The sequence below is a fragment of the Hippopotamus amphibius genome, chromosome X (assembly GCF_030028045.1).
Source record: "Hippopotamus amphibius kiboko isolate mHipAmp2 chromosome X, mHipAmp2.hap2, whole genome shotgun sequence".
Taxonomy (NCBI): Eukaryota; Metazoa; Chordata; class Mammalia; order Artiodactyla; family Hippopotamidae; genus Hippopotamus; species Hippopotamus amphibius.
Window position 1 is genome coordinate 31,622,634 of NC_080203.1, and position 70,656 is coordinate 31,693,289.

At 41.3% G+C, this 70,656-nt stretch overlaps 4 protein-coding genes, 1 long non-coding RNA gene and 1 other non-coding gene across 14 annotated transcripts; 4 read left to right on the forward strand and 2 right to left on the reverse strand.

Moving 5' to 3' along the window:
- Window positions 1–2,836: 2,836 nt before the first annotated feature.
- Window positions 2,837–6,661, reverse strand: NDUFA1 (NADH:ubiquinone oxidoreductase subunit A1). The gene is made up of 3 exons (XM_057717910.1): window positions 6,461–6,661; window positions 5,302–5,391; window positions 2,837–2,994 (listed from the first exon to the last, which is right to left on the reverse strand). Exons 1-3 carry the CDS (start codon window positions 6,560–6,562, stop codon window positions 2,974–2,976), a joined length of 213 nt encoding a protein of 70 aa, XP_057573893.1. The 5' UTR covers window positions 6,563–6,661; the 3' UTR covers window positions 2,837–2,973.
- A 37-nt stretch (window positions 6,662–6,698) lies between these two features.
- Window positions 6,699–7,968, forward strand: RNF113A (ring finger protein 113A). The gene has a single exon (XM_057717909.1). The coding sequence runs from the start codon at window positions 6,875–6,877 to the stop codon at window positions 7,910–7,912; it is 1,038 nt and encodes a 345-aa protein (XP_057573892.1). The 5' UTR covers window positions 6,699–6,874; the 3' UTR covers window positions 7,913–7,968.
- A 37-nt stretch (window positions 7,969–8,005) lies between these two features.
- UPF3B (UPF3B regulator of nonsense mediated mRNA decay) lies at window positions 8,006–48,814 on the forward strand. 9 transcript variants are annotated; one of them, XM_057718782.1, is made up of 12 exons: window positions 32,524–32,743; window positions 33,622–33,728; window positions 33,900–34,006; window positions 38,288–38,386; window positions 40,322–40,432; window positions 41,468–41,511; window positions 41,979–42,161; window positions 42,567–42,605; window positions 44,455–44,615; window positions 44,958–45,252; window positions 47,818–47,923; window positions 48,688–48,814. In XM_057718782.1, the coding sequence occupies exons 1-12, from the start codon at window positions 32,588–32,590 to the stop codon at window positions 48,696–48,698; spliced, it is 1,419 nt and encodes a 472-aa protein (XP_057574765.1). In that variant the 5' UTR covers window positions 32,524–32,587; the 3' UTR covers window positions 48,699–48,814. The 9 variants fall into 9 exon arrangements, with proteins under 9 accessions (XP_057574768.1, XP_057574765.1, XP_057574770.1 ...); XM_057718787.1 differs by having other exon boundaries at window positions 44,958–45,175; XM_057718785.1 differs by lacking the exon at window positions 32,524–32,743 and adding an exon at window positions 8,006–8,061 and having other exon boundaries at window positions 47,818–48,814.
- Window positions 48,815–48,919: 105 nt separating this feature from the next.
- On the reverse strand, window positions 48,920–60,010 carry LOC130842521 (uncharacterized). The gene is made up of 3 exons (XR_009050460.1): window positions 59,339–60,010; window positions 58,411–58,451; window positions 48,920–49,077 (listed from the first exon to the last, which is right to left on the reverse strand). It is a non-coding gene; the product is annotated as an uncharacterized LOC130842521 (long non-coding RNA).
- Window positions 60,011–66,696: 6,686 nt separating this feature from the next.
- On the forward strand, window positions 66,697–70,254 carry RPL39 (ribosomal protein L39). The gene is made up of 3 exons (XM_057719179.1): window positions 66,697–66,843; window positions 68,450–68,553; window positions 69,959–70,254. The coding sequence occupies exons 1-3, from the start codon at window positions 66,841–66,843 to the stop codon at window positions 70,005–70,007; spliced, it is 156 nt and encodes a 51-aa protein (XP_057575162.1). The 5' UTR covers window positions 66,697–66,840; the 3' UTR covers window positions 70,008–70,254.
- Window positions 69,327–69,457, forward strand: LOC130842762 (small nucleolar RNA SNORA69). The gene has a single exon (XR_009050555.1). It is a non-coding gene; the product is annotated as a small nucleolar RNA SNORA69 (small nucleolar RNA).
- Window positions 70,255–70,656: the final 402 nt, after the last annotated feature.

Genomic DNA, 70,656 nt, shown 5'->3' on the forward strand with positions numbered 1-70,656 from the left:
CCTGCTGTTTTCAGGGTTTCTTGATCTCAGCAGTGTTGATGGACATTGTGGGCTCCCTAAAACTGTCCTGGGAGGGGATGCCCCTGTGCCGTAGGCTGTTGAGGAGCAGTGCCGGCCTCTACCCACTAGATGTCAGTAGCACCTCCCCCAACTCCCCACATGATGGTGAAACCGGCTCCAGATGTTCCCTGAGGGGCACACTCACCCTGGCTGAGAACCAGGGCCGTGCCCTGCAGAGCAGCCCGGCAGAATGTCCAACACCCATGGGAGACGGACCAGGCCCTCCGTGTTCTGGGCCCTGCCAGCCTTTTCCTCCTGCCTCGCATTCTTTGCTCTAGTTCTGCATGACTTGTGGCTTTTTCCCACACAGCCATGCTAGTTTGTGTCTCCACACTCACGCTGTTTTCTCACCTCAGTTGCTTATCTCATGAAAGCTCCCCAACCTTCAAGACTTGGCTTGGTGTGGGCATCACCTGGAACTTACCTGAAGTCCTTTCCCTTACCCCCATCAGAAGGCTGGGTCAGGCCCCAGCTGTGTGCTCCCACAGCACCTTCTGCAGGCCCCACCCCATCCTGTAACTGCCTTTCAGTCCTCTGAGCTCCAGAAGGGCGAGGCTGTCTTATTCAAATCTGGGGCACAGTGCCTGGCATGTGGCATTCACTCAGCAGTGTTTACTGAAATGAGCCACAAAGAACAGTTAAAAGTATACTAGGTTGGGAGTCAAGACACCAAGATTCTAGTCCCAGGTCTGCTACTAGCTAGCCAAGTGATTGTTTCCCTTCCCTAAAATCTTTGTTTCTTCATCTGAGGAATCAGAATTTGGTCTAGATGTCTAAGGGTCCGTATATGTTGGAATTACTGATTCTAGAATGTCGTCTTTTTTTTTTTCATAAATATTTCACTTAAAGTGTTTCCCAAAGGGCAGAGCCATCCTCTTCCAACCCCCTTCTGAATGTGTATGGCTTCCTCTAACCTTTTTCAAAGTCTTCCTACTGACTATTTCATTTGACCCTAGAAATAACGATGGCAGTCTGGTAGATATAATTTCAAACAAGAACCATTCTTCCAAACAGGTGACATAAAGGTATACTGTGTATCAAGTGTTACCATCACAGAAGACAGAACACATGTTTGTATTTCTATGTGCATAGACACCCTTCAGAGTAGTGTGACAGTGGGGCAGGTGCTGGGCAGGGGACTGGAGCAAGTCTTTTCACCGAATACCTTATATTGTGGATTTTTTGAGCTATGTGAATATGGTATCTATTTTAAAAATTAAACAATAAAACCATATGTATAAAATAAGCTACAAGGATGTATTGTATAGGACAGGGAATATAACCAATCTTTTATAATAACTATAAATGGAGTGTAACCTTTAAAAATTGTGAATCACTTTGCTGTATACCTGAAACTTACATAATACTGTACATCAGCTGTATTTCAATAGAAAAATAAAAAAGGTAATAAAACCAAATGAATGGCATCGTTTTCTGATCCTTTCAACTGGCCTTAAAAGAAGTTGACCAGTGGATCCGAGATCAATAGCCAGACCACGTCTGTAAGAGCTGCTGTAAGAAAACCCTTCTGGCTAACTGCACTTTCAGAAAATCAAGAGAAATGCAGGCTACAAAGCACCACTATAGTCTTCTAGCTTCAAAGTGTTTTAATCTGGTTCACTCCCTGGCAGTAGATTATAAAAATAAGGCTAAATTTCATAGCAAGTGCCACAAAAAAAGGAGTGAAGAATTCAGAGGCTAATGCTGAACCTGACCAACTGATTTCTACCTGTCACTTTGCCACCCCTTGCTATACAGCCCTGACATTCATCTAAGGATGAATCCTCTAGTAGATGAGCCCCTCCTAGAGGTACAGTAGACAGAGAACAGACCTAAAAATCAATAGATTTAGTGACAGATTTAGTAATGTTATCAGTAAGTCTCCTGTATTCCGTATTCCTATCTGTACTACCTGCCCTCTCTTCCTTTCCAGAGATAGTTCTCATAACAATCAGCAAAATGAGCCCTGCGTAGCACTTAATAAAGACTAGAGGTTGTATGAAATTTGTAATCATGACTACAGCTTTCCTTAAACAGCTTCATCATCACAGGGTGGCACCATATAGAGTATTCCTCTCAGTGTGACCACCACCTTCTTTCCTCTGTAAGCTCTGTCCTGTAAGATGAGGTCAACGGAAACTATTCAGTGCAGGTGTGTTTAAGGTTATCAGATCACATGTTCAACTAGATAAAAGGGATCACAAATAATTTTCTCACCCAGAGGTCCTGTGGTCACCTGGGGTGTTGATCTATACACATGGACTATCACCATCTTCACGGTAGTTATACCTCTTCAGGTTACCTGGTTACCTTTAGCACTGAACATGCAATTATTTCAAATGGTCAGTACACTCATTTTAATAAACATAATCATTGTTGTTGCTGCTCTACACAAGAATCTAAAATAAAAATCAACATTTAAGTGAATACTAAGTGCTGGATATAGAATGCATGAAAGTTGAAGGTGCCGTCTAGAATTTTAAGCACATAAGATTCACCCAGAAAAGGAACTAGAGAAAAAAAAAGTACTACTTTTTCTGTATTCTCCTAGCAATCTCTGAAGGAACAATGTTTTTCAGTATATTAGTATCTATTACAATAGGAGGAGCTACCATTTGTGACACATTAGGCGCCAGGCATAGTGATCAGTGCTTGGTGTACATTATGTCTGTAATTTTACAAGCCTCAGATGCCTTTAGTTTTTTTAAAGTGATAAAGCTACACTGGGTAGACTGTTTGATCTTGTGTAGTACTATTTTAAAAAGTAAAGAAAAACTCTGATTTTACTTTTCTGTTTTATTTTTATCACATACTACAAAACACACTGCACGCTACACAATGCACCGCATAACCTTCTAGCAGGGGCAGACGAGCAGAACTGAATTATTTTTCATCAATCAGGAAAATGCTTCCTTAATCAATGTTCTCCAAACCCTGAAAAACAGTTTAAAGAGGAAAATGTGAGAATTATGTTCCTGTCAAAGATGTACATGTACCATAACCTACAGTGATTCCTATAAGCTATAATGGTTCCTAATTTTCATTTTCTGACAGTAGCAAACATATCACTTTATATGAAAAGACAACCCCCCCCCAACTTGCAATCAAAACTATAAAGTCATGCACTATTTACCATCTGGATCCTTCTACAAAGCACCCTGAGAGTCAGAGAACAGTAAGGTAAAACCATTTTATAAAATAACAGCCAACATCAGAAAGATATTATTAGCCTCATTCTACTTATTTTACACATGAAAAAAATGGAGGCTCAGAGAGGTTAAAAGTCCCTTGCTTAAGTCAGTAAGGAAGTAGTAGAGCCAGAATTCAAGTTCTGGGACCCCCAACTCCAGAACTCTTGCTCTGTAAGCATGACACTATTCAGAAGACCACACTATCTTACTCAGTTCACAATCAAATACTTCAGAAACTAAAAAGTAAAAGAGTAATCAGTGATATTTCTTCCAGGTGTTAAAATAACACAATCCAGGTATTCTGTTTCTATTGCAGGAAGAATCACCTTGAGAGAAATTAAAATTGCATAGTTCTAGGAGCCACCTTGTAAAAATCCTAACTCATTTGGTCCGGTCAGGGGCCTACGAATTTGTATTTTATCTCGCGTGCCAGGTGATCCTAAGGGCATTCTCTTTTTTTGGCCTTTTTTTTTTTTTTGTCCGCACAGCTTGCGGGATCTTAGTTCCCTGACCAGGGATCAAACCGTGACCTATGTCCCCTGCAGTAGAAGCATGGAGTCCTAACCCCTGGACCGCCAGGGAATTCCTCCCCCCGCCCCCTTTTTTGGTTATTCTTGAACGATGCTTTGAGAAATACCACTCTAGATGAGTAGAAATCTATCATCATGTTCATCAGATTAGATTCTCAAACAGCACTATACTGAGGCAGGTCACCTAAGTTGAGTCCTTATAGTATTATTAATCACTCTGACCTTCTGTTTTCCAATCTATAAAATGGAATTAATAGTTATCTAGATTTGCTGTGAAGGGTGAATTAGCAAGGAGAAAGTATGAAATAGTAAAAAAAATTTAAAAGAATAATGAGGATGAACTACAATATATAAGAACATACTATTAGGTTGAACCATATGAAAATGCTACTGCATGGCCATCTTTGACCCACAAAAACAGTTTCATATGATTCAAGCAACTATAAAATTATAGTAATTCTTTAATGTACTAGTGCAGGAATTGGCAAACCAATGGAGTATAAAAGAGTACATTCGTGAAACAGGCCCACGTGTATATGGAAATTTAGTTTACTAGAGTGGTATTTCAAACAAAAAATGGACCGTTCCTTAAGTAGATAATTGTGACAACTGGCTGTTTCTTGGAAAAAACTAGTTAAATCCTTGCTTCACATTATACCCCAAAATGACCTGTAGACAGGTCAGAGCACTAAATGTAAAAAAGGAAAAAAGACTGTAATGGTATGTGGAGAAACTGTAGGAATCTATTTTTAGAATCTTGGGTACAACAGTCATTTGTAAACAAGGTATAAAACCCAAAATCCACAACAATAAAATATGATAAATTGAACATCAAGATTAAAAACTAGGGACGTCCCTGGTTGCACTGTGGTTAAGAATCCGCCTGCCAATGCAGGGGACATGGGTTCAATCCCTGGCCGGAGAAGATCCCACATGCCTCAGAGCAAATAAGCCCATGTGCCTGAACTACTGAATCTGCACTCTAGAGCCCAGGGGCCACAACTCCTGAAGCCCACGTGCCTAGAGCCCGGGCTCCACAACAAAGAGTAGCCCCCACTCCCCACAAAACTAGAGAAAGCCCGTGCACAGCAACAAAGACCCAAATGCAGCCAAAAATAATAATATAAATAAGTAAAGAAAAATGTTTAAAAAAAATTTTAAACTATCTGATGAAAGCCATCATAAAGTAAAAAAGACAGCAGACTGGGAAAAATATTTGCCACATATAAGAGACAAAAGATTAATATCTGTAATATATATAAGAACCCCTATAAATCAAAAAGTAAAAGACAAAAGAACAAGAAAGGATACAGGCAGACAATCCACAGAATAAGAAATGCAAATGATCATTAAATACGTAAAAGGCTTTTAGGGGATATGTGTATAAAAACAGATGATTGAACTTGGTGTACCCCCAAAAAAATAAAAATAAAAATAAATAAATAAAAATGAAAATAAAAATAACATAACCAGAACGCACCTCAACCCTGAGAGATGGGCTAGCATCAGAGCCATCTTACCTTTGACACGTGGTAACGATTAACTCCAGAGATGCGCTTATCTCTTTCCATCAAATTCCACTGATATGAATGATAGGCGACCCTCTTTTCCTACAATGAAAAGAAATTGTTATTGTAGTTTAAAAAGATGAGTAACCCAATAGAGGGATATCAGAACTTTAATACATGACATTCCAGAAAAATGGAATCATCACTGATATAAAAACCAAATTAACAATATAAGACCTGAATCCTAAATAAAATCGGACCACTAAACTTAGAATCAAGATGGTAACCATGAGTTCTTACACTTTCTATTTTAACCAGCATCATTTTTCTTTCCTCCTTTTTTTTTTTCTTTAGAAGTCATGACTACTTGCTCCCTTTGGGGACCCTAATGAGAAGAAACAACCGCGGTAGATCACAAGTGAAAAACAATCAGAAAACCAGAAAGCAAATACATTTATATTCCGTACTTTATTTTAGAGGTAAAGTGAAGAACTAGTTAGAGAGGAAAATCACAATCCTAATGTGAAAAACAGGAACATGACCTAAGTTCCTAAAGACTTGCGAGAGAAAGTGGGGAGATAAAAAAAATGTCAAGGTAAAAACCTAATTAAGGGGAATTCCCTGGCGGTTCTCCAGTGATTAGTACTGGGCGCTCTCAGGCCGGGGCCGGGGTCAATACCTGATCCGGGAACTGAGATCCCGCAAGCCTCGCAGCGCGGCCAAAAACAAAACAAAACAAAACTAACTAAGGCTAGGGAAAAAGTGAAAACCAAGAAGCTACCAAGATACGGATGCGAGAAATTAAAATAAAAATCCATCAAGAAACGAGGCTAAAGGTCGAAGGGAGTGGGGGTAAGACTAACTGACGCCTCCCTCCTCTGCCTAGCAGTGTGGACCTACCTCTTTTAATATCCTACTTTTCCAGCCCCCAGATCTCTACTCCACCCTCCTGGCCACGCTTCACCCAGCAACCAGCTGTTTCCTGCTAAAGTAGAATACGGTTCCCGTCAGGCTTCGTTCCGCAAGCCTCTGCTTTTAGGCAATAAGAAGGAAGGAGGAGAGCCGATCTCGGTATTCTCCCATCTCGGAGAGAGGCTCCGGATCCTAATGGGCTCCCAACCCCACCGCCCATTTCGTAAAGCCAGCCGCCGGGCAGGAGAAGCCGCCTTACCTTGCCCCCGTTAATGAACCTGTGGAGGCGTGCAGTGGCCATTCCCGGGATGAACAAGCACACGGCCATGGCGGCGACCCCGGGGAGAATCTCGAACCACATCGCGAGGCCGTTACCAAGGCCAAACACTTCCTTCCAGGCCCTCTAAAGGTGACCCGCCTTCGATCCCTTCCCGGTAAGCTCCACGGCAGCGCGCGAGCGGGGCGGGGTCACGTACGCCTCGGGAGGAAGCGACGGGGTGCGGCGGGGCTCAAGAGTGGCGCGCGCCCGCGCTCTCGCACACTCGTGCTCCCGCAGTCCTTTCCGCAGCTGATTTTGCACCGATTTGCGGCTGAGCGCACGACGTGCAGTGACGTAAAGCGGCTCCGTGCCACCCGGCAGGCCACAGCCGTTGCGGAGCTCGAGACTCTTAAAATGGCAGAACAAGTTTCTCCAGGAAAGACGACAGACCAGGTGTGCACCTTTCTTTTCAAAAAGCCTGGGCGAAAAGGGGCTGCAGGCCGCAGAAAGCGCCCGGTCTGCGACCAAGAGTCCGGAGACAGCAGCAGCAGCAGTGACGAAGGCAACACTGTGGTCCGCCCGGAAAAGAAGCGGGCGACCCACAATCCGATGATACAGAAGACCCGTGGCAGTGGTAAACCGAAGGCGGCTTACGGCGACCTGAGTAGCGAGGAGGAGGAGGAGGAGGCGAACAAGCCCGAGAGTCTCGGCGTGGTCTATAAATCCACTCGCTCGGCGAAACCCGTGGGGCCAGAGGATATGGGAGCGACTGCTGTCTACGAGCTAGACACTGAGAAGGAGCGTGACGCACAGGCCATCTTTGAGCGCAGCCAGAAGATCCAGGAGGAGCTGAGGGGCAAGGAAGATGACAAGATCTATCGGGGAATCAATAATTATCAGAAATACATGAAGCCCAAGGATACGTCTATGGGCAATGCTTCCTCCGGGATGGTGAGGAAGGGCCCCATCCGAGCTCCCGAGCATCTGCGTGCCACCGTGCGCTGGGATTACCAGCCCGACATTTGTAAGGACTACAAGGAGACTGGCTTTTGCGGCTTCGGAGACAGCTGCAAATTCCTCCATGACCGTTCAGATTACAAGCATGGGTGGCAGATCGAACGTGAGCTTGATGAGGGTCGCTATGGTGTCTATGAGGACGAAAACTATGAAGTGGGAAGCGATGAAGAGGAAATACCATTCAAGTGTTTCATCTGTCGCCAGACCTTCCAAAATCCAATTGTCACCAAGTGCAGGCATTATTTCTGCGAGAGCTGTGCCCTGCAGCATTTCCGCACCACCCCGCGCTGCTATATCTGTGACCAGCAAACCAATGGCGTCTTCAATCCAGCGAAAGAATTGATTGCTAAACTGGAGAAGCATCGAGCTGCAGAAGAGGGTGGTGCTTCCGATTTCCCAGAAGACCCTGATGAGGGTCCAATTCCCATTACTTAATTTTCCCATTATTCTCAAATCTCAAAATAAATGTTTTGTTGTTTTGGAAATCTTAATTCGTGTCCTTTTTTTTTATAGGGAAAGTGAATGAGAGGAAAAGGCGGGTGGTGAAGTAGGGTCCTGGATGGATGGCTTGTAAAAGCATCAAGGTAGGTATAATCTGGATTTTTACCTGGTATAAATGCTGCCTGTGTGTAACATACTTTTCAGAACCCATTAACATAAATTTGGGGGATGGGAGAAGTTCAAGAAAAGAGCTAGAATTTGCTTGAAGTAACCAAAGCTGTGATGAAAGCAAGAACTGAACCTAAAAAAAAAAAAACTGAAACTATTTGTTATACCACATTTCTGCATCACTTAATAACTTACAAAAGTACTTTCATGCGTTAGCTGTTTGGGGAGCCCACACTACTTCAAAATACACCCCAGCCAAGGTGTGTTGAGGGGAGCAATGGGAGTTGGGGGACTGGTAGCTAGCCCCACAGCCTGTGTGTATGGGAAATGCTCCTTGCTCTCCTTGAAGCACCTATAGGTTAACCCCCCTTCCATGGATGATTGAAATGGTCTATGCCCTGTTGTCCAGTATGATAGCCACTGGCTTCATGTGGCTGTTGAGCGCTTGAAATGTGGCTGGTAGCCACCATATTGGACATGCAGTTCTAGACTGAACTTGTGAACCTGCAGAGGGCAGAAATCTAACATTTTATAATCCGTTATCTGAAACTGTTCTCACAGACCCTGTAATAGAGCTGATCATGCCCTATTAAAGTTAATGTATGTACCTGTCTTCCCAACTAGTTTGTGAACTCCTCGGTGACCAGGTCAGTGCTTGGCATATAATAAGCACTTAATAAATAAACCCAGAGAGGTTTGAAAAAGGAGATTGGGGCCAAAGCCTTGAACCCCAGCCGAGGAGCTTTGACTATATTCTGTGGGTAATGAGATAGAGGTTTGGGGAGGGGAACACAATCAGACATTTTTTTTCTCTAGCATTACTATGGTTGCAGGCTATCAGATAGATGGCAGGGAGATGGAAGGAAGGGAGGCCAGTTAGGGCAAGTGACTAGTAAATTTTTATTGATCTGACTAGAATTTGGGCTGATCCCAGGAAACATGTAAGAATAAATTGTGGGTTAGAGTTTTTATACTCATATTCATTAACCCATTTAAAGATATTCTTTGAGCAGCTACTCTGTCTGGCACTGTGCCTGGTGTATGGGATATTAGCAAACAAGATAGACATAGCCCCTTACCTCCTGGAGCTGGACATCAAACAGTGCAGGTGTGATGAGTACAAAAATAAAAGTGCACTGGGTTGATCTCTCGGGATTAAGCCAATCCCAGCTTTTGGGAGAGTTCAGAATCAAACTTACTTGGTATAATGTGATAACACTCTTTAACAGAATGTATCAAGTATAATGGAGATACATGAGAAGCCTAGTGGGAAAAGGGCTAAAGGAAGCATCACACAGAAAACAGCGTTTAAGAGATGAGAAAAAAAAAAACCCAGTAGAGCAGGAAAGAGGATGTTGTAGAGGCAGATGGAGAAAGAGAAGGTTACACTGAGGTGGAAGGCAAAGGAAGACAGTGTTCTAAAAAGTGTCATGGAAAGAAACAGGACAATGAGTAGCAAAAATCAGTGGTGTACTCAAGGTATTTTTCAAGGTTACAAAGTTTATGATTAAATTTTTTTTTAATTTTTAAATTATTCATTTGGTTGTGCCAGGTCTTAGTTTCGGCACGCCAACTCCTTACTTGTGGCATGTGAACTCTTAGTTGCAGCATGCATGTGGAATCTAGTTCCCTGACCAGGGATTGAACCCAGGCCCTCTGCATTAGGCGCATAGAGTCTTATCCACTGCGCCATCAGGGAAGTCCCTATGATTAAATTTTTTAAAGAAATATTTTTATCACCTTTAATTAAATGGTGCAACTTCATTTCATAGGTGAAAACTAGTTATTCTTACAAATATTAAAAAAAGTTAAATTTGGGGGGAGTTCCCTGGTGGTCTAGTGTTTAGGGCTTCGGGATTCCACTGCCGTGGCCCAGGTTCAATCCCTAGTTGGGGAACTGAGATCCTAGAAGCCTTGCAGTGCAGCCAAAGAAACAAACAAAAAAAACATGAGGGGAAAAAAGAAAGCATGCCAGCAGAGATGAGTTGCAGCTGGACTCTTAAGGCGCTAACCTACTCTGAGCGCTCAGAGGAGGCCCCCTTAGGAGATGACCCTCAAATTGAGACCTGAAAGGAGGGTGATAGGAAGAGTATCCCAGTCAGAGGGTTAGTATATACCAAGGACCTAAAGTGAGAGACTGGCTTCAGCTAAGAATTCCAAGCAGTCCAGGATGCTGGAGGAAAAAGACACAGTGGCCAGGTAGTCAGGGCCAAAGAACAGCAACCTTGCAAGTCATGTTAAGGACTCTGGACTTTATCAGAAGGGCAAAGGGATGCCATCAAAGGGTTTTAAGAAAGAAAGGGAGATGACTAGATTTGAATTTGAAAAAGATAATTTTGCAGTGTGGGAAATGGATCGTAGAAACCAGACACAAGACAGATCAGTTAGGAGGCTGGTACACTAGTCCAGGTGATATGATGGCAGACTGGACTAGACTGGAGGATGTAGACATTCATTTAATAAATAATTTTTGAGCACCCACTATATGCCAGGCATTGATTTAAGCCCTGGAGATACAGCCGGAGCAAAAGCACTCAAGTCCCTGCACTCTAGAACTTACATGAGAGAGAGTAACAGAATTATACATGCATAATATATAATAGATTGGGCTAAGTGCTATGAAGAACAATGAAGCAAGGTAAGGGGATGAGAGTATGGGGGGCATGTTATTTTATATAGGGTGGTCAGGGAGGGCCTCTTCTGATAAGGTGACATTTGAGCGGAGACCTAAATGAAGCAGATATCTGGGAGAAGAGCATACCAGACAGAGAACACCAAGTGCAAAGGCCCTGAGGCAGGAAGGTGCCTGGATATGTGTAACAATGAAGAAGAAATGTAATTATCTGTTTTGGGAGCCTATACAGAGTGGACTGAAGGAAGAGGAAAGAACTGTAAGATTAGATAATAGAAGTAATAGGGGCAGGGGCAGACTGTACAGCCTTATGAGCCATTGTTAAGAACTTGAGTTTTTATTCTCAGTGACATGGAGGGTCACTGGGAGGTTTTGAGCAGAGGACTAACATGATATGACATTGGCTTTAAAAAGGATCCTTCTGGAACTTATGAGGGATAATGGGAATGTTTTATATCTTAACTGGGGTGTTTGTTACACAGGTGTCTACATTTGTCCAAAGAAATAATCATAATATGTGATTATATCTCATTAAGAAATACCTTCAAGTCAAAGGAGAAAAAAAAGAAACTGGTTGCCATACAGAAAATAAACCAGAGCAGGAAGGTCAAGGGATGAAGCAGAGAGATCAGTTAGAAGGCTACTGCTGTTGTCCAGGTGAGAGATGGCAAGTGCCTCAAACCAGGTAGTGGTGAGAAGGGGTCAGATTCTGGATGTAGTTTGAAGGTAAAACTGACAAGTTGTCTTAGCAGGTTAAATATGAGGTGTAAGATACAGAGTCAAGGTGACTCCAAGATTTTTGACCTAAGCAACCGGGTGGAAAGTGATACCACTTAGTGAGATGGAGAGAGACACATACAGAAAAGTGCATAAAACACAACTTTGCAGTGGAACAAGTAGTTATATAGGAACCCCTTGCATAACCACCACCTAGATCAAGAAATAGAAAACTGACAACGCTCAAGGAGCCCATCATGTATCCAGATTGTCCAGATCACACACACAGGTAACCACTATGCTGATTTTTATGGTAATCATTCCCTTGCTTTTTTTTCATTGATCTTCTTCTTTAGCTATTTCTCTCTTCTTCCCTCTCACCGAACTAAGAATAATGTATACTTAATGTCTTTCGTTTCTCATCTCCCGTGTACTCTTTTTTTGTAACAGCTTTATTGAGATAGAGCTCACATATCATATAATTCACCATTTTAAAGCATGCACTTGAGTGGCTTTTAGTATATTCACAAGGTTGTGCAACCATCACCACTAATTTCAGAACATTTTCAATATTTCAAAAAGAAAAGCATACACTACACCTGAAACTGACACAACATTGTAAATCAACTATACTCCAATAAAAATTTTTAAAAATTCAACAATATGACTTAGCATTTCTACTCCTAGGTATCTCCCCAAGACTAATGAAGATGCACATCCACAAAAAAATGTGTGTACATGAATGTATCATTATTCATAATAGCCAAAATGTGCAAACAACCCAAAGTCCGTCAACTGAATAGATAAGCAAAATGTAGTGTTGAAGGAATCGGTAGAGGTAGGCAGGACACCGAGGCTTGCAATACAGGAAGCAATGTTTATTGTACCGGTACAGGCCCAGTGGACTCACATCCAAAGACTGAGCCCCGAGACAAAGAAAAGTTTCCCCTTTTATAAACCAGTTCCCGTGCTTTTTTGGGAGCCTATAGCTATGTTTATCTAGGCAGGGGCAAGGTACAGAGGCCAGAGTGCAGAAGTTAGGTTTTCCCTTATCTCCTTGACTCAGATGTCTGGGCTGTTTATGGCAGGATCTCTGTAAAAGAGGCCATAAGTTACTTATTCCCTGAGGCTTGCATTCTCTTCTGTTTGCCTCTTCCTTCCCTGCTTTTGTTATTAATCTGCCTCAATGTGGTAACTGTTGAACTTTTTTTAAAGCATTTTTTTAACCGAAGTGAAATTCACATAACAAGAAATTAACCAGTTTAAAGGGAACAGTTTGGTGGCATTCACAATGTTGTGAAACTGCTACCTCTATAAAATTCCAAAACATTTTCATCACCCTAGAAGAAAACCTCATACCTATTAAGCAAACGCTCTCCATTCTCTCCTCCCAGCATCTCCTGGCAACCACCAATCTGCATTCCGTTTCTATGGCTTTAGCTATTCTAGATACTTCATATAAGTAGAATCATACAATATGTAGTCTTTTGTGTCTGGCCTTCACTTAATGTTCTTAAGTTTCGTTCACCTTGTAGTATGTATCAGTACTTCCTTTTTGAGGCTGAATAATGTTCCATTGTATGTATATACCACAATTTACTATCCATTCATGTGCTGATGGACATTTTTGTATTTTCCACCTTTTGGCAGTTGTGAATAGTGCTGCTTTGAAGATGGGTGTACATATCTTTCAGTACCTATTTTTCGATTCTTTTGAGTATTCACCTAGGTGTAGAATTGCTGGGTTATATGGTAATGCTATCTTTAACTTTTTGAAGAATTGACAGGTTGTTTTCCACAGCAGTTGTGCCATTTTATATTCCTACCAACAATGTAAGAGGGCTCCAATTTCTGCACATCACCAGCACTTATTTCCCATTTTAAAAAATTTATTTATTTATTTATTTATTTATTTATTTATTTGGCTGCACAGGGTCTTTGTTGGGGCACATGGGATCTTCGTTGTGGCACGCAGGATCTTTAGTTGCAGCATGCAGGATCTTTTAGTTGCAGCATGCAGGCTCTTAGTTGCGGCATGCGGGATCTAGTTCCCTGACCAGGGATCAAACCCCAGCCCCCTGCATTGGGAGCGTGGAGTCTTCACTGTTGGACCACCAGAGAAGTCCCTCCCTTTTTTAAAAAAATTAATTGATTGATTTTTTATTAATTGGCTGCATTGGGTCTTCATTGCTGCACACGGGCTTTCTCTAGTTGCGGCGAGCAGGGGCTAGTCTTCATTGTGGTGCACAGGCTCCTCATTGTGGTGGCTTCTCTTGTTGCAGAGCTCTGGTTCTAGGCACATGAGCTTCAGTAGTTGCGGCACATGGGCTCAATAGTTGTGGCTCACGGGCTCTAGAGTGCAGGCTCAATAGTTGTGGTGCATGGGTTTAGTTGCTCTGCAGCATGTGGAATCTTCCCAGAGCAGGGATCGAACCCATGTCCCCTGCATTGGCAGGTGGATTCTTAACCACTGCGCCAGCTAGGAAGTCCCCCTCCCTTTTTAATAGCAATCCGAGTAGGTGTGAAGTGATATCTCCTCATGGCTTGGATCTGTACTTCCCTAATGACTAATGACGTTGACCATCTTTGCATGTGCTTGTTAGCCATTTTTATGTCATCTTTGGAGAAATGTCTATTCAAGTCCTTCATCCATTTTTTTTAATTGGGTTTTTTGGCTTTGGATTGTTCAGTTGTAAGAGTTCTTTATATATGCTGGATACCAGGCCCATTTCGGATATATAATTTGCAAATATTTTCTCCTAATCTGTGGATTGTCTTTTTATTTTCTTATTGGTATTCTTTGAAGCACAAAACGTTTTAATTTTGATGAAGTACAATGTAGCCATTTTTCTTTTGTTATTCATGCTTTTGGCATAACCCTGATACAGTGATAAATCTGAAGTCACAAAGATTTACCCCTATGTTTCCAAGAGTTTTATAGTTTTAGCTCTTACATTTAGGTTTTTGGTCCAGTTTGAGTTAATTTTTGTGTATGGCATGAGATAAGAGTTTGATTTCATTCTTTGGCCTGTAGCTATCTAATGACCTAGCACCATTTGTCAAAAAGACCATTGAATGTTCTTAGCACTCTTTTTTAAAAAAAATTATTTATTTATTTTTGGCTGCATTGGGTCTTAGTTGTAGCACGCGGACTCTTTATTGCAGCGTGCAGGCTTCTCTCTAGTTGTGGTCCATGGACTCTGTAGTTGCACTCCAGCTTGGCTCAGTTGCCCCAGGGCATGTGGGATCTTAGTTCCCCAACCAGGAATCAAACCCGCATCCCCTGCATTGGAAGGCAGATTCTTAACCAGTGGACTACCAGGGAAGTCCCTCTTGGCACTCTTGTAAAACATTCAGTTAACTATAGGCACATGGGCTTGTTTCTGGACTCTCAATTCTATTCCATTTATCTGTATGTCTGTTCTTATGCCAGTACCACAAGGTCTTGATTACTGTTGTTTTGTAGGAAGTTTTGAAACCAGGAAGTGTGAGCCCTTATATTGATTTGGATATTCTGGATCTCCTGCAATTCCTTATGAATGTTTGAGTCAGCTTGTCAATTTCTACAAATAAATCAGCTGGAATTTTGATAGAGATTGCATTGAATCTGTAGATCAACTTAGGGAGCATTGCCATCTAAATAATATTAATTAATATTGGAAATTCCCTAGCAGTCCGGTGGTTAGGACTCCACACTTTCACTGCTGAGGACCTGGATTCAATCCCTGGTCAGGGAGTTAAGATCCTGCAAGCTGCTTGGTGGTGCAGCCAAAATAAAGTAAGTAATATTAATTAATATTAATCTTCTAATCAGTGAACACAGGATGTTTTTCCATTCATTTAAATTTTTGAGTTCTTTTATAATTTTTCATGGTATTCATTTATAATGCTTTTTATTTTAAAAGATCAGTGGTAATGTCCCCTCTTTTCATTTCTTTTCTTTTTTTTTTTTTCTTTTTTGACCCCACTGCGAGGCTTGTGGCATAGATCCCCAACCAGGGGATGAACCCAGGCCCAGTAGTGAAACCACTGGACAGCCAGGGAATTCCCTATTCATTTCTTCTTAATTTTTTTAAATATTGGTTTGGTGTTTAATATTTATTTAGTTAGTTGCGCCTGGTCTTAGTTGGGGCAGGTGGGCTCCTTAGCTGTGGCTCACTGGCTCCTTAGTTGTGGCATTCGAACTCTTAGTTGCGGCATGCATATGGGATCTAGTTCCCTGACCAGGGATCAAAACCAGGCCCGCTACGTTGGGAGTGCGGAGTCGTAACCACTGCACCACCAGGGAAGTCCTCCCCATTCATTTCTGATTCTAGTAATTTGAATCCTCTCTCTTTTGTTATTTATTTATTTATTTAGTCAATCTAGCTAAAAGTTTACCAATTTTATTGATCTTTTCTAAGACCCAGCTTTGGTTTCATTGATTTTTCTGTATTGTTTTTCTATTCTCTCTTTCATTATTTCCCCTCTTACCTTTATTATTCCCTTCCTTCTGCTTGCTTTAGGTTTAGTTGGAAAAGACACTTTTCCAGTGTTTTAAAGTAGAAATTTAGGTGATTAATTTGAAACTTTTCTTTTTTTGATGTACATATTTACAGCTATAAATTTCCCACTAAGCACTGTTTTTGCTGCATCTCATAAGTTTTGGTATGTTGTGTCTTCATTTCATTCATCTCCAAGTATTTTCTAATCTTCCATTTGACTTTTTTGATTCATTGATTGTTTTTGAGTGTGTTGTTTAATTTCCATATATTTATAAATTTTCCAGTTTTTTTCTTCTGCTATTGATTTCTAATTTCATCCCACTGTGACTAGAGAACATACTTTGTATTCTTGCTATCCTTTTAAATTTATTGAGGTTTGTTTTATGGCCTGTCATTTGGTCCATTGTACACTTGAGAAGAATGTACATTCTCTTGTTGGGTGGAATGTTCTAAGAGTGGAATGTGTCTTAGATCTAGTTGGTTTATAGTATTGTTAAGTTTTTCTATTCCCTTGTTGATCTTCTGCTTACTTACTCTATCCATTATTGAAGATGGGGTATTGAAGTCTCAAAAATTATTGAATTGTCCATCTCTCCCTACATTCCTGTCAGTTTTTCCTTCATGTATATTGGTGCGCCTTTACTAAGTGCATATATGTTTATAATTGTTACATCTTCTTGATGGATTGACCCCTTTATTATTATAGAATGTCCCTCTTTATCTCTAGCAACATTTTTTTTGTTTTAAAATCTATTATGTCTGACATTAGTATAGCTATTTCAGCTCTCTTGTGGTTGCTGTTTACATGATATATCTTTTTCTACCCTTTCACTTTCAATCTGTTTATATCTTTGAATCTAAAGTGTGTCTCCTGGGAATTCCCTGGCAGTCCAGTGGTTAGGACTTCTTGCTTCCATTGCAAGGGGCACAGGTTCAATTCCTAGTCGGGAACTAAGATGGCGCAGGCCCCCCCCTCGCCCCCCCAAAAAAGTGTGTCTCCTGTAGACATTAATAGTTGGATCTCATTTTTTTACCCAGTCTGACAAACTGTCTTTTGGGTTGTTTTATCCATTCACATTTAATGTTACTGTTGAGAGAGTTGAATGTATGTTTGTATTTTACTTTTTTTTATTTATGTTCCTCGATTCCAACTTTACTGCTTTCTTTTGCATTAAGTGAATATTTTTCTAATGTAGGATTTTAACTTCTTCAGTGATTTTTTTCACATTTTTGGAATTATTTCCCTAATGGCAGCTCTAGGGCTTACCATTCATGTCTTAATGCATCAGAATCAGCTTCAGATTTATACTAATTTAATTCCAGTGAGATATAAAACATTCCTATATACTTCTATTCCCTTTTGCCCCTTTTCGTGATATTATTGTTACACATATTACATCTATAAATGTTACAAAGTAATAATACATTATTATATTACTTTATGTAATTTTATGACTTATAGGAGCTAAGAAAAGAAAGGAGAACAATTATATATTTATACCTTCTGTTATATTAACCTTCTTTTTATCATTTCTGATTCTCTTTATTTGTTCTGGTAGATCTGAGTTACTATCTGGAGTCATTTCCTTAGCCCAATACATCTTTGTTCCACTCACCTCCTTTGTGCTTTTATTGGAAAATATATTACATTTCTATATGTTATAGGCCCAACAATACACTATAGACATATCATTTTACATAGTTAATATATAAATTGGTTAAGAGAAGAAAGGAGAAGAAATATGCATTTATAGTGTCTTTAATAACTATACAACTACTGTTGGTTTTTAACCTCAGGAGTTCCCTGGGTGAAATCTGAAATTGGCCCCCTTACACAGAGGGTAAGGAGATACCAATGAAAGAGGCAGACCACTCCAGATTTGTAGGTGGCAGTTTTAATAAGCAAGGGAACTTACATAGGAGGCTTGTCTTCAGTGGCTGCAAGCTAAGTAAATCTCTGCATCCACTCACCAGAATCTTAAAAGTTTATATAGAGGCCTTAACAGGGTTCAGTCACATATTCAGTCCAGGTGGTCTCAACAAACACGTTACTCTGTCACAGCTACATCCTTGAAATGGCGCCTAGTGTGGGAATGGTAGGTAGAATGTATATTCCACTGACTTGGGCAGTGCGGGGATAAGGAGCCTCCAATTGCCTGGGTCCAGCTTTCAGGTCAACCAGCAATCACATCTTCTTGATGACCTCCTCCAACAATTACCCTTACCTTTGTTCTTTGTTATGGATTTGAACTAATATCCGGGGTCACTTGATATCATCCTGAAAAACTTCCTTACTATTTCTTGTAAAGTAGGTCTACTAGCAATGAAGTCTCTCAGTTTTTATTTACCTGGGAACATCTTTATTTCACCTTCATTTTTGAAAGATAGCTTTACTGAATACAGGATTCTTGACTGACTGTTTTTCTTTGAGCACTTTGAATATATTGTCCCACTTTCTTCTGGCCTCCATTGTTTCTGATAGCAAGTCAGCCTTTAATCCTATTGGGATTCCCTTGTAAATGATGAGTCATTTTTCTTTTGCTGCTTTCAAGATTTGCTCCTTGTCTTTCTTCTGCCAATTCAAATTTACTGTGGAACCTTTTATAGGCAGAACTGTCTCACTCCCAAAAGTCATATGCTGAAACCACCAGTACCTCAGAATGTGACTATATTGGGAGATAATGCCTTTAAAAAAGTGACTAAGGAGGAGGGATAAATTGAGAGATTGAGATTGACATATATACACTACTATATATAAAATAGATAACTAATAAGAACCTACTGTATAGCACAGGAAACTCTACTCAATACTCTGTAATGACCAGGACTTCCCTGGTGGTCCAGTGGTTAAGACTCCTCACTCCCAATGCAGAGGGGCTGGGTTCGATCCCTGGTCATGGAACTAGATCCCGCATACTGCAACTAAGAGCCACATGCTGCAATTAAAGATCCCATGTACTGGCACTATTTACAATAGCCAGGTCATGGAAGCAACCTAAATGTCCATCAACAGGTGAATGGATAAAGAAGATGTGGTACATATATACAATGGAATATCACTCAGCCATAAAAAGGAGTGAAATTCGGACATTTGTAGAGACATGGATGGACCTAGAGACTGTCATACAGAGTGAAGTGAGTCAGAAAGAGAAAAACAAATATCATATATTAACACATATATGTGGAATATAGAAAAATGGTACAAATCAACCAGTTTGCAAGGCAGAAAAAGAGACACAGATGTAGAGAACAAGCATATGGACATCAAGTGGGGAAGGTGTGGAGGGCAGGGGGGGATGGGGTGGGATGAATGGGAGATTGGGATTGCCATATATACATTACCAATAAGAAAAAAATATCAAATTGTACACTTTAAATATACATAGTTTATTGTATGTCAGTTGTATCTCAATAAAAGTTCTTAAAAAAAAAAGTAAAGATCCCACATGCTGCAACTAAAGACCCCACATGCCACAACTAAAAGATCCCATACATGGCAATGAAGATCCTGCATGCCACAACTAAGACCCGACGCAGCCAAAAATAAATTTTAATGAATAAAGTAAAATTTTTAAAAAATACTGACCTGTTAAAAAGATTAAAGATATACATAAATAATATTGATAAAAGATACAATTACAGATCTGATTTAAATTTAAAGCCATATAGAACACTTTGGAAACATGTTTTCATCTCCACAACACTCTGAAATCCCACTAAAATGATAATAGATAAACGATATGGACTCACAAGGGCATAAAACTTGCTTAGCTGAATGGAGGAATTATGAAACTAAGTACACGCATGGTGAAAACCAACAGGAAATAAGCCAATTTATGCTGCAGAAACCCAGAAGAGTTCAGGAACTGAAGGCATCAGTGTAAACAGTACTTCACATTACGTGCAACACTGTAATGTGCTAGGAAAAGATCTATGATTTCTATCAAACTCACAAGTACCACTAATATTGCTATGGTTTGTTATCTACATTCATAATTAAAGTGCTAAATTTCATTGAATGGTTAGTGAAAATAAAGATAGGATTTTTTTCCATCCAATTTCACAAATTCAACATATGCACAACCTATCACCCAGCAATTCCACTCTTTGGTATATACTCAACAGAAATCTTTGTGTGAAGAAACATGTACAAAAATGTACATAATAGCCCCAAACTGGAAACAACCCAAATAGTCAAAAACAGAATGACATCCAGTAGACAGGGGAATCCAAGAAAGGCAAAGTAAAGTCCCAAGAAAACATCTGCGTAGTAAGCCTAAAGATCACTCAGTCCTTACAGGAGTAGAAGGGTAAATGGCAGGAGGAAAAATGTCTCCAAATAGAAAACAAAAACTAGTAGATAGCCTGAATTCTTTGATCTTATGCAGTATGGCTTTGCATCTCTGGAGGGGTTTGGCAGAAAAATTAGTAATAGCTAATACAAGGAAACAAATCAGTCAAAATAATTAAATCATCAAAGTAGGAACTCCCCGGTGGTCCAGTGGTTGGGACTCTGCACTTTCAGTGCCGAGGGTGTGGGTTCGATCCCTGGTCGGGGAACTAGAATCCCGCAAGCTGCGGGGTGTGGCCAAAAAAAAAAAAAAAAAAACCAAAGTAATTAATAACTCCAGGAAAAGCAAAATGTCATATACAAAAGGAAGCATAATAACGGTATATTATAGGTCTCAGCTAGGAACAACATTTACATAGTCATAATGTTAACACTGAGTTAGGATTAAAGGAAAAAAATAAAACTAAATGGGATAAGGGAAAGTATAATATATGCAAGAACAAGATGTGGCATTGTGAATAAATCCTGTTAGAAGCACTACTGTTATTTGCTTGTGGTTTATCAGTCTGCCATGACTTGAGTGATTAATGACAGATACAATTTGTGAGCTGGAACTATTTGCTACAATAGACATATTTATCACATCAAGAAATTCTCCAAAACATGTTTTACAAGCTATTGCAACTAATACATAGGATGGGTAACACAGGATGGGTAAAGACAGGTTCTTTAGCAAAATATTATGATGAGTCCTTAAGTCCTTACACTAAATGTCAGGGAGGCACAATAGAGAGGAACCCCATGACTTATGATAAAGAGAAAAGCATAGTCAAATTTACTTTTACTTGGAAATTTGCCTTCAAAGTCATTAAGGTTTCTTATTTAGCTAACAGGGTCTTCTTAAATATTCTCCAGCTTTTTTTTATTAGTATGGAGGAAAGTAATCTATAACAAAGTACATAAATGAACAGAGTATCTTAGGTCCAGAAAACTGTTTTTTTTTCCTCTATCCAATATGCCACATCTACTTTTCTCTTTTAATTGAGAGTGGACAGAAGAGACAAAAATTGTACTCTACATTTCTCCTCTCAGACACTTTCTGACTCTACTTGTGTGCCCAAACGTGTGTTTGTGGATGGTAGTGGCTATAAGAGAACTCAACGCTCATCTTCAATAAAATTCAATAAATAATTCCTTCCTTTGCTTCTATGTGAAACTGAGTGTTGTAGGAGAAGAATTTGGGAAATTTAAGACTTAAGCAATCATGTTTTGAGTTGAATGTTTAGGAAAAGAAATCCAAATAACTTTTTAAAATTGTAGCAGAAACTAATCTAAAGTTATTTATCTTAACATTATCAAGACAAATCTTTTCTACCTTGAATACCCTGTTCTTAGCTGGTGACTCTAAGTGATACCATTTTTTTTAGGTAAGAAATGGATTTATTTAGAGAGATACACATTCCGTAGACAGAATGCAGTTTGTCTCAAAAGGCAAGAACAGCCCTGGGAAAAACACACTCCACAGATAGAGTGTGGGCCATTTTAGAAGTTGAGAGGCCAGTGATTTCTTTCCTTTTTTTTTTTTTTTTTTTTTTTGGGCTGCATTGGGTCTTTGTTGCTGCACTGGGGCTTTCTCTAATTGCAGCAAGCTGGGGCTACTCTGTTGTGGAGTGCGGGCTTCTCAGTGCAGTGGCTTCTCTTGTTGCAGAGCATGGGCTCTAGGTGCACAGGCTTCAATAGTTGTAGCACTCAGGCTCAGTAGTTGTGGCACATGGGCTTAGTTGCTCCATGGCATGTGGGATCTTCCTGGGCCAGGACTCGAACCTATGTCCCCTCCATTGGCAGGTGGATTCTTAACCACTGCGCCACCAGAGAAGTCCAGTGATTTCATTTTTAAACTCACTATTATTCGTTACTCATGTGATTATTTGAACAACAGTTTAAAGTATTTGAAACAACCAAAAGGCAAAGGATTTCCAACATCCATAAAGAGAAAACATGAACTACTGAAACCAAGCAGAACCCTGAGGGGCCTTACCTGGGACAGACCCCTCCATGTTTGCCGCATCTGTTTGCAGAAAAGCTTTAGCCTCCTAGACCTTCCCTAGGGTAAATTTAATCAGAGAAGTGAGAAAATGCTGAAACAAAGGAAAGTAGTAAAGCAAGACAAAATAATAATAGTTTAGCCGTGAAACAAAGTCAAAGACCTTTAGTTTCTTCTCATGGGCTATAGAAAATATCCTGAGCCACATCCTTGAGTTGTTTTGCAGATACTAAAACTCCCACCAGTTGGAAGAAGTTAACTGCATGCTGATCACCAGCACGGAGACCCCAGATTGGTTGGGACCAGCAGGTTGATGATTGAAATTCCCAAAACATCACTCTGTTACTTCACTATCAACAATCAGAGAGACATAAACAGATGGAGGGATATACCATGTTCCTGGATTGGAAGAATCAACATCGTGAAAATGACTGTACTACCCAAAGCAATTTACAGATTTAATGCAATCCCGATCAGATTACCAATGGCATTTTTCACAGAACTAGAGCAAGAAATCTTACGATTTGTATGGAAACGCAAAAGACCCCGAATAGCCAAAGCAATCTTGAGAAGGAAAAATGGAGTTGGTGGAATCAGGCTTCCTGACTTCAAACTATACTACAAGGCCATAGTGATCAAGACAGTATGGTACTGGCACAAAAATAGAAAGGAAGATCAATGGAACAGAATAGAGAACTCAGAAGTAAGCCCAAACACATATGGGCACCTTATCTTTGACAAAGGAGGCACGAGTATACAATGGAAAAAAGACAGCCTCTTCAATAAGTGGTGCTGGGAAAATTGGACAGCAACATGTAAAAGAATGAAATTAGAACACTTCCTAACACCATACACAAAAATAAACTCAAAATGGATTAAAGACCTACATGTAAGGCCAGACACTATCAAACTCCTAGAGGAAAACATAGGCAGAACACTCTTTGACATACATCAAAGCAACATCCTTTTTGACCCACCTCCTAGAATCATGGAAATAAAATCAAGAATAAACGAATGGGACCTCATGAAACTTAAAAGCTTTTGCACAGCAAAAGAAACCATAAACAAGACTAAAAGGCAACCCTCAGAATGGGAAAAAATAATTGCCTATGAAACAACGGACAAAGGATTAACCTCCAAAATATACAAGCAGCTCATGCAGCTTCATACCAAAAAAGCAAATAACCCAATCCACAAATGGGCAGAAGACCTAAATAGACATTTCTCCAAAGAAGACATACAGATGGCCAACAAACACATGAAAAGATGCTCAACATCACTCATCATCAGAGAAATGCAAGTCAAAGCCACAATGAGGTATCACCTCACACCAATCAGAATGGCCATCATCACAAAGTCTGGAAACAACAAATGTTGGAGAGGGTGTGGAGAAAAGGGAACTCTCCTGCACTGTTGGTGGGACTGTAAGTTGGTACAGCCACTATGGAAAACAATTTGGAGGTTCCTTAAAAAACTACAAATAGAACTACCATATGATCCAGTCATCCCACTCCTGGGCATATACCCAAAGAAAACCATAATCCCAAAAGAAACTTGTACCATCATGTTTATTGCAGCACTCTTTACAATAGCCAGGACATGGAAGCAACCTAAATGCCCATCAACAAATGAATGGATACAGAAGATGTGGCATATATATACAATGGAATATTACTCAGCTATAAAAAGGGATGAGATGGAGCTATATGTAATGAGGTGGATAGAACTACAATCTGTCATACAGAGTGAAGTAAGTCAGAAAGAGAAAGACAAATATTGTATGCTAACTCACATATACGGAATATAAAAATGGTACTGATGAACTCAGTGACAAGAACAGGGAAGCAGATACAGAGAATGGACTGGAGAACTCGAGGTATGGGAGGGGGCGGGGGGTGAAGGGGAAACTGAGAAGAAGCGGGAGAGTAGTACAGACATATATATACTACCACCTGTAAAATAGTCAGTGGGAAGTTGTTGTATAACAAAGGGAGTCCAACTCGAGGATGGAAGATGCCTTAGAGGACTGGGGCAGGGAGGGTGGGGGGGAATCGAGGGGGGGGCGTCAAGGAAGGGAGGGAATATGGGGATATGTGTAAAAAAAAACAATTGATTGAACCTGGTGTACCCCCAAAAAAAAAATAAAATAAAAAAAAAAAAAAAAAAAAAAAAAAAAAAAAAAAAAACAATCAGAGAATTGTGCATGAGCTGATCACACTCCCTCACACTGTCTTTAAAAATGCTTCTCTGAAAGTCATCAGGGAGTTGGGGTCTTTTAAGCATGAGCTGGCTATTCTCCTTGCTTTGACCCTATGTTGGGCACTTTATAATAAACACTGTACTTTCCTTCATCACAACCCAGTTTCAGTAGATTGGCTTGACTGCATAGGGTGAGTAGACCCAAGTTTGATTCAGTAACATTATGGATTCTTTTAACATTGGAAGTTTTTTTTTCTCTTTGGAACATTGCCCTACTTGATATTAGGAAAGCATTAATTCTGAACCATTTTCCCCTTAGCCTTAGAAGTTTCTACTTAGTAATTGTTTACCATACATAAATAAGAAACATTTCTGATCGTAACTTTTTTTTCTTATATATCCATCTTTCATGTCTTTTCCCCTTTGGGGTTTTTTATAGCTCCAAATCCCTCAAACCTGAATTTCTGTAAGTTCATTATTTCCCTTTCTAATAGTCTTCCTTTACTTCTTTTTTTAAATTTAATTAATTGATTAATTTATTGGCTGCATTATGTCTTTTTTTATAAATTTATTTATTTATTTATTTATTGGCTGCATTGGGTCTTCGTTGCTGCACACGGGCTTTTTCTAGTTGCTGCGAGTGGGGGCTACTCTTCATTGTGGTGCACAGGCTCCTCATTGTAGTGGCTTCTCTTGTTGTGGAGCACGGGCCCTAGGCACGTGGGCTTCAATAGTTGCAGCACATGGGCTCAGTAGTTGTGGCTCACGGGCTCTAGAGCACAGGCTCAATAGTTGTGGTGCTCAGGCTTAGTTGCTCTGTGGCATGTGGAATCTTCCCAGGTCAGGGTTCGAACCTGTGTCCCCTGCATTAGCAGGAGGATTCTTTACCACTGCACCACCTAGGAAGTCCTGCCTTAGGTCTTCATTGTGGTGTGTGGGCTTCTCATTGTGGTGGCTTCTCTTGTTATGGAGCATGGGCTCTAGGTGTGTGGGCTTCAGCAGTTGTGGTACGTGGGATCAGTAGTTGTGGGTCGAGGGCTCTAGAGCTCAGGCTCAATAGCTGTGGCGCACGGGCTTAGTTGCTCCATGGCATGTGGGATCTTCCTGGGCCAGGGATCGAACCCGTGTCCCCTGCATTGGCAGGTGGATTCTTAACCACTGCACCACCAGGGAAGTCCTTCCTTTACTTCTGTATCTATAGAATATGTTACTGTACTTGTTTAATATTTGACAAAATCTCTTCATATTTTTATAATATAAACATCATTTTATTAACATTACTGTTGCATCTGAGAATTTACTAGTATTTTTAAGATGACTAATTTTTTCTAGTTTTTTTTTTTTTTTTAACTAGCAGCCTTGGAGACAATTTGGGTTCATGAATCAGCTGTATTACTTACTAACCATGTAATTTTGAGTCAGCAACATGTCTTAATTTCACCCACTGCAAAATAGTGAAAGTAATAGCAGCCACCTCATAGGGCTGGTGTGAGGCCCAAATGAGTTATCGCACCTAACGTGCCCAGCACAGGGTAAAATTGAGCTTTTTTCACCATTGTTTCTGTTGTTGTGAGTCCATAAGTCTTTTGTCTAAATATAATCTCTCAGTACATACGATCTTTCTAAGTCCATATTAGAGAATATGATTAACTTCTAATTTTTGTTTGACTTTTATACCAGGTAAGTTTATTCCCCTGAGAAAATTATACATTTTCAGGATTTTAAACCTTATTTTATTTACTTACAAGTTTACATAAGTGTGGTATTCTCACTCAGAATCTGTCACCCCTCCAAGCCTCAACCACCAATTTTAAACTGAAAAAGAATGTTTTTAATTGAGAAATTCACCTTTGTTTCCCATGAAACTGGATTGTTTATGTCATATCTTCCATTACCTCCTGTTTTATGTCATCATCAGACATGGGGAATAGCTGGTTAACATATTTTGTTATAATCCCTGACCAATGGGAAGGTACTTTAAATAATTATACTATGTAATCGTCCTTTTTACATTGGTGTCCAAAGTTCTCAAACATATCTTTAACTTGGCTAATATATAAACTATTATCCTTTCCTTTACAGATAACTATAGAATCAGCAGGCATTTATGTGAATTTTTTTTGTACTTTATAAATTATCCAACTCCTTTTCTAATCGTCTGCTTGGGATTTGGGTAGTTTCAGAGCTGGTCTGGATCAAGAATTAATTAAAAACAACAGGGGAGGGAGGTCCAAGAGCGAGGGGATATATGTATACACAGAGCTGATTCACTTCACTGTACAGCAGAAACCAACACAACATTGTAAAGAAATTATACTCCAATAAAAAAATAAAGTTTGCCAGAATTGGGAAAAAAAAACAAAAACAACAACAACAAACACAACAGCATTTAAATGAAAGGCACTTTGATCTTGAAATTAGATGTCAGTGATATAGTGCCAATTATGCTGGGTGGAGCTGAACTTAGGGCAGTCCCATGTGATTCCCAGGAGGAATTTTACTTGTGAAGGGATTTAATACAAAAGGGGCAATACAACTTGTAAAAAGCATCCTGTTCAATGAAGGCCAGGGAAGAATTTTTGAAGTAAGGGTTATTCTCTGTGTATGTGTAGACATTTTCTTTCTGCTTTTCTATGGTGGGGTCCCAACCATGATATTGCCAACTTGGGAAGTGGGAAGAAAGATCTTGGAGCAAATCAAACACTGAGAATCAATGATGTAAGGAACTTTCAGGAGAGTTCTCTCTATCCGTCTCTGTCTCTGTCTCTCTTTTGCTCTCCTCCTTAACTGGTGAAAAGGAGCCATAACACCTCCACAGCTTGGTTTTATTTATTTATTTTTTCTTTTGCTTTGGGATAAATAATATATTAACCAAAAGGTTAAAAAGGCATACAGTGAAAAATAAACATGAAAAGATGCTCAACTGCATTAATCATCAGAGAAATGCAAAGTAAAACTACAATGAGCTACCACTACACACCCACCAGACAGTATCAAGTGTTGCGAAGGGTGTGAAGCAACTGGGACTCTCACACACTTGTTGGTAAGAGTAAATTGGTACAACCTCTTGGAAAGCTCTTTGGCAGTAAGTAATCAAGTGGAGCATATGCTTACTCTGTGATCCAGCAGTTCCACTCCTAGGTATGTATCCAATGTAAATGCATACATATGATCACCAAACAACACATACTAGAAGTTCAGAGCAGCACCCCAAATATTGGAATGGATAAATGAATTGTGGTAGATTCATTCAATGGAATATTACACAGCAATGAGAATGAACAATTCAAAGCTACATACAACATAAATGAGTCTCATAGTCATAAAAGTTGAGAGAGGGAGTTCCCTGGGGGCCTAGTGGTTAGGATTCTGGATTTTTCACTGCCGTGGCCCAGATTCAATCCCTGCTGGGAGAACTGAGATCCCACAAGCCACGTGGTGTGGCCTAAGTAAATAAATAAGTAAAAGGTGAGAGAAGGAAGCTCGACATAAAAGAGTACATACTGTGTGATTCAATTTCCATACAGTTTAAAACAAGCAAAACTAATCAATGGTGTTAGAAGTTAGGATGGTGGTATTCTTGGTGGGGGAAGTAATTGGGAAGGGACACAAAGAGAACATCTGGAATGCTGGCAATGTTCTGCTTCTTGATCTCAGTGCTAGTTACATGAGTGTATTCACTCCATGAGAATTCATCAAGCTATATCTTGATTATTTGTGCAGTTATCTGTACATGTGTTATACTTTAACATTTTAATTAAAAGGAAACTTTACAGTGTGTGGTAGGCAAAATAATGTCCCCTCAAATTGTCTGCACCCTAATCCCCAGAACCTGTAACTATGTTTAATTATATGGCAAAGGGAATTAAGGTTGCTAGTCAGCTGACTTTAACACAGGGAGAATATCCTGGATTACCCAGGTGGGCACAATGTAGTCACAGGGGGTCCTTAAAGTGGAAGGGGGAAGCAGAAGAGAGAATGAAAGAAACAGATGAAGCAGGTCAGAGAGAGATGCTATGTTATTGGCTTTGAAGATGGAGGGGAGGGCCAAGAGCTGAAGAATATGAGCAACCTCAAGAATGTGAAAAAGACAAGGAATTAGATTCTCCCCTAGAGTATCCAGGAAGGAACTCAGTCCTGCCATCACCTCACTTTTAGTCCAGTGAGACCCCTGTTGGACGTTTAACCTACAGAACTGTAAGATAATAAATGTGTGTTATTTTAACCCAACAAATCTGTGGTAATTTGTTTCAGCAGCAATAGGAAGCTAATAGAGGCGATGTGAGAAGAGATCAGGTGTTCAGCTTTGGACATGTTCAGAGAACCTGAATGTGTTAGACATCTAAGTGGAGATGTCAACGTAGGCAGTTGGAAATATGAGTCTGGAATTCAGAGGAGAGGTATGGGCTGGTGATACAAATTTTGGAGTTGTCAGCAAAGAGAGAAAAGCCAAAGGAACAGATGAGACTAACAAAGGAGTTAGCGTAGATAGAAAAGAGGTCTAAGGACTGAGCCCTGGAACATCTAGTTCTGACAACTGAAATACAGCAGTTGTTTAAAGCTAGCAAGCACTCCAAAACAGGCATACACCAAGATGTAAACACAAAGCTAAATAAGAGGTCAGAGGCAGATACTTAAGCTATGCTTGTAAGAGTAGGCAGGTGCTAGAGGCAAGAGTGAGTAACAGATCCCAAATACAGGGAAACAGTTTAGCAACAGGATTTAGGAACTCAAAGCATATGCTTGGCAACAGAGGTGAGAAAATTTAAGAATGGAGTCTGGGTAATATATTCTAGATGTCAGCAAAAATGGGTCCTTGGCCCTGAGCCAGCTTTCTGACTTGAGTTTCTGTTGCATCCTTAACTTGGTTCCTGGCCGATCTGGGTGTCTGTGTCTCTCTCTGACTTATCATTTGCCCTTCTTTCCTGTTTCGCCTCCTTTTTCCTTAATTGCACACAAAACAGATATAATATATTCAACTAATACTAAGACTTTTTTTTTCACATTTTAACACCTCTGAAATCAAGGTGCATCTTAAAATTGATGGTGTGTCGTAGTTCAGTTGACAGCATTTTTTTTCTTTCTTGGTATACAAAATAACCCAAGCCTGTATCTCAATAAAAAGAAACAAAAGAAAAATATTGCTCTAAATGATAGCGCATTTGTATTTCATCAAATGTAAGATACTGTTGAATCTACAACCATTCCACGATGAAATACAAATGCGCTATCATTTAGAGCAATATTTTTCTTTTTGTTGAGGTATAGGCTTAGGTTGGGAAATATCTCTGCAAGTTATGCCTCACCAGGGAAATTTCCCTTCTAATTTTCCTGGGATAGCTTTTGGAGCTTTTTCTATTTTTGGAGCTGCTGCTCTTGCTGGCAGCAGCCTCTTTGGGTGTGTTGTGGTCTGAGCGCGGGTTGAAAAAGAATTTCCAGACATAAGGCAGAATGTAAAGAAGATAGGATTTATTAAAGAGAAGGTCCTGAGAACAAGTGAGAGAACAAGTGATCTTGTCTGGACACAGAGAGAAGGGGCTCAGGGGCCGGGGGGCTGAGCTCTCTCTGAACGCTGACCCGATCAGGGACAGACACACGGACATAACTGAGACTTGCTCAAGCCCAGTGCCTGGAACAAGGCAAGCACCAAATGAACTAATGAATGAGTAGGAACTAAAGAGGCTGAAGAGCCAGTGGAATGAATGCTGGAGCTTGGACCACCCAGGCTAGGTATTGGGAGCAACAAACAACTAAAACAAAACCCAAAATATAACACGTTAAAATGAGTTTCAAAAATGTATCACCTCAGGAAAATAAATAAATAAATAAAAATAAAGAGAAGGGACGCTGCTAGAACAGCGGGCCGACTTCCTGGTAGCCAGAGAGAGTCAACGATGAGCATGGGTTGCTTGTTTGTTTTTATAGCCAGGGAACAAAGGGACTTGTTGTGAGTCATGTGCTGATTGGGTAGGGTCTGCATGTTTCCAAGGTGCGGAGTGCGAGAAGAATGAGATGGCTACCTTCCCTTATATGGGATGGGAAAGGAACAAAGCACGCTCCTTGGGAAGGCTCAGAGATGTTGCAATGCTTGCTGTGTGACAGAGTGATAAGGGTTCGGTAACTCTCTGTTCTGGTGATACTGGCCCTTTGAGTTTATCTTGTTCTTTGTCCTTGGAGCACACCACAAGGTCCATTGCTGAGTGGCTCCTCCTTGGAAGAGAACTTCCTCTTTTTCTTGGGGACACTCTTGTTTCCTGACCCTTTGGGGTCACTAACTGGTTCCTCTTTGGGGAAAGATTTCTTTCTCTTAGAAAGACTTCCACTGACAGCTGTCTCTTTAAGATCACTACTAGGGACTTCCTAGGTGGCACAGTGGTGAAGAATCCGCCTGCCAATGCAGGGCACATGGGTTCGAGCCCTGCTCTGGGAAGATTCCACAAGCCAGGGAGCAACTAAGCCCGTGCACCACAACTATTGAGCCTGTGCTCTAGAGCCCATGAGCCACAACTATTGAGCCCATGTGCTACAACTATTGAAGCCCACACGCCTAGGGCCCATGCTCCACAAGAGAAGCCACTACAATGAGGAGCCTGTGCACCACAATGAAGAGTAGCCCCCACTCGCAGCAACTAGAGAAAGCCTGTGTGCAGCAACGAAGACACAACACAGCCAATAAATAAATAAAATAAATAAATAAATTTATAAAATAAAAAAAAAGATCACTACTAACCAGCTCCTCCATGGAAAAAGATTTCTTTTTCTTGGGTTTGGAGAAGGAGACAGATGTGTCTTCCATCCCATTCTCCTGAGGAGCCTCCTGGGGCTTTTGCTGAGCAATATTTTTCAAACTTTGCATTTCCTTTGAGGGGCTGAATTTCATTGAAATATAATTTATGTAAAATAATATTTGCCAGTTTTAAGTGTACAACTCGATGAGTTTACACAAATGTGTGCAGTCATGTACCCACCACCGCAATCATGATAAAGAGCATTTTTCATTATTCCAAAACGTTTCCTGGAGCCCTTCTGCAGTCAATCCCTTCCCACCACTGTCTCCTGGCAATCATTGATCTGTTTTCTCTCACTACAGTTTTACCTTTTCTGGAATTTCCTATCAGTGTGATCATACAGCATGTACTCTCTTTGTGTCCTGATTCTTTCACTCAGCACAATCATTTTGAGATTCATTCATGTGGATGGATGTATCTCAGTTCATTTTTATCGCTGAGTAGTATTTCATTCTATGGATGTGCCACATTTTGTTTATGCAGTTGACAGACATTTGGCTTGCTTCCAGTTTGAGGCTATTATAAATAATGCATAATTGGCCTTTTTAAAAGCATTAAGAAGGGTAATCCCATCTAAAATAAGTTGGGTTTTATTTTATTTTCTCCTCCCTGCGGGACATCAGTACTATGATAGGTTCCTTTTGCTTTTAAAAAAAATTTGATAAAAACACATCTTGTACATTTTGGTCAAAATGCTCCTTTAAATGTCAGTGTTCTGTGCGTGTTTATTAAGTGCCTGTGAATCCTAATCAATACAAGGAAAAGAAATTCTAAAACTTTTGAAAGCACACTTTACAACCAATGATAGAAAATACAAGTCGTTCCTCTAGCGAGGTAAACTTTGGATAACATCGGGTTTATCTGTGAGGAAAACGAAGCCCGCAGAACGTATCTTTTGAACTGAAAAACACGAAACTTTCAAGATTAATGATTCTATTTATTTACAAATAAAACCCGGAGATACCTACGGCTACTCCATATCTCCCGGCCAGAAGCGGGTAACTGCTTTGTATGCCGGGATTTGTAGTCCGTGAAATACTTGTCCCAGCCAAGATGGCGGAGTTGCTAATGACGTGCCCCGAGGGAGTCTGGGCCGCATGGGGATTGGGCGGTGCGAGGATTCGGCCGGCGGGAAGCTAAGGCCAGGTGTTACAACCTTTCCACCGGAGGAAGCGGACGGCCTGAAGTCTCGCGAGATCCTGGCGGGGCCCAATGGAACGCTGGGCTCCGCCTATCACTAGGGGCGTTTGTTGTGGGCGGAGTTCTGCCCAAATTGGGCCGGGAGGCGTAGGTGCCCGGCGCAGCGTTTAGGCCGAGCTACCGCCGTGAGGAGCGAAACCGTGGCCATGAAGGAGGAGAAGGAGCATAGGCCTAAGGAGAAGCGAGTAACCCTCTTGACTCCCCCGGGGGCCACAGGCAGCGGCGGTGGGGCTTCGGGGGACAGCACCAAAGGGGAAGATAAACAGGATCGGAACAAGGAGAAGAAAGAGGCATTGAGCAAGGTGTCTGGCCGGCTGTTGGCCCAGGAGAGGGCGGGACGGTTCCGCCACCCGTGGAGGATGGTTGGGAATGGGGCTGCCCTCTCTCTCTCCCAGTCTCTTCCTCTGTTTCTTCACTTGAGTGAAAGTCGCATCACCCTGTCTCATCCACTCGCCCGAAATAGGGAGAGCCCCTCCCGGCCGAGCCCCGGGATGGGAGTGAGGGAGGGCGGGGGGATTCCCAGACAAGAAGTGTTTAGATCAGAGCTGTGAGATGATAATGGGAGGGGCAGCGATAGTGAAGAGAATGAGGAATTGGGGGAATTATTAAATAGTGAAGGGGCCATCAAGGATGGGAGTAGATTGTGATAGGAATATTAATAGAGGCTAGTTGAGGGAATAGGTGAGTGGGGGGTATTAATGATCTGAGGGCCAGATCGGGTGCATCCTATTTGGGGAGCAATGAGGGAATTTGGGGTATGCCTTAGAATTTTGAATTCTTTATGCTGATTGAGGATTTTAGGATGTATTGGATGTGGTAGGGAAATATTAATAAATCGAGAATTCATGGCACCCACAAAAGACCAGGGTTAGTTTACTAATTTCTTACCACTACTTAAAATGGGTGATAGAAAATGAGGCGAAAACCTAGTAAACTGTGGGGCTTCCGGTTAACAGAACCTGAGATTTTCCTTTCTCCAGGCACTTCTCGTTTCTGAGAGTTTTTTTTTTTAACTACGTTACTATTATGTTTGACTAATCATTCTGAGCGTTCTGAACATTCTCTTGGGTTTTTAGAAGTGATCTCATCTTTTAAAGGCCAACTTTCTTCAGGGACAGTGATTCAGGTATGACAGAAAATTGATTTGTACTAATTTTATTTTCCTTATTCATTTCTTAAGGTGGTAATTCGGAGATTACCGCCCACTTTGACCAAGGAGCAGCTTCAGGAACATCTTCAGCCTATGCCTGAGCATGATTATTTTGAGTTTTTTTCTAATGATACTAGGTAAAATAAATAAATAAAAGAGGGAGGGGGTAAATGAAAAAGGTTTCTTCCATTCTTTTTTATCCTAATGTTTTCTATTTGATTTTTGAGCCTGTCTTTTTAATGTATGCATACTTGTAATTCAGCCAGACACCTGCAAGCACATTTATATAATTGCTTTCCTCCCTGCAGTCTGTATCCTCATATGTATGCCAGAGCATACATCAACTTTAAAAACCAGGAGGACATTATTTTGTTCAGGGATCGTTTTGATGGTTATGTATTCCTTGACAATAAAGGTGAGTCCTTTTAACTGAAGGGGAATTTCTTTGTCATTTGTATGCTTAAGACAATGTGTGTATCACAGTGTTTTCTTGATGCCTTCATGGCGTTTCTGAAATCCTGGGTGATAAGATGAGCAACATTTAAAGAGTGTTACACATTTGATAAGCTTATGACAGCCTTATAAACAGATAATATGACTTTTTACAGTCCTCAGGAATTTGTATTAACCTATTATTTCTGTAGTTTGATCAACTGAATGAAACTGCCACTATTTTCTGCTCCTGTGACAGTTCTTTTGCCCTGTATGATGATCTGTTTTGAGTATTTACTAGTTTCAGCAGTGATACTGATAAATGACTCTTTAAACTTGTATGACAAATTTTAAATATTTACTTTTCATCTTGCTTCAAGAACCAATACTTATTTAATTCAGATTCTTTATGTCAGTAGTTGCCAGTTGGAGTACTGTTTAACATTCTAAGTTGTATGTAATTAAAACATTGAACTTGATGAGTTCCCACTTTGTGTCCAGGAGTTTATAGGGAAGAAAAACTTCTGCCTTAACTCTCATTATTTGCTGCTTGCCACATTTAGCCAGAGAATGTCCAAGCTGCCATTTGTCACTTTCCTTTTGGCTTTGCAATCATAGATGAATGATGTGTCTTCTTGTTAGGTTATGCTATTTCAGTATTACTTCAAAGTTGGTAAAAAATGAAGTCTTTGTCAGGGAATATGCCAGTAAAAAGTTGAAGGATTGCTACTGTGTTTGTCCAGCTTTTATTAATCCCCTCAAACCAGCTACTTCTCCACTCCAAGTTTATTCCAGTAGATAGCAGTGATTTCCTGGAAATCTGAGTTGTGTTTAACTTTTTCCTCTCTTTTTCATCCCTTACATGTAAACAAGTGATGGATTTTGTCAATTTATTGCTTTTTAACATCTTGTTTATCTAGACTTAATAATACTTTCACACTTTATATCCTCATCACCTAATGCTTAGACAACCACTGTCTCTAAACTTAAAGGATTTTCCATTTTTTTCAATTTTCTGTGTAATTTCGTCTTTTTTTTTTTTTTTTTTTTTTTTTACTTTTTGGCTGCACTGGGTCTTTGTTACTGTGCATGGGCTTTCTTTAGTTGTGGCGAGTGGGGGCTACTTTTTGTTGTGGTGCACAGGCTTCTCATTGCAGTGGCTTCTCTTCTAGAGCACGGGCTCTAGGCGTGCACAGGCTTCAGTAGTTGCGGCATGCGGGCTCAGTAGTTGTGGCTCGTGGGCTCTAGAGTGCAGGCTCAGTAGTTGTGGCAGACAGGCTTAGTTGCTCCAAGGCAGGTGGGATCTTCCTGGACTAGGGTTTGAACCTGTGTCCCCTGCATTGGCAGGAGGATTGTTAACCACTTGCACCACCAGGGAAGTCCCTATATAATTTAGTTTCATATTGCCATGAAATTAATCTTTTTGAAAATAGTGACTTAAGATAGCAGTTGTGAAAAAAAGTCCAAATTCTGTAGTCAGGTAGTCAGCATCTTCCATAGTTTGGCCTCACATCTGTTTTTTTCAGCCTATCTTCCACAATTTCCTTCTGCTTCAGTCTGTTTTATCTATTCCTTCTCAAATATATCAGTTATTAAGGTAATATGATTCTGCATTTACTAGGATTTCTAAAATCTTGTTTCCTGTGTGACTGCTTTGTGATGCCTTATTGTCAATTCTAGTAATTTATCCTGGCTTATGTTTATATGCCAAAGATCCAAGGATGGTATTTTATACCTTGTATGACATTATTCTTTAGCAGGGATCTGGTGTATTTTTCCAGTAGTTACTTGGTTTTTTTTTTTTTTTAATTATTATTGAGATGTAACTCACATACCATAAAATTCAATGGTTTTTAGTATATTTACAAGTTTTGTAACCATCACCACTATGTAATTCCAGAATGTTTTCATGGCTTCAAAAAGAATCCTGTATTCATTAGCAGTTATCGCCCGTTCTCCTCTCCCCCTAGCAACCACTAATCTACTAGCTATGGATTTCCTTGTTCTGGACATTTCATATGAACTGAATCATACAATATGTGGCCTTTTGTGACTGCCTCTTTTACTTAGTATGTTTTCAAGTTTCATCCATGTAATAGTATGTATTATTACCTCATTGCTTTTTTTGGTTTTTTGCATTATTAAAAATTGTGGTAAAATACACATGAATAAAATTTACCATCTTAACCATTTCTAAGTGTGCAGTTCAGTAGTGTTGAATACATTCACATTGTTCTGCAACCAGTGTCTAGTTCTTCATCTTGTAAGACTGAAACTCTGCCCATTAAACAACTCCCCATTTCTCCCTCCCCCAGCCTCTGGCAACTACATTCTACCTCTATGAACCACCCTTTCTGTCTATGAAGTTGACCATTCTAGGTATCTCATATAAGTGGAATCACAGTATTGGACTTTTAGTGACTGGCTTATTTCACTTAGCATAATGTCCTAAAGGTTGCTCCATGTTGTAGCATGTGTCAGAATTTCCTTTTCTATTGTATATGTATACTTCATTTTCTTTATCCATTCATCTGTTGAGGGACATTTGGCCTATTGTGAAATTATTCACAATAGCTGCTATGAATGTACAAACATTGGTTCAAGTCTCTGCCTTCACTTCTTTTGAATATATACCCCAAAGTGGAATTGTGGGGTCATACAGTAATTCTATTTTTAATTTTTTGAGGAACCACCATACTGTTTTCCATAGTGGCTGCACCATTTTATATTCCCACCAGTAATGCATGAAAGTTCTAATTTCTCCATGTCCTTGTCAACACTTGCTATTTTCTGGGTTTTTTTCCCCCTTTAATAGTAATCATTCTGACAGGTGTAAGGTGATATTTCATTGTGGTTTTGACTTGCATTTCCCTAATGATTAGTGAGGTAGTAATTTAAATCTTATCATGTGCTTGAGCACATAGCATCTTTTCATTTGCTTATTGGCCATTTATATACCATCTCTGGAGAAATGTCTATTCGAGTCCTTTGAACATTTTTTGATCAGATTATTTGCGTTTTTTTGGTTGTTTGTAGGATTTTTTTTTTACATATCCTGTACATTGACCCCTTAACAGATTTATGACTTGCAAATATTTTCTCCAACTCTATAGGCTTCCTTTTCACTCTGTTGAGTGTCCCTAGATGCATAGAAGTTCCTAATTTTGATGTAGGACAGTTTACCTATTTTTCACTTTTATTGCCTGTGCTTTTGGTATCTTCTGCTGTATTTTTTTATTTGGTTGCACTGGGTCTTAGTTGCGGCAGGAATGCTCCTTAGTTGCATCTCACAGTCTCCTTAGTTGCAGCTCACCAGCTCCTTAGTTGTGGCATGTGAATTCTTAGTTGTGACATGCATGTAGGATCTAGTTCCCTGATCAGCGATTAAACCCAGGCCCCCTGCGTTGGGAGCATGGAGTCTTAACCACTGCGCCACCAGGGAAGTCCCATCTGGTATATTTTTTAATAACAGCTTTACTGAGATATAATACACATGCCATAAAATTCACCCTTTTAAAGTGTACAGTTCAGTGTTTTTTAGTATATTCACAGAGTTGTGCAGCTGTCACCACAATCTAATTTTAGAACACGTTTTTCACTCTAAAGAGAAACCTCATACCCATTAGCTGGTACTCCCTATCTCTAGACAAGCACTAATTTACTTTCTATCTCTATAGCTTTACCTTTTCTAGAGATTTCTGATGTATTTTTTTTGCACTTACAAAAAAAAAAATCAATTTTATTAAGGTATAATTTACATATTAAAATGCATCCATTTTACGTGTGCATTTGGTGACTTTTGACATATTGTGATCTGTTTTGTTTTTTGTTTGTTTGGGTTTTTTTTAGCTGTGCCGCATGGCTTGCTGGATCTTAGGTCCCCCACTAGGGATCAAACCTGGGCCCGTGCAGTGAAAGTCTGAGTACTAACCACTGGACCGCCAGGGAATTCCCTCTGATGTATTTTTTTAAATGAAAATTTGTTTGTAGATTTTTCCCCCCCACATATCACAATATCACACTTTAGAAGTTGAATTTAAATAAATATTTTAATCCCCTCCCCTATCTTTTCATTATGTTATCAGCATGAATTGGGGGCTCCTTTGGTAACATGTTGATTTTAGTTGTGCCCGTGTGATTTATGCCTGTTGAGAGACCTATTCAGATCACTGTCATCAAAGGAGGCCTAGAGAGTGGTGGGTTGACTCATATCCACTTTTGACATTTTCTTTCTTATAGCAAGTGTGCTATTTTTTCTAAACAGGTCAGGAATATCCTGCCATAGTAGAATTTGCACCTTTTCAAAAAGCTGCCAAAAAGAAGACAAAGAAAAGAGATACTAAAGTTGGGACTATCGATGATGGTACAGTATAGCTCTAGTTATGTAATGCTAATGCCATGGGGTTTTTTTATTTTATTTTTATTTTATATTGGAATTAGTTGATTTACAATGTTGTGTAGTTTCAGGTGTACAGCAAAGTGATTCAGTTATACATATACATACATCCATTCTTTTTCAGATTCTTCTCCCTTATGGGTTATTACAGAATGTTAAGTAGAGTTCCCTGTGTTATATATATAGCAGGGTCATGGGTTTTTTAAAAATATTACGTTTGTGGGAATTAAGTGGACTCCAATCTTTTAAATTAAGAAAACATATAAAATAAAGTTCATGAGAAATGTAATTCACTGATGAAAGCTTTGCTTGTTAGAATGGAGATGGGTTTCCTCTAGTTTTTACTTTCTTTGGCTAATGGCTTTTCATTCCTTCACCATTAAGCAATATGTTTTGACTGTTGAGTAGTAAGTCACCTTAGGTATATTCATTAGAAGACAATTGAAAAAAATCAGATGTTTCAAATTACAACTCCTTGAGGCCTTTTACCATTTTTATGATTGTTTATTTGACTTTGGTTTCCATTTTTATAAAGAGGAGCAGTTATTGAGAGCTGTAATGGAAACTTTTCTGTACTTGTGTAACTTAATATATTAAGTAGCTGTAGTGGCCAGTCCTGTTTTCTAGGCTTTGAATGTGCAGTTAACTGCACACTTAGTAATTACATTGACCTGAAATACTGGAACTAAAAAACTGAAATAATTGCCATTTACAGTAAATTGGATCCAAATTTTGAGATCTCTATAATGTGGTTGTGCTGGATAAGGACTTAGCTGCAATATTTTATATCAGAGTGGTATTTTAGAATCAACTAGTTTGGTTTCCATTATTTATTACTATAGTGGGTACTTTATAAAGAAAACACAGAAGACACCCAACACACAGCTGCTTATTGATTATATCATAGATTCAGATCTTGAAGACTAGATCAAGTGACATGCTCCACAATGCATGCTCCAGATACAATATAGTGACTCAGATGTGTTACCCTTTCTGATGTCGGAGGCATCTTGGAAAGAATTCCAGGAGTCACCATCACCTCTAGTGCCACATGTAGGACATCTCCCCTCATTTATCTGTTTAGAGCACCCGATTTTCATATGCTGAGTTTAATTAAAGTGAGGTGTACCCATGCAGAAACTGCTTCCATGCTATACATGATACTTTCTGAAGGTCCCATAACTATAGCTTGCAGTTTTCCCATAAGTGTGACTCTGGATTAGTAGGAGTGGTGATTTTTTTTTTAATTAATTAATTTATTTTATTTATTATTTTTTAGCTGCATTGGGTCTTCGTTGCTGCACACGGGCTTTCTCTAGTTGCTGCGAGCGGGGGCTACTCTTCATTGTGGTGCACAGGCTCCTCATTGTAGTGGCTTCTCTTGTTGTGGAGCACAGGCCCTAGGCACATGAGCTTCAGTAGTTGCGGCACATGGGCTCAGTAGTTGTGGCTCACGGGCTCTAGAGCACAGGCTCAATAGTTGTGGCGCACGGGCTTAGTTGCTCTGTGGCATGTGGAATCTTCCCAGGGCAGGGCTCGAACCCGTGTCCCCTGCATTGGCAGGCGGATTCTTCACCACTGCGCCACCTAGGAAGTCCCAGGAGTGGTGATTTTTAAAGCAAACTACTTAACATCCCTGGAGGTTGTGTTATAATGTGTGGTGTCTCATTTTCCCTGACTCTGTGTTAAGCCAGACTCCCTCAGTGGGTATCCCTAATAGGAGTTCTGAGAGTAAGTGACCAGTAAAGCCCTAAATAGTCTATCTTGTGGGTATGGTTAGGTTTATTTTCAATCTTCCATGAAGTAGAAAATTATCTTCTTTGATAAGTAAATATCCTAGATAATATTTCCTATTTTGTTTAAAGTCTGCTATATTTTCTATTTACTTAAACAATTATTTAGATCCAGAATACAGAAAATTTTTGGAAAGTTATGCTGCAGACAATGAGAAAATGACATCTACTCCGGAGACACTGCTAGAGGAAATAGAAGCAAAAAATAGAGAATTAATAGGTAAGTGGGCAAAAGGAATTAAGGGCAACAGGTTTTTCATCAGAAGACCTGTCAGACTCCCACTTCTGTCACTTGCTAGCTGTGTGACCATGGGAAAGGCACTAACTTCTTTGAGACTGTTTGTTCTACTATAAAGTGGATAATACCTGCCTCACAGGATTATAAGAATGTATTGATAAGATGGGGGAAATTCTGACTTATTTAGTGTCACACAAATGTAATATAAGTATAAAAAGTTTGAAGACTCACATGGGACCTTAAGATGTTTGTTGGTAAGCCTTTGAAGCTCAGTTGGTGTTTTCTAGTAATAAGCTCATATTCCTAAAAAAAAAAAAATTTGACCTGAAAACATCAAAAAATGAAGTTAGTTACTGCAAAGTTGAAAACCTCTTGAGAAATTCTAGCTTGGATGTTGGTTTTAGTAGTAAGTTGTCACTACTGTGTCAGCTCTAAGCATAAGCATAGCCTCTGACCCAGGATTTCCACTCCTAGGAATTTATCCAAAGGAAGTATGGTTTTCAAAAAGCTAGCTTACAAGGTTAGGTAGCATTGTTCAGAATATTGAAAAATGAATTAAATATTCTTCTAAAACTTGGTTTTTATTAATGGATGCATACTATAAGCCCATCTCTTATAGTTTCCATAGAATAAATTCCCAGAAGTGGAATTATGGGGTCCAAAGTATTAGATTTTTAGCCCCTTACCCCAGTTTTCTTCCTGGTTGAACAAATTTATACTCCCATCTGTAAAACAAGAGAATGTCCTTTGCACTTTATTTTCACTAACACTGGGAATTGCTGTTTTTAAAAATTGTTTTATTGTTTTCATTTGAATTTCTTAACTTTAAAAAAATATTTTAAACCTTCAGAATTGAAATAGAATACTGTAAAACTTCTTTCCAATAATATAGTTGTGAAGTTACTATTTAAGGGGTGTAGTTTTCCCACCTTGGGTGGTTGGCAGGGAATGTCAGAAAATGGAATCCTTTCTAGGGGTTGATTAAGTATTATTAATAATCTGTTTACATTTATGTAGCTAAAAAGACAACCCCACTTTTGAGCTTCCTGAAAAACAAGCAGGTAAACCTTTTGTTTTTACAGTTCTCTCAATATTTCTATTTCATTGGTTCACATTCTGTAAATATAAGAGCATTGGAGTCCTAGAGGAGAGATAGCGGCTTTTTCTATCATTATTCTTTAGAGATTTGGCTCATTGGCCTCACTCTCTGGCCCCCTCCTTCACTCTGGCTGTTGGACCAAAGATTCACTCTGCAACACCAGGGAGTGCTTAGCTTGTTCCAGAGACACTCTCTTGATTTCCTGAAAGCCTCTGGATAATGTAGTAAGGCAGCAGTGGGAGACTCTGATATTAGCGGGCCCTGGTCTTTATTCTCTCTCATATTTTGAATGGGGTGGGGAGGGGGTTAAGGAGGTAGAAAATGGGAAGAAAAGATGATACAGTTAAGTGGGTACCCGCCATACCTTCAGGACTAAGTTTTTGGTGGCGATTATCTTGTTTGAAGGTTTGTGTTCATGTTTCTTTCTAGAGGATGAGAGAAGAAAAGAGAGAAGAAAGAAGAAGGCGAGAAATAGAAAGAAAAAGACAAAGAGAAGAAGAGAGGAGGAAATGGAAAGAAGAAGAGAAACGAAAAAGGAAAGATATAGAAAAGCTAAAGAAGATAGACAGAGTTCCAGAAAGGGACAAATTAAAGGATGAGCCAAAGATTAAGGTATGAAAATAACTTAAACTGACTGCACGTTGCTGAAAATTGCATGTACTGTATCTACTTTTTCAAATACGCATGCATCTTGTGTTGGTGTAAACAGTTTTTTGGTTTTGTTTTTGTCTTTTTTTGGGGGGGGGAGTGAATCAATAGAAATCTTTCCTATAATAGTAATTATTTTCTTTTAATTTAGGATAATTTGAAAGATTAAGTAGCTTACATGGTATTTCTTCAGTGCAGATCTGTGTTATTTTTAATCATTAAAAATGTTCAGTTTTGGATTATTATTCTCTCAGTTCTTCATAAATAAGGGCTTAGGGCTGGCTGGCATGAATTACGGGTTTTATTCAGCTTTTCCTTCATATTTGATACATGAAGTTGCCTCATCTGTTTGTTTTCCACTGTCTTCAGGTACACAGGTTTCTGTTACAAGCTGTGAATCAGAAAAATGTAAGGACCAAGTACATGATACAGAGCACCTAGTATCATGTCACACACACAGGTCTTAGTTAATAAGTCCTTTTGGTGGTGGTGGTAGTGTTCCCTGTAGAAAACTCCTTCGGACTGACCTGAGTCTTCTTAAAAGCTGAGCCATTTTAAATTCCTACTTTAGAAGGAAGCCCAGATGACTTCCTGATGCTCTGCTGTGTACCCAGAAGCTTCAACAATATACAGTTAGAGGACAACCACGCCTAAAGAGCTCTTTCTCTTCTCTTCTTTTTGTATGCCTCTCATAACTTGCTGCCTGGTGGGAGTACTAGGGATATACACCCTGTATTACATCCTTTCCCCTCTCACAGGATTCCCCACGTTACCTTCTTGCATCTGCTTGGGAATCTGTGAGCAGCAGATTCTGATTAACGCATTGCATGTAGTTAAGAGGAAAACCTGTAGAAAGATCCCAGCCTTGCTGCTTCCCTTCTGAGGGCATGGCTTGGGTAGCCCTTGCTCCAGCAAACTTCCTGGGAAAGTACTTGTACATAGTACTTCAGAGAAAGTCAGAGAAAATCACACAGAGATGATGGCAGGGTCTCCTTTTACCTCCTCAAAATTTAGCTGTTCATGTGGCTAGGGTTCCCCAAGGCTCTCCAGGACTCATTATTGGTGACAAGGGGCTTGGCAGCAGGGTGGGGAGGTTCCCATCTTAATTCCTTCTAGCGATCTCTCTGTCCGCCATGCCACAAGTGACTTGACTTGCTATTTCTAACTGTCAACAAGGCAGACGGTAGAGCCAGCCATGCTAGAGACATCTGTTAATGTTCTTATTAGAGTAATGAACATCTTGACTTCTAACAAAGATGTTCATTAGAGAAATAAGAACACTTCCAGTGAAACCTGCACATGGTATCCTCACTTTACACTGGTGCCTTCTTAGTGTCCAGTTTGGACTCACCATTGGCAGTGGCTGTCTGTGTGCTGAAATACTTCATGCTGAAGTCTTGTGGTGCTTTGCCTTTTGCTTGGTGGCTTGTGTGATGCCTTTCTATGATGAAACTTTCTATGATGCCTTCACTCTGAGACTTGAAATTCTTCTATTTTGCCTAAAAATCTCTCTGAATATCCAACACTTGGGGGTATTCTAGAGAGATTTGTAGCAGTGGCGTGAGAAATTTCTGTTAGCAATTTGGACTTTATAAACCACTTTTATTTTAGAATTGCATTGTCATATATATATATGACATTGAGCAGAGTTCCTATTCAGTAGAGATGGAACTTCACAGTTCCGTTGTATGTATTTGGATTTTTAAATCAAATGCCAAGTAATTTTTGCCTTTCCTCTCTAATGATAATATGATTGTACCATCATAAGTATATAACTACTCTCAGACTCAAGGCAAAATTATTCCTGCAATGGATCTCTCCTTTGGTGACCAAGGTATTTGTCATTCTAATTACTACATAAAAATAGTCCAACAGTAATGATCTGCTTAGCATTTTAAATTTGTAGCATATTTTCCTATCGAGTTATACCAACATGCTGAGCTACAGAAGGCATACTTGAAAGTGTGCATTGGTCTACTTAAAGGCTGACCCATTGAAAGCCAAAGGAGTCTTGATCCTATTGCTACAAAGTGATTAAACCACTTCATTTGAGTGGATAACACTTTCACATTAATAGTGTCCTTTTAGCAAATTACTGCTCTCGTGCACTAGTTGTTCACCTGAAAGTCTGAGTACCTGCAGAGACAGGGGCCTTCTATAGCCTAAATTGAAAATATTTAGTACATTATTTTCTTTGGTAGAATCAGAAGACAATGCCCCACCTTTCAAAGTAAACTTAATTTTTTTCTCTTTAAAGCTGCTCAAGAAGCCAGAAAAAGGAGATGAAAAAGAATTGGACAAAAGAGAAAAGGTCAAGAAATTGGACAAAGAGAATCTGAGTGATGAAAGAGCCAGTGGGCAGAGTTGTACATTGTCCAAGCGTTCTGATGGTGAATTTAAAGATGAAAAGCCTAAGAGGTCGGTAGTCGAGGGCTCTTTGGTACATTTGTTTTCTACATGTTTCTAGGTACTAGTTTTACTGCTACATTCTGGACTTATACCTGAATCAAGATACTTGGTTTTACAAGGTGTAGAGGGATGAGGAGGACAGGTTTCAAATATTTTAGTATCTTAATCTGGATGAATGACTTTTGGGTTTTTTAAAAACTGTTTTTCAAAATACTAGTTTTGTTTTTTTTTTAAGGCTGCTCCAAAATTTCAACCTCATTGTAGTGGCCAAGTCAGGATCAGAGTGTTCCTGCATTTGTGATTAGAAAAGCTTCGAGGGTACATGCATTCTCAGATTTGTTTTTCATGCAGACCTGAAGATGAGAGTGGCAGAGAATACAGGGAGAGGGAGCGGGATTATGAACGCGACCAAGAGCGCATGCTGCGGGAAAGAGAGAGGCTGAAGCGGCAGGAGGAAGAGCGCCGCAGGCAGAAGGAGCGCTATGAGAAAGAGAAGGCTTTTAAAAGAAAGGAAGAAGAAATGAAAAAAGAGAAAGAAGCACTTCGGGATAAAGGAAAGAAGCCTGAAAGTACGGAACCAGTAGGCAGCTCAGAAAAAACTGAAAAGAAAGAGGAAGTGGTTAAGAGGGATCGCATAAGAAACAAGGTGCTGCTTTTCGTTAAACTTAATTTCCTGAGGATTTTTTTCTTTTCCTGCAAGTATAAACAAAAGGGCTAGCTCCTTTGTTATGGAATTTTAGGGGAACTTTAACTATCTGCACCTTTTTTTTGGTCTTGGTGGGGTCCTTTTATTAACTTCCTGTTAATAAGTTTGTGTATGTATTTCAGATATACACAGAAGTAGAGAGAACAGGGATAGTATGATGTACCCATCACCCAGCTTCAGCAGTTATCACCTCATGGTCAATCTTCTTTCTATTCTACTCTATCTTTCTCCTACTGGATTATTTTCAAGCAAATCCTAGACAGATAATTTCTTCTTTAAATACGTCAATATTCAGAGTAAAGACTTTTGTTTTTTTGCCACGCCACAAGGCATGCAGGATCTTAGTTCCCCAACCAGTGCTCGAACCCACATCCCCTGCAGTGGAAGTGTGCAGTCTTAACCACTGGACCCAGGGAAGTTCCAATGACTCTCTTTCTTAATAAAATAACCCTAATAGCAATTTTAACACCACAAAAAAAACCTGGCAGTAACTCCTTAGCATCCTACCTACTCTGTTCAAATTTTCCCAATTGTCTCATAAACATCTTTTTTATAGGCTCTAAACAAAGTCCAAAAATTGTATTTGCTCGAAATGTTCCTTTTTCTGTCAAGGGCCAGATGGTAAATATCTCAGGCTTTGTGGGCCACATGGTCTCTCACAACCAGTAAGCGTTGTAGGAAAGTAGGCATAGACATCATGTAAAAGAATAAGCCTAGCTGTGTGTCAGTCAAACTCTATTCACAAAAACAGGTGGCCCCTCATCTAGAGGCCTGAATATATTCAGACTCAACTGTTGGCAAGAATACTTGATAGGTGGTGTTGTGCAGTTCCTACTGCATCATATCAGGAAGCATACAATGTCTGGGTGTCCTTTTATTGTGTTGTTAAGATTGAGCAATAGTAATCATATGATGGTTATGTGATAGGATGTCCTTGCTCATAGGATACACAAGCTGAAATATTTAGCGATGAAGGGTCATGCTGTCTGCACTTACTCAAATGGTTCTTTAAAAATAATGTGTCTATATGTGTGTATGCCTGCACACACACTAGAGATGGAAAAGGCACATGTGACAAAACATTAACCATTGTGAATCTAGGAGAAGGGTATTAGGTATTCATTGTACAAGTTTGGCAACATTTCTGTAGATTTAAAATTTTTCAAGATAAAAAATTGGAAAAACAACTGATCGAGTAGTTCAGGTATTGTAAGCCTGGGTCCATATATTATACAATTTTTTATCAGCCTTTCTCCTAATGATTTTGTTTAGATTCATTATTTCATAAGGGGGAGGTTGGAAGATGGTGATATATGTACAAATTCTGCCTTTCCTGTTGCATTTATGATCTGATATTCTACAAAGAGGAATTTTCCCTCATCAACTATTTGGTTAGCCTTGAAATTCAGTTTACACAGGAAAGACAAGAAAAACACTTGACCTTTCCCTTTATTTACAGTATTCAGAGTAATGAGTTGGTGTCCCAGCAACTTGTAGGGGCTATCAATGAGTTTTGTTCTGTTTAGTCTTTAAGACCTTGTGGATTTAGAAATATTCGGTGTACTCCAACTTGTCGTTATCAGTTACTGTCCTTGTTGATGTTTATATTGTCCCACCTTTGTACAGTGGGAGCCCCATCATCGGTTTCTTTAAATATTATGCAGCAGTCTCATTTGTTTTACCGTTTCATCTTATTAAAATAGTGAAATGTTTTGCTGGAATTATTGACTTGAGAATAATATTTTAAGGCTAACTTTCATGTGTCAGAAAGGGCAAGGAAGGCTCATGTCGTGTTTTGTTGAATGCAGAAAAAGGCCTATACATTTAAGTTTTCCAGGGTCATACTGTCATGAACCAAACACATTACTTGCACTGAGAGGTACCTGGTGACTTTATTGAGGCTTATTTAGGAATCTGAGATCTGAAGTGCCGCCTTAAGAGTCTCAAGCTGGGCTGTTACCTTGTTAAACCTGAATTAAGAGACAGTCATATTTGTGCTGAGTTACAAGGATCTGAGCTCATAACTTCAGGGAGGTCTCCACTTAAGATTTTGCATTCTTTATTACTGTTGGTTTTTACTCCTAAAATTTTCTTAGGTGGTGGTGCATTTTAAAGTCAATTTACTGATGGGGAAGAGAGACAGACAATGGCCATGGTTTCTAAGTAAAAGCTATACAAGCTGATTCAGTTCATCTTGAGATGGTTAAGAAAATTAGGAAGTAGACTTATTGAAAATTTACTCTAGGCATATAAAATAATACTTATTTAATAACTATTGCTTATAAAGTGAAGTGGTTGTTTTTCTGTATAGATAGGGGAAAGGAAGCAGGCAGTGTGAAGCAAATTAACCATCAACACTTACTGTCTTGTACTGTGCTCTCACATTTTTTATCTTTTATGGGTTCTTTTGTATTGGTATATATCAATACATAACTTACGACTCTGAAAATCCCCTGTAAATGCTTAGTAGCAATGTTGTAACATTAATATTTCATTTTACTTTAGGATCGCCCAGCAATGCAGCTTTACCAACCAGGAGCTCGAAGCCGAAATCGACTGTGTCCCCCTGATGACAGCACCAAGTCTGGAGATTCAACCATAGAAAAAAAGCAGGAAAGTGGTATTAGCCATAGAAAAGAAGGAAGCGAGGAGTGATAGGTCCAAATGGCCTTAGGTGTCCTGACTGTCTAGGCAGCCAAAGAGCACGAATTAAGCAATCCAGAAGTGCCTTCAGGGCAAAGGGATAGAGAGAGAGAAAGGGGGTCGCTGTGCTGGTGGGGTACACTGCAGAGGAGTATGTTTTGTGTCAAAGCAGGAACCCGATTGCAGGTTCAGATTGGAAGTACGATTTCATTTTTTATGCAGTTCCTACAAATTCATTTTAAAGTGTCAGACAAAGCTGAGGGAGAGGACATGCATTGCAGTTTGCAGGCAGGAAATGTCAAGAGGGGACTTAATTAGGTATGACACGAGAAGAAGATACGAGAACTGGCTCTAAAAAGGTTTTGTTTATCCTGGATTGAATTTTCTTAATTTCAATGGAGCAGTCACTTTGAAGCCTTGTTCAGATCTAGTTATAGTCATTGTTGGTGATAACTGTTGACTTTGTGTAGTGTAGAAGCAACAAGCATGTAATTGTAACACAAGTACAGTGAAGGATTTAATAGATTTTGCTTATGCAAAAGTTTAAATAGTCATGTCATGTCTATACCCCATGTCCTAAAGTTTTAGGATTAGTTTTAGTTTTTTGTTTGCTTACGTGAGCTTAGCATAAAAAAATTTTTTTTAAACATCTCCTTTTGCCTTTAGCAATTTTTATATTAGTAAAGTTTAACCCTTAGTTGGTGCTTGACAATCCAGTCTTTGTTTTATCGTAGGTCTCATGAGCTGAGTGCATACCCTCTCCAGGAAGGAAACTGCACCAATATTTGTTCCTGTTAAATAACAACTTTTAGTCTTAGCTTATTTTGCATTGATGTCAATAAATATCAACGTCACTCAAGTATAAAGCTGTGTGTTTATTAACTTCACAAAATTGCTATTAGTTTTTTTTTTTTAATATGAGTGCTTGGCATCACAGCTAAACACATGGGAGTCTGAATTGCTTTTAACTTTATTTATTTATGTATTTATTTTTGGCTGCATTGGGTGTTTGTGGTGCGTGGGCTTCTCATTGCGGTGGCTTCTCCTGTTGCGGAACACAGGCTTCTCGTTGCGGAGCGCGGGCTTCTCATTGCAGTGGCTTCTCCTGTCGTGGAACACAGGCTGTAGAGCACAGGCTCAGTAAGTTGTGGTGCACAAGCTTAGTTGCTCCATGGCATGTGGGATCTTCCTGGAGCAGGGATCGAACCCATGTCCCCTGCATTGGCAGGCAGATTCTTAACCACTGCACCACCAGGGAAATCCCTGCTATTAGCTTTGAGAAATTAAACTTTTGATACTTAACTAACCTTTTGGGAATTTTGAAAGTGGATGAATGATATTTGTTTCTGCCTTCACTAGCACTGTGCCTTTATTTTGACCACCAAGGAGACCAAATCATGGTTCACCATTTTTGTTCCATAAGAACCAAAATGTCTGGACAACATCCTTGAGCTGCTGCTTCATTTCCATCCTGCCAGCTTCTCCACTGTGGTGTCAGTTTGCCTTTACTTAATACGTCACTGCTTTATGTTTTAGAAACCAGGATCCCAAGAGGCAGGTAAAGAAGAGCCATCGAAGGTGATTGAAAGAGAATGGTCCTCAACTGGGAGAGAGTACTGGCATAAGGGAAGGGGAATTTTCAAGGAGGAGAATGGCTGGCAGTGTCCCATGCCACAGAGAGATTAAGGAAGATAAGAAACATGCAGTGTTCACTGGATTTGGCAGTACTGAGAGGCACACGTGAGCTGGTGAGGCAGGAACCATGTTACAGTGAGGGGTGAGTGGCAGGTGGGAAGTGGAGATGGGGACAGCTGAATATATATGGGTCTTGAAGCTCAGAGAAGAGATTTGGGCTAGAGATACAGGTTTGGAATTCATCTATTTTTAGGTGATTATTGAAGCCATGGGCCTGGATTTAATCACTTAGGGGGAAAGAGTAGAGAAAGAACAGAAACAGACCTAGGGCCCAGCCTTAAAGAACTCTAAGGATACTATACGGTAAGGAAATAAATCTATAAAGACAGAAAAGGAGTAGCCAGAGAGTAGCTGAAAAACCAGAAGACTGGTATTATATTACCTAACCCAAGAGAAAAGGATGAAGAAGGAAAGGGGAGTAGCCATCAGGGGTGGATGCTGCTGGAAGGTCAAGTGTGATGCCTGAACAAAGCCCATGGGGGGACTTTGGTGGTCCAGTGGTTAAGACTCTGCACTTCCACTGCAGGGGGTATGGGTTCCGATCCCTGGTCGGTGAACTAAGATCCCACATGCTGCACTGCGCGGCCAAAAAATATTAAAAAAAAAAAAAAGCCAAGGGATTCAGTGACTTACAAATCACTGATGACCTGGAATGATAAGGAATGAAAGCCTGACTGAGCTGAGAATAGAAACAACATAGACAACTTTTCAGAGGAGTTTGGCAGTGAAAAAATAGCGATAGGTAAAGGGTATTGGGAAAGGATTTTTTTTTTTTAAATATGAGAAATACTAAAGCTTGTTTAGAAGCCAAAAGGAAAGATCTGAGAAAGGATGAATACCCAGGGGAAATGATAACCAATAGTGTAGGTTTCCTGAGAAGGCAGGTGAAAAGGAAGCCTCTTGGCAGCTGAGGTTAGAGGAGCTGGCCTTAGGAGAAGTGTCACCCCAGAACCATCAGTAATGAGTTGGCATCGCTTGCCTCTGTACCCAGCCTGGGGCCTGCTGCCAGTCCTCTCACAGCTGTTTTCATGTCAGTACCTCCCTTTTTTGTTCTGCTTGCTTTGCCAGTCCAACTCGTTAAACCACACCTCCCCACCCCCTCTTAAATTTCTTCCATTCATTTATGTATTCACTTAACAAACATTTACTAGTCACTGACTGTGTGGAGGCCCTGGGGTTCAAGGACTCAAACAAGTCCTTGTCCTTGAGGAACCATGGGCCAGTGGTGTCAAGAAACAACCAGAAATAACCAGAGCACAATGCACCGCGTGAGAGGGGCTGTGGTGACCGCCTGGGGTGGCAGTCTCCTGCCCCTAAGCAGCCAAGTGTTGCTGGAGAAAATCCCTAAACCAGACCAACTGCTGAGACTACAGGAGGGCCCTCACTCTTGCTAAGCAATTGATTCCATTTTTGAAGAAGTTCAGACACAGGCTTGATTTCTTTAGAAATAAAGACAAGACGGAGTCAGCTTAGACACTGGATATCTGAACATTCATCAAGCACCTCCTATGTGTTGGCACTAAGGCCATAGTTGTGAACAAGGCCCTGCCATCCTGATGCTGACAACTCTGGAGAGTTTGCTGCTCTGGTGGAGAGAAGTGATGCTAAGGGAAGTAGGCGAGAAAAATTCAAGGAGTGAGGGCAGTGGGAATAAGTACCTCCAGGGCAGTGAAAAGGGGGTGGCTTGTGCCTTCATGAGGCTTTCATGCCTTCAAAATCAGGAACCACACTCCCTTGCCCAGCAGGCATATATAAGGTAGTCCTGAGGCAATAATTTAACTCTGGTTATAAATTAAGATTCAACTTGCTATGGTATTCACAGACCTTATCTTTAATTCCATAGGAGAAAGATTAGAGGAGTTTTGTGGCCTTTTGTTGCTCTATAGAGGCTCTGTATGTTACATGTTTTTATGGAGGTGGCCCAGAATTTTCTTTACTGTCTCTGGGACTGTCCTCTACACCACAAAAATTTACTTATATCCTTATTTACTTATATCCATTTATATCCTTATTGAGGAAGGCAAGGTAGCAAAGATAGGCTGACATATGGTGAATTCTTAGAAAGTATATACTGACAATATGTAGGATTGGCCATTGTTAGAAATCTCACAGAGCTCATTTATTCATCCCCCAAATATTTATTAAGCTCATATTACAGAGGCATGGTTAAATACATGATTGTTCATTGCTACTGTAATACGTGATGTATTATCTATATTTCCAGATTTTAAGGCTATCCTCCATATCTCCAGCCCTGACCAATCCCCTGATCTCAGATACAGCTCCCTACTGGACATCACCCAAAGATCCTAAGTATCTCTGGCCCCAAACTGAACTCAGAGTTCCTCCCATCCTCCTGTTTTGCAGAGGATGTGAACCACCTACTCAATCGGCACTGAGGATCATGTCTGACTCCATCGTCATGCCCCACATCCACTCAATCATTCTGTCCCATTCATCTCCCTCCTCTCCAGCCCTTCACTGCCCTAGTTCAGGCTATCATCATTCATGCAGTCATTTATTCATTCACCATTTTTTGAGCACACATCATGTGCCATTCATGTTCTAGATTCTGGAATTACATCAGTGAATGAAACAGACAAAATTCCTCCCTTCATGGAGCTTGCATTAAGGTGGAGAGAGAAAAATAAAACAAGCAAAATATGTATTATTAGAAAGTGACAGGTGCTTAGGAGGGAAAATAAATCAGGGGAAAGGAGTATGATGTTCATGGGTGGGAGTTGAAAGGCTTTAATGAGAAGATGACTTTTTTTTTTTTTTTGACTGTGTCAGGTCTTAGTTGCCCATGCAGGATCTTTGTTGTGACATGGGATCTAGCTCCCTGACCAGGGATCAAACCCCGGCCCCCTTCATTGGGAGCGTGGAGTCTTAGCCACTGAACCACCAGGGAAGTCCCAAGAAGATGACTCTTGAATAAAGAGTTGAAGAAATACGATAAAGAAGAACCAGAAAAAGAGATTCTGAAGGAGCAGTCAGAAAGATAGGAAGAAAACCAAGCAAGTGTGCTGTCCTGGAAGCCAAGTGAAGAAAGTATTCTGAGGAGAGGTCAAATAAGACAAATATAGGTCAGATCAGATCAGAGAAATTAACTTGGGATTTAGCAACACAGAGGTCGCTGATGATCTTAAAGTACAGTTTCAGCTTGAGTGCTAGGTGAAAACCTGATTGGAGTGGGCTCCCAAGAGGATGGCTGTTTTTTTTAATGGAAAATAACAAGTGTTGGTGAAAATGTAGAAAAATTTGAACTTTCATGCAGTGTTGGAGGGAATGTAAAATGGTGTAGCCAGTTGTGGAACATACCCCAGCAGTTACTCACAAGGTTAAACAGTTACCATATGACCCAGCAATTCCACTCCTTTCCTAGGTATATGTCCAAAATAATTGAAAACAGGTACTCAAACATAATTGCACACCAGTGTTTATAGCATTATTCAGTATAGCCCAAAACACAGAAGCAATCCTAGTGGCAATCAACTGATAAATGGATAAAATAATTATGTCCACACAGTGGAATAATATTCAGCCATTAAAAAGGAAAGAAGCACTGACACATGCCACAGCATGAAGGAACCCTGAAAAATTATGTGAAAGAAGCCAGACACAAATGGCCACATAATGTATGATTCCATTTATATGAAGTGTCCAGAATATGCAAATCCATAGACACAGAAAGTATGTTAGTGGGAGAAGGGGAATGGAGAGTGACGGCTAATGGGCACAGGTTTCTTCTTGGGGTAATGAAAGTGTTCTGGAATTAGATACTGGTGGTGGTTGCACAAACTTGTGAACATACTAAAACCCACTGAATTGTACACTTTAAAATGGCGATTTTTATGGTATGTGAATTATAGCTCAAAAAAATGAGAATAATTGGAAAGAGTAAATATAGACAAAACTCACAGTTTTGTTGAGTTGGGGAAAGAGCAGGTTTTTAAGATGGGAGCAACAACCATGTATTTATTTGTGTGTCGATGGGCACAATCCAGGGAAAAGCAGGGACAGAAAAGGAGGAGCTGCCAGAGGCAGGTTTCTGAATAGGTGACGGGTTAGGATCTATCGTAGGAACAGGACGAAGGCAGGGGATTCAAGTACAGTGCTGGTAGCTCGGATGTGGTAGGTGAGTTATGGAAGTTCTGTCATTGCTGAAGTTTTCTCAGTGACTGGGAAGCAAGGCCATCACCGAGAGTGAGAAGGGAGGAAGAAGGGTTGAAATAGTCATCTAGGCCAACAGTTGGCAAACTGTGAACCAAGCCTGGCTACTGCCTATTTGTGTACAGCCTGCTAAGAATGGCTTTTGTATTTGTAAATGATGGAAAAAAATCAAAAGCATATTTTGTGATACAAAATAATTCTATGAAATTCAACTTTTAGTCTCCATAACTAAAATATTATGAGAACCCAGTCACACCCATTAGTTTATGTACTGTCTAGCTATAGCAGCAGAGTTGAATAGTTGTAATAAACATCATATGTTGCCTGCAAAGCCTAAAATATTTGCTATCAGAAAAAGTTTGCCAGGAACTTCCCTGGTGGCGCAGTGGTTAAGAATCTGCCTGCCAATGCAGGAGACACGGGTTTGATTCCTGCTCCAGGAAGATCCCACATGCCAAGGAGCAACTGAGCCCGTGCGTCACTGAGCCCATGCTCTAGAGCCTGCGAGCCACAACTGCTGAGCCTATGTGCCACAACTACTAAAGCCCGAGTGCCTAGAGCCCGTGCTCTCCAACAAGAGAAACCCGCGCACAGCAATGAAGCCCCTGCTCACCACAACTAGAGAAAGTCCATGTGCAGCAACGAAGACCCAACACCAAAAATAAATACATATATACATACATAATTAAAGAAACCTTAAAAAAAGAAAAAGAAAAGAAAAAGTTTGCCAGTCCCTGGTCTAGGCCCTTGCTAACCACAGGCCAGCAGCATGCAGGTCACCTGGGAAGTTGTCAGAAATGTGGAATCAGAATCTGTATTCTAACAAGATCCCAGGTGATTCGTGTGCATATTAATGCTTGAGGAGCACTGCTCCAGGAAAATGGGAGGGTGGCTGCACTGGAGAAATGTAGAGCTCTGGGGCAGCCTTGAGGGCCCACTCGAAGTCAGTGGTCGTGAACCCGAAGTGAGGCCAGTCGGTTTCCTCCAGCTTCATTCAGCCGCCAGCGGCACAGGTTGTCAAGCAGGTGGAGAACTGGATTTACCAGGGTTACAGTCTCTCCAGGCAAGTACAAGAAAGGGCAGGGTGTGGACGAGTGAGTGGCTGATAGAATTTAAGCTAAGTAAGGACGGAAGAGGAGACAGGGAGGGGCGGCGGAGGGAACAGGGAAAGGGCATAGGTTCATCGGATGGGTGGTCCCGGTGAGGGGTGAGGTGGGAGCGTTGTCAGTGCTAGGGTCCTAGAGGAAGTCAACTGCAAGGAGAGCAGAGAGTGGGACTGCGCCAAGGTCGAAGGGATGGCAAGGGAGGAAGTGGCTGCTGCGCAGTGGAAGACGGTCACCGGCAGAGAGGAGGCCAAGGGGCCACAGGTGTCTGCGTGGATACTGAATTCACCGGGAATCATGACAGGAGCAGTGTTGGAGACAGCGGCAGTGAGCGAGGAGCTAAATCTGCAAGGACTGAGAGGGACAGACCTGGGGACTGGGAGGCAGCTGCAGCAAAAACGCACATCGTTGTGCTGGGACTGCAGCAGTGGCCCCCGTGGGTCTCCTCGTTTCCACTCTTACCTCCGTCCCCATCTGCTCTCGGCACAGCTGCCCAAATGATCTTTCTAAAATAACCACATTACCGCCGCTTACCCTTCAAAAGCTTTCAATGGTTCCCATTTGCCTTCAGCAGTCATTTTGAAGCTCTACTCTGAGGAACCCTCTTGGCTGGGCAGAAGCGCTTCAGGGGTTCCTCAAACAAGAAGTGTCCAAGCCAAACAGTGAAGCTGTCAACTGCCCTGAGGGGCTGGTTCTATTTTGTCCGTTTGAGGTATGTGAGTTCATTCATTCATTCGTTAAGTATTTATTGAGCACCTACTATGTGTGAGGCAGTGTTCTAGGCTTGGAGAAGACAGCAGTGAACAAAACACATAATCCACGCCCTCATGGAATTTACTGTCTAGGGAGGGATTCAGGCAATAAAGAAAGAAAATAGGACTTCCCTGGTGGTCCAGTGGTTAAGACTCCACGCTTCCAATGCAGGGAACTGGGTTTGATCCCTGGTCGGGGAACTAAGATCCCACATGCTGCACAGCCAAAAAAGAGAGAGAAGGAAGGAAGGGAGGGAGGGAGGGAGGGAGGAAAGAAATAATACATGGTGTCATAAGCTCCACGGAGAACAATAAAGCAGGAGTCGCGGGTGGGAAATGCTCAGTGAGGGCAGAGGCTGCGATTGTAGATAGAATGATCAGGGAAAGCCTCATGGAGGTGGTGTGTGAACCAAGACCTCAAGAGACTGATGGAGGAAGCTACCAAGCAGTGCGAAGGCCCTGAGATGAGACGAGAGAGAGAGAGAGAGAGAGAGAGAGAGAGAGAGAGAGAGAGACGAGACTGTAATGGCCAGTGTGGCCCAAACAGAGTGAGTTGAAGGTGAGAGCAGCTGGAGGTGAGGTCAGAGAGGTGGGGCTGGAAGGGCCTGATGGCACTTGCCCCCCTGCAGGCTGTTGTGTGGACTTGGATTTTTACCTGAGTGAAATAAGCTATTAGAACCCCTCTGAGCAGAGGAGTGATGCGATCTGACAGGTTTGAACTGGATCACTCTGGCTGCTGTGTTGAGAATAGAGTGTAGGGGGCAGGATCAGAAGAAGGGAGATTTTTGTAATGAACCCAGTGAGAGATGGTGTTGTGTCTTGAGCCGAGGTGGGGGCACGGAGGAGCATTTGGATTCTAGATATACTTTGAAGAGGGAGCACACAGGATTTGCCATCGGATTGGAAAAGGGTTATAAGAGGAAGAGTCAATGGTGGGTTTCTTCATAAAATGGCTTTTTAAATAGATGTATTCCGCTAAAGAAGCTGCAAATTGTCAGCCTCCAATAAAGCTCAGATTCCTGGGCCTGTCGGGGGAGGCCCTGGATGCCTGCTCTAGGCCTCTACACTTTTGCAAAAACAGTTCCCTCTTCCTGGAAAGCCATCCCTTCCCTGTCCCTCCTAGTCCCTCTTCAGGATTTCCCTCCAGCAGCTCCTTCTCTGAAGACTCTACTGCCCAGGCGGGGTGAGGCGTTCCTCTGTGCTCTCCCCAGATCCCTTTATTCTCTGCAGAAGGCTGCTGAGCCTCCTAATTTCCTGACCTCCAAGCCATCTGCTGTGCGCCACTTCCGTTTTCCTTCTCCCCACCTCACAAGTTCCCTCTCTTGGATGTGACATGCTACTTCTGCTGCAGGAAGACAAGGGTGGGGGTTATTCAAGCAAATATATAAATATTTGAAATGGAGTGAAAATATTCAGATATTTTCCAAAAGAAACAATGGAAGGAGAAATCAGCAAATAATAAAAATCACCTTTGGGAGGGACTTCCCTGGTGGCGCAGTGGTTAAGAATCCATCTGCCAATGCAGGGGACACGGGATTGAGCCCTGGGCTGGGAAGATCCCACATGCCGCAGAACAACTAAGCCTGTGCACCACAACTACTGAGCCTGTGCTCTAGAGCCCACGAGCCACAACTACTGAGCCCATGTGCCTAGAGCCCGTGCTCTGCAACAAGAGAAGCCACCACACTGAGAAGCCCTCGCACCGCAACGAAGAGTAGCCCCCACTTGCCACAACTAGAAAAAGCCTGCACGCAGCAACGAAAACCGAATACAGCCCCCCCCCCCAAAAAATCACCGTTGGGGAAAAAAATAGCCTATGGTGGAGGGGGAGAACGTGGGGGGAGAGACTAGGATAGCAACTAGACATCTGTAAATGTGTCATCTATAGTTTTGCCTGTAGACCCATATAAAAGCATTTTTAATTTATACTGAAATATAACACCCATACAGCAAAACACATGAACCCGAAGTGTACAGCTAGATGAATTTTCACAAAGGGAACGCACTCATGGAACTAGCACCCAGATCAAGAAACAGAATATGATCAGCCCCTCCTCTCACCAAGGATAACCACTATCCTGACTTCTAATGGCACAGATTAGTCTGGCCCAGTTTTAGTCTTAGGACCCCTTTACACTTAAAAATTATTGAGGATGCCAAAGGGCCTTTGTGTGGATTATATCTATCGATATTTACTGTATTAGAAATTAAAACTGAAAAACATTTAAAACCCAAGAACACACAAGCACACATTCTATTATTGTCTGTCAGAGCAATGAAATCATTACAAGTCATGTAGCCTCTTGGAAACTCCACAGTACACTCATGAGAGGACAAGAGTGAAAGAAGCAGATGACTTCTTTGTATTATTATAAAAATAATTTTGACCCTGCAGACCCTCCAAAAGGGTCTTGAGGATCCCCCAGATTTCCCTGGATCACACTTTGAGAACCGCTGCTGTATAGTAACCCTTGGTAAATATATCACAGTTTATCCATTCAGCAGGAGATAGTTTCCTGTTTGAGGCTGTTAGAAATAATTCTTTTATAAGCAACTTAGTACATACCTTTTTTCAAACTTTAAAAAAAATATTTTATTTTTTTAGGCTGCACCCTACGGCGTGTGGGATCTTAGTTCTCTGACCAAGGATCGAACCTGTACCCCCTGCATGGCGAGTGTGGAGTCTTAACCACCGGACCATGGAGTCTTAACCACTTAACCACAGTACATACCTTTTGATGCACATCTGTTCACCTTTCTTTTGGAGAAACACCTAGGAGAGGAAATGTCGGGTCATATAGGATGTAAATGGAAGCATGGAAAATACTTACATGATTAAAAAACAAAATTAAATTTACCAAAAAAATTCTCTCTTCATCTGTCCTTCTTCTTCCCTCCCAACGTGGGAAATGACTGTTGTCCTTTTCAAGGCAAACTTCTCTCCTGATGCCCTTCAGCCTACCCCCACCATGTCCTCTGAGACCCCCACACTATTATACCTGGATTTCCCTGCATCTTTAATGTCTCTCCTTCCCATCTTTCTCTCCATGATCTACCAGAAACGACCAACTCTTTTTTTTTTTTTTTTGGCCACACTCCACAGCATGCGGGATCCCAGTTCCCCGACCAGTGATCGAACTCCTGGCCTCTGCAGTGGAAGTGAGGAGTCTTAACTACTGGACCACCAGGGAAGTCCCAGAAACAACCAGCTCTTGAGCTCACCACCCTCTCTCACTGCCCTCATTTGTCACCTTCCCTTCACACCCAAATATCCTAAAAGCATCTCCTCCCCTCAACCCTGCCCCACTTCACCACCCACTCTTTCTCCTTTTGCCCCCTTCCTCATGTCCCATGTATACTGCCCAACTTTCAAGGGCACCAGGGAGCACCTTATGTCAAATCCTGGAGCCTCCTCACAGCCCTTGTCCTTTCTGACTCCGTGGGACCCAGCTCTGTGGAACCCAGCCCCTGAAACTTGCCTGCCTGGCTCCAGCCAATCCGGAGGTACAGTACATTGGCTTGTGACTGGCGGCATGCTGTTCCTTCTAGCTGGAATGCCCTTCTCCCCACTCCCCAAGTCCTGATCCCACCAGTCTTAGTCAGTGAGGGCTGCCATAACAAAATACGACAGACTGGGTGACTTAAACAGAAGTTTCTTACAGTTCTGGAAGCCAGAAGTCCGAGATCGAGGCATCAGCAGGTCTGGTTTCTCCTGAGGCCTCTCTCGTTGGCTCTCGAATGGCCCGGCACCTTCCCACTGTGTCCTCACACAGTCTTTCCACATGCACGCACATAATCCTGGTGTCTCATTGTGTGTCCTAATCTCTTCTGATGAGGACACCAGTCGGATTGGATGAGGTCCCACACTAGCCAGCCTCATTTAAAAAAATATATTTATTTATTTATTTGGCTGTGCCAAGTCTTAGCTGTGGCACGTGGGATCTTTCCATTGTGGCATGCGAACTCTTAGTTGTGGCATGTGGGATCTAGTTCCCTGACCAGGGATCGAACCAGGGCCCCCTGCGTTGGGAGTGCAGAGTCTTAGCCACTGGACCACCAGGGAAGTCCCCTAGCCAGCCTCATTTTAACTTGATTACCTCTGTAAAGGCCCTACTCCAAATAAAGTCACCTTCTGAGGTACTGCATAAATTTCAAAGTCAAACTGACCAGATTTGCTAACAAACTGGATATGGGATGTGAGAGAAAAGAGAAGAATGGAAAACAAATTTTGGCCTAAGCAACAGGGAGAATGGAGTTGCCATTTGCTGAGATGGGAAGGACTTTGAGTGACCCAGTTGATGGTGAAAATATCCGGAGTTCTGTTTGGGACACATTAAGTTTAAAGACATCTATTAGACATGCAGGTGGGGATGCTGAAAAGGTAGTAGGAGTTCAAGGAGATGTCCAGGCTGGAGGCACGTTTGGGTGTCATCAACCAGGAGAGTTTTGGCCGCACCGGGCAGCATGCAGAACCTTAGCTCCCTGATCAGGGATCGAACCCGTGCCCCTTGCAGTGAAAGCGTGTAGTCTTAACCACTGGGAAGTCCAAGAAAGTATTTAAAGCCATGATATTGGATGAGGTCACCAAAGGAGGGAGTGTATATACAAAAGAGAAGAGGTCCAAATCTGAACCTCAGGGCTCTCCAGTGAGATAAGGAAGAATCAGCAAAAGAAACTCAGCAGGGGTAGCATGCAAGGTAGAAGGAAAACCAGGAAGAACAACAAGTGCTCTGTAAAGCTGTAAGAATTAAAAGGATGATTTATATAAGCTCTTAGCACAGTGTCAGGAAGAGAGTGGATAGAAGGGCTGTTAATTTGCAAGATAATGTAATCAAAGGGCAAAAACAGCCTGGACTTTGTCCAAGATGTGGAAAAGGATTTCACTGGTCAAGCCAGTGTAAATCTAACTTCCATAAGGATGGAACCCCCTTGTCGGGAAACTATCAACGGGGCTCGCTCCTAGCCCCGCAACCAAAGGGAGCCTATCAGATCTAGAAACAGACAGAAGTGGCCCAATACTCCGCAGTGCCATGGAATTATCACCAGCCACAGCAGGCAGCGCAGCCTTAGACCTTCCTTGTGCAGAATCTATTATTATACTGCCTGGAGAAACTCCAACATTGGTCAGGACAGGAATTACTGGACCTTTGCCAAAAGAAACCGTTGGCTTAATACTAGGAAGGTCTGGTTTAACATCAAAAGGAATTAGAATTCATACTGGAGTGATTGATAATGACTATACTGGAGAAATTAAAGTGAGGATATCAACTTCGGTTCCATGGAAAGCCCATCCAGGTGATAGAATAGCACAGTTGCTTATTCTGCCATATTATAAGATTGGCAATAGTACAAAAGTAAGGAGAACGAAAGGCTTTGGAAGCACAGGAGAGGCTGGAGTTTTCCTCTCTGAAAAAATTTTAGAAACACGCCCGACGTGCTCAGTAACTATAAGTGGAAAAGCTTTTAGAGGATTAATAGACACAGGTGCTGATGTTTCAATTATAAGCAGTAATCATTGGCCTTCTCGCTGGCCTACTTGTCCTGCAGACATTACAGTGGTAGGTTTAGGTAGAGCTCATGGCTTGCAGCAAAGTGCTAAAATATTGCCTTGTATTGGCCCAGATGGGCAGCCAGCCCACTTACAACCCTATATAGCAGACCTTCCAATTAATTTATGGGGAAGGGATTTATTGCAACAATGGAAGGCTGAAATCCACATTCCAACGATAGATACTTATAGTATGCAAAGTCAAGAAATGCTAATAAATCAAGGATATCAGCCAGGGTTAGGTCTTGGTAGATATCATCAAGGGAAACTATTTCCCATTCCAGCTGAAGGTAATGCAAATAGAGAAGGTCTTGGATATCAGTCTTTTCACTAGTGGCCACTGTTTGTAAAAGCTTACTGCTTCCCCCAGCACCAATCCCATTGACCTGGAAAACTGATACACCTGTATGGGTTGAGCAGTGGCCTTTAACCATAGAAAAGTTAGAAGCTCTAACAATTAGTGACTGAACAGTTAGAAAAAGGACATATTGAAGAATCTTTTAGCCCATGGAACTCTCCAGTATTTCCAATAAAGAAAAAAACTGGTAAATGGCGTTTATTAACAGATCTCAGAGCAGTCAATGCAGTTATACAACCAATGGGGGCCTTACAACCAGGCCTCCCATCACCTAATATGATCCCTGCTAATTGGCCTTTAATAGTTATTGATCTGAAAGACTGCTTTTTCACCATTCCATTACATCCCAAAGATAAAGAAAAATTTGCTTTTTCTGTGCCTGCACTAAATAATAAAGAACCTCGAAAAAGGTTTCAATGGAAGGTGTTACCTCAAGGCATGTTGAATAGCCCTACTATTTGCCAGAATTTTGTTGCTAAAGCCCTTAAACCAGTACGACTAGAATTTCCTAATTGTTATCTTATCCATTACATGGATGATATCTTGTGTGCTGCTCCTAATCAAGATTTACTTACTTCTGCGTATATTAGCATGCAGCTTTGCCTTGATAGAGCAGGACTTAAAATAGCTCCAGAAAAGGTACAAATGCATAGCCCATATCAATATTTGGGCACAATAGTTGCTAGAACAACTATTAGACCACAAAAGGTGGAACTGAGGTCAGATCAAATCCAAACTCTTAATGATTTGCAAAAACTCCTAGGAGATATTAATTGGCTTCGCCCATGCATAGGGATCCCCACCTATGCATTGTCTAACCTATTTGCTTTGTTAAAAGGGGATTCAAAATTAAATAGTCCAAGAACTTTAACATCAGCTGCTTTAGAGGAACTAAAACTTGTAGAAAATAAAATTCATTCTTCTCAATTACAGAGAGTAACTGTTAATCAGCCATTGCAATTAATTATATTACCTTCTCCTCATTCACCTACGGGGATATTAATGCAAAATGAAGGAATTGTGGAATGGTTGTTTTTAGCAAATACTATGGTAAAATCCTTGTCACCTTATTTAGAATTATTAACTCAGTTGGTTCTGAAGGGAAGAACTCGAAGTAAGCATTTAATTGGAACTGACCCTTCACATATAATTATTAATTTAACTACTAAAGAAATTCAGGCTTGTTTCCAAAATTGTGTAAGTTGGCAAATTGCCTTTGCTGATTATATTGGAAAAATTGATAATCACTATCCGAAAAATCCCATTTTGCAGTTTCTTAAGAGAACTCAGTGGATTCTACCTCGAATAACAAAATCTGATCCTATACCAGATGCTTCTATAATTTTTACTGATGGCTCTAGTAAGGGCCGAGCGGGATATACGGGATTTAAAACACGACAAATCTCTGTCCCTCACTTTTCAGCTCAGCAAGCAGAATTATATGCAGTTATCTGTGCTTTGCAAGACATACCTCAGGCCGTTAATATTTTATCTGATTCTGCCTATGTGGTTCAAGCCACTAATATGATAGAAACTGCTACTATCAAGCAGTCTATTCCACAGCCTCTTTATGATCTTTTTCTATTACTTCAACGAGTTGTCCATTCTAGAAACGCTCCTTTTTATATTACCCATATTCGGGCCCATACTACTTTGCCTGGGCCTCTGGCAACAGGTAACAGAGCTGCTGATAGACTTGTTGCACCCGTATTGGATGAAGCTCAACATTTCCACCAATTAACTCATGTAAATGCTAAAGGCTTAAAAATGAAGTTTGATATTACATGGAATCAAGCCAAAGATATATTAAGAACGTGTCCATCATGCCAAACTATTAATAATCCTCAGCAATCTGAACCTGGTGTAAACCCACGGGGCTTGCGCCCTAATTCTTTATGGCAAATGGATGTTACTCACATCTCATCCTTTGGTAAGCTCTCCTATGTGCATGTAACCATTGATACATTTTCTCAATTTATATGGGCTACTGCCCAGTCTGGTGAAACTGCAAAGCATGTGCAAAAGCATTTATATGCATGCTTCGCAGTCATGGGGTTGCCACAAGCCATTAAAACAGATAATGGCCCTGCTTATATTAGTAAAGCATTTCAACAATTTCTTGATATGTGGTCTATATCACATTCTACAGGACTTCCTTACAACCCCCAGGGACAAGCAATAGTTGAAAGAGCAAACCAACTACTTAAAAACATGCTCCAAAAACAAAAAGGGGGAATCACCCAAGGGCAATAAACAATTTTAAATAAAGCCTTATTTACTATTAATTTTTTGAATGTATCTGCACAGGCTACAGATACAGCAGCTGAGAGGCATTTTCAAGCCTCGTCTAAGAATGTGACTCATTTTAATGATTCACAGCCGCTGATATGGTGGCAGGACCCATTGACTAATATCTGGTCATCAGGAAGGTTAATCACATGGGGAAGAGGGTTTGCTTGTGTGTCGCCAGGACAAGGCCTGGAACCTGTGTGGATTCCATCTCGGAGAATTAAGCCATATCATGAGCGTTCCAAAGAAACGCCATCTTGAATGGGATATAGAATCTCCGGAGATAAACTTTGTACATTTGTTTTCAGGTTTGAGCTTTGGAGACTAAGTTTACTAATTATGCCATCCCTGATATACCTTTGTGTAAAATAAAACGGATATGGGCTGACAGACAAGATCAGATTCTTTGGGATGTTTGCTGTGGGACGGAGGGTGTGATACTACTTAATGGTTCCTATGGAACAGTATGAAACTGGTCCCCTAAGGGGTATGCAGTCTCTAATGGTTTACACCAAAAAAACTCCTCCTGCAATCCCTATAAAAGGTTGTGATGGCATATACCAATATTGCCATGCACTCGCCCTATCCCATCTTATGGCTTAGGATTGGATTAATACTTCCTTGGCCTCAATTAGAGAATGGCAGAGCTCAAACAGAAATATGGAAACTTCCCTTAAGTTTAAGAACATTACAAATCTGGAATGGCCATGATGCCAGTGACACATCGGCTGGGATATGGAGCGGATGGTGTCACACTGGACATACAACAATTACAAACTAAAATAACTGGCATGCAATATGATTTTTGCAGTCTCTACACCAAATTTGCTACTTTACAAAGTATAGCTGATGGATTAAAAGCATTGCATCCATTGGATTGGATAAAAGGCATGAATAGCAGTCTCCTAAGCATTTTGATACTTTTTGTTGTCTTTTAATTATCCTATGTTTAGTTCTCAGGTGCACAGGAGGAACGCTCCAAGGATTGACGGAAAAAGAAATAACTCGAATAGGCTTATCTTCTCCTACAGGCTTATCTTCTCCTACGAAAACAAAAAGGGGGAGATGTGGGAAGACATTCTGGAACCTTTTTGAAACATTGAAAATGTTGAAGTATGTGGGCCGGGCGATGGGATTCAGAATGTCCTGCTTGAGCAGTGGAGGAGCTGAGGGTGCAGGGCGTGGAGACTAATATCACCCTGTTTGGTCCTGAGGGATGGCTGGTTAGCCAAAGACGGGTAAGATTCCTCAGAGGAGGAACAACCTAAGACAGGCACAGCCGCAGAGGGGCCAACAGGGGTGGTGCATAGAGCCTTCCTTATATCACCGTGTTTGGCCCTGGAGGATGACTGGTTAGCCAGAGACGGGTAAGATTCCTCAAGGGAGGAACAACCTAAGACAGGCACAGTCGCAGAGGGGCCAACACGGGTGGGGCACAGACCCTTAATCCTTTTGAGAGAGGTCTCCTGCCCCCAGGGTTGCTTTGCTCTCCATGCCCAGCTCAAATCAGGACCCAGGAGGCAAACAAAGATCATTGCCCCCAGTCATGTGAGGCCTTTGATTGTTTATGGGATTAACCTGGGAGTGTTAGACCCTTAGGCTATGCCGAGAACTCAATAAAAGCAACGTGGGATCAATCATCAAGGCTCTTGATCCTAGAGGTCTTGAGTCCCCCGGTCCTATCTTTCTCTTCAGTCTGTGTCTGTGTCTTCTTCAAGCTTGCGGCACCCATCACTCACCTCGAGTCGCCGAGTTGATCACGGCAAACTGAGACGAAGCGAGAGAGTAGCACAGACATATATATACTACCAACTGTAAAATAGTCAGTGGGAAGTTGTATAACAAAGGGAGTCCAACTCGCGGATGGAAGATGCCTTAGAGGACTGGGGCGGGGAGGGTGGGGGGGACTCGAGGGGGGGGAGTCAAGGAAGGGAGGGAATACGGGGATATGTGTATAAAAACAGATGATTGAACCTGGTGTACCCCCAAAAATAAAATAAAAAAAAACAGTTGATTGAACTTGGTGTACCCCCCAAAAAATAATAAATAAATAAAATTAAAAAAAAAAAACCCTTACGTTAATCTATTGGTGCAAAAATGCTTTAAGTGACTGAAAAGATAGAGGTCATTTTCAAATGGGGAGAAAAAAAGATGAAAACAGGGAATATTAACATCCAAAACGTTTGCCATTAATTACTGTATTTTGCCAAAGGTGGGTTACAAAGACAGTCTGAGCTTCCCAGCAGCCCCGAAAATGTTCTGTTCAGAACTTTCCTACTTTAAAACCTTGATTGGTGACGTGATGGTGTAGTGGTTAGTTCTCTGCGATGTGGAAAACCTTGATTGACAATTGTATCTCAATAAGACAGGAAGGAAAAAAAAAAGATTGGCAGCCTCCTCCCTAGTCTAAAGCCCCAGGGCCAACTCCACTGTACCTTCCCATCCCACGCGACGCAGCCTAGTGGAAAGAACCGCCAAGAGCCGGGAGCCTACCCGCTAGCCCACCCAGGCAGGGCGTTCCCAGCCCCCACCCCTAGGCACGCTCCCTCCCAAGCCGACGACCGAAGTCCCTTGCGCCAGAACATGACGTCTCCCCCGCCCTCCTTGGAGATAGCCCCGCCCACTCCGCTCCTCCCGCCTTCGGAAGGGTTTCTGCCTTGGCATTTATCACAGACTGTCAGCCTCACCCATGATGCAGGGTGCCCCTGGTACACTAACGGGCTCCCGTGGAACCCACTTACGGAACTATAGCAAAGCAAAGCGAATTCCATTTCGCACGAACAAGCGGGATCTCCCATGGCCTCACCGGAGCGTGCGCCGAGAGAGGCTGCCAGGGGACTTTGGTTGGCTCACAGCGTGATCTCCACAAGCCCCGCCCCCGGAGGTGCCTTCTAAACACGTTCTTCCGGTCGTTTCGTCCTCTTGTCTTCTCCGCCATCCTCTGCGAGGTTGAGTTAGCTCCTCAGCATGGTAAGTCCGTCCGTTACCATCGGCTCCGGGGTGGCTTTCCGAGACCTGAGGTCTCCGCGAGCTCGCCGGTGCCGCGGGCTGCATCGAGGTGCGGGACCATTTTTAAGGCCTTTACCCTAGGAGACAGAGTTTGGCCAAGGCTCCAGTCCGAGGGCCTGGCGGGAAGCGAGCGAACGAGCACCTGGGGAGGGGCGGGTTGCGCCGACCCCGCGAGATCCGAGGGGGCGCTCTCTGCTCCAGACCACTGCTCAGGCGGGCAGGAAATCCCGTTTTCCCCGGAGCGAACTGTTTCTGGGGCAAGAAGTTGAGGGGGCACCCCAGAAATTGTGGCCTGACTTCGGGCTGCCCGCGACACGGGGGATGTTCCGGGCCATCGAAAAGGGAATGTGGGCTGCTGGTTTTCGAAGAATGTTTTTATTTGGGGGCCAGGATCTTTCCACCTTATAAGATTAAAGGACTTTTTAAAAAAATTAATTTATTTATTTCATTGGCTGTGTTGGGTTTTTTGTGTGTGTGTTTTGTTTTTTTGTTTTTTTTTTTGTTTTTTTGCTGTGCGCGGGCTTTCTTTTAGTTGTGGTGAGTGGAGGCTGCTCTTCGTTGTGGTGCGTGGGCTCCTGGTTGCCGTGGCTTCTCTTGTGGAGCACGGGCTCTAGGTGCGTGGGCTTCAGTAGTTGCAGCACACGGGCTCAATAGTTGTGGCGCACGGGCTTAGTTGCTCCACGGCATGTGGGATCTTCCCGGAGCAGGGATCGAACCCGTGTACCCTGCATTGGCAGGCGGATTCTTAACCACTGCAAGGGTATATTGGGCCACATTGGTCAGACTTTAAACTAGCACTCAAGTCATTTCTCGACTCTCCTGCAAACTGGCAAGGGATGTGGTTCAGGTTGGGCTTAGATGACCCAAGTTCTTCATGAAAGCACATCGGGAAATTGGGAAAGTCATCCTTGGGAAAGTGATGTTTTAAAAAGAGTTAGAATTAGTATCAGAATGGTCAGTGAGCTAGATAGAATGGATCTACCGAATGTCAGGGACTTTGTGTAATTTTTTTTTTTCCAATGGCCACGCCATGTGGCTTGCGGGATTTTAGTTCCTGGAGCAGGGATCCAACCCATGCCCTCTGCAGTGGAAGCGCGGAGCCCTAACCACTGGACCGCCATGGAATTCCCAGTACCCCGGTGTACAAAATAGAGCCCAGAGAGTCATTGACCTGCAAGTGATTGTTCGTGAAAACCGCATGCTCTAGTCCCAGCCATCTCTGATTGTGGTCCTCAGTCCTAGAGGGACAGCAGGGAAGACTGAAACAAGCCTTGGAGCAGAGAGGACCTGGGTTTGAATCCTCCCCAGATCTGCACGTTAATACTCTGCTTTGGTGCAGGTTACCTACCTCCCTGACTTGATTTTTGTTTGAACAATGAGAATTATGGTATCTGCCTCTGGAGAAGTGAAGAACAAAGCAAGGGGCAGTGATGGGTTTAACATCGAGAGGGTTGTTCTTGGTATATGTTAAGCATTCGAATATTTGTTGGATTTAGGGAGTTCCTGACTTTGAATCATTTGAGTCAGCTCTGGTATTGCTGTTAAATTGATTACATTTCCTTTCTAGTCTTCTCACAAGACTTTCAGGATCAAGCGATTCCTGGCCAAGAAACAAAAGCAGAATCGTCCCATTCCCCAATGGATTCGAATGAAAACCGGTAATAAAATCAGGTAAGGACACACTGCCCACACTTGTATTTTTGTTAAACTTAGGATTACTTTGGGAGCATAAATGCCCAATTGAAAATTATATGCAATTTAATTCATCCTGTGCCACCATTCTGAAATTATTTTTTGTTTTGTTTTGGGTTTTTTTTTTTTTTTTTTTTTTAATGTGCTACTTCTGGATTTCTGGACAGCAGCCAGCCCACAGCTGGGCTTAGGGCAGACACTCCTCCAATATTAATTTCTTGGTTGTCTTCAGTCTGAGCCAGAACATAAGGTGAAAGGTTGTCTCATTACGCATCAAAGATTGGAAGCTTGATTTTCAAAGCATTTTTAAGCTGACACTGTAGGGTGGGCCTAGCAAGTAGGTCCCTGCCAAGATAAAGACAGGCTCCGCTTATAAGATCGTGAAGCTAATATAAAAGTCTGATTTGGTTGTATGGCAAGTAGAAGTGGGATTAGTTTGCTGATGTGAAGACAAAGATTAGGACGTGAATTGTCAGGGCTAAAATTGAAGGCCCATTTCCTTAATTCATTTAGCCAGTTAGACATGTGAAAATCGCCACCCACTGTAGCCTTATAGGCCAGTTAATTGTAGCCTTTCGTTTATCGTGTCCTCATCCAATGGTGATAGAACCTGCCTTTATAGTTGTGAGGAATGAAAGAAATGAATGTAAAGCTCAGTGCCTAGCTCAGTAGCGGGTACCCGCAATTACCAGATGCGGGTCTCTTGCTCTGTAGTCTAACTTTGTGTGTGGTCTAACTTTTAAAATGTATTGAAAGCAGGTTGCAATTACAGTGCTTCATTTTGTGGAAGTACTGACATTATCCTGCTGAAAGAAAATCTGTGTTGATCATTTTTGATTTTGCCTTTTATGGGGGTGAAATCATGACATCGACATGAACAATTCTGAGATGACCTTAGCTCTGCAAATGACTTGGCTTTGGTATTGAAGTGACTGAGGGTGTTAATGTATTATTAAATTTATATAAGAGCTTTTATGTGTGTGTGACCTATTATGTAGAATGGCTGGTTTTGATATACTGTAGAAGGGAGAGGGGGTTATATGTCTCTGGGTCTACCCCAGGTCTGTTGAATCAGAAGTGAGTGAGCCTGCATTTAGGGAGAGGAGGGAGCTTCTCCACTACTTAGTCCCAATGAACCAGTGTGTTTTCCTTAACGTGGAATCATTTTGAGAGGTAAAAAATTGCTTTGACTAGTTCTTTAACACATCTAGCGAATCATTTTTTACTCTCCAAAAAGAGCTCCAAACTTGTTAAAGGAAGGGAAAATGGAACTCTTTGCCTTTCAAAGATTTTTATGATACTTTTAAGGCAAAGTTTGTGGTCAATAAGAGCAGCAAAATTGAGGTCAGACTGCCTTTGTAACTTGTGGTTTCCTTCTGTGTAGGTACAACTCCAAGAGAAGACATTGGAGAAGAACCAAGCTGGGTCTGTAAGGAGCCTCACAAATGAAGTGGCAAACATTTGTGTCGAGTTCGCTTGCCTCTTACCATATCAGAACGTCACTAATGGGTTATTGTCTGGAAATGAGAAAAATGGGATGTTACCTCTTTTCTTGATGTGTTGGCACCAATGCTCACTGTCAGGCCTGCTAATAAATGATACCTATTGTTGCAACTGTTGGTGTATTATTCTGGTTTGTGATGATGTACTGAATAAATACCCCTCCTGTCAGATATAACACAGGACTGTCCAATGATAGAAATGTTCTCTAGCTACCAAGTACTTAGAAGTGTGGCTAGTATAAGTAAAGAAATGGTTTTTTTTTAATTCTGTTGTTTAATAGCGCGCGCTGTAACTAGCAGCTTTTATACCTATTGTTATGGGAAGTGCGTGTATGTGTCATCCTCATACCTGAGGGTAGTACCTTCTTAAAAGGCTTTGGAGGGGAGTGTGCCTCGAGGCATGTGGGGTTGTAGTTCCCAGACCAGGGATGGAACTCATGCAGAATCTTAGCCATTGGACTACCAGGGAAGTCCCATGAAAAGCATCTTTGTATGCTGTTCTATGATGCCAGTCCTCAAAGAGTAGGAATTGTGTGAACCAGGGATTGGCAAACTGGTCTGCTGTCTACTTTTGTATGGC

Excerpts from the sequence above, each read along its gene's own strand:
- RNF113A (XM_057717909.1), top strand. The coding sequence starts at position 6,875 with ATGGCAGAACAAGTTTCTCCAGGAAAGACGACAGACCAGGTGTGCACC.
- NDUFA1 (XM_057717910.1), bottom strand. The coding sequence starts at position 6,562 with ATGTGGTTCGAGATTCTCCCCGGGGTCGCCGCCATGGCCGTGTGCTTG. Across the intron at positions 5,392-6,460 it reads GGTTCATTAACGGGGGCAAG|GAAAAGAGGGTCGCCTATCA; the intron begins GTAAGGCGGCTT and ends TTTTCATTGTAG. Across the intron at positions 2,995-5,301 it reads ATCGTTACCACGTGTCAAAG|GGTTTGGAGAACATTGATTA; the intron begins GTAAGATGGCTC and ends ACTGTTTTTCAG.
- UPF3B (XM_057718781.1), top strand. The coding sequence starts at position 32,588 with ATGAAGGAGGAGAAGGAGCATAGGCCTAAGGAGAAGCGAGTAACCCTC. Across the intron at positions 33,729-33,899 it reads TTTTTTTCTAATGATACTAG|TCTGTATCCTCATATGTATG; the intron begins GTAAAATAAATA and ends TCCTCCCTGCAG. Across the intron at positions 41,512-41,978 it reads GCTTCCTGAAAAACAAGCAG|AGGATGAGAGAAGAAAAGAG; the intron begins GTAAACCTTTTG and ends GTTTCTTTCTAG.
- RPL39 (XM_057719179.1), top strand. Across the intron at positions 68,554-69,958 it reads AAAACCGGTAATAAAATCAG|GTACAACTCCAAGAGAAGAC; the intron begins GTAAGGACACAC and ends CCTTCTGTGTAG.